This window comes from Chaetodon auriga, chromosome 22 (genome assembly GCF_051107435.1).
Source record: "Chaetodon auriga isolate fChaAug3 chromosome 22, fChaAug3.hap1, whole genome shotgun sequence".
Classification (NCBI taxonomy): domain Eukaryota; kingdom Metazoa; phylum Chordata; class Actinopteri; order Chaetodontiformes; family Chaetodontidae; genus Chaetodon; species Chaetodon auriga.
In genome coordinates, this window is record NC_135095.1 from 4,470,753 (window position 1) to 4,542,556 (window position 71,804).

The 71,804-nt window shown below is 42.1% G+C and overlaps 4 protein-coding genes across 4 annotated transcripts; 3 read left to right on the plus strand and 1 right to left on the minus strand.

The window, feature by feature from the left end:
• The first annotated feature begins 1,704 nt into the window (after positions 1–1,704).
• On the plus strand, positions 1,705–10,252 carry cmah (cytidine monophospho-N-acetylneuraminic acid hydroxylase). Its single transcript, XM_076722827.1, has 14 exons — positions 1,705–1,910; positions 1,992–2,083; positions 3,992–4,101; positions 4,291–4,481; positions 5,016–5,096; positions 5,211–5,277; positions 5,418–5,499; positions 5,576–5,713; positions 6,015–6,150; positions 6,350–6,493; positions 6,901–7,075; positions 8,089–8,205; positions 9,364–9,479; positions 10,114–10,252. The coding sequence occupies exons 1-14, from the start codon at positions 1,705–1,707 to the stop codon at positions 10,250–10,252; spliced, it is 1,794 nt and encodes a 597-aa protein (XP_076578942.1).
• A 6,375-nt stretch (positions 10,253–16,627) lies between these two features.
• On the plus strand, positions 16,628–19,561 carry glipr1a (GLI pathogenesis-related 1a). The gene is made up of 6 exons (XM_076722658.1): positions 16,628–16,863; positions 17,816–18,061; positions 18,197–18,291; positions 18,967–19,052; positions 19,254–19,280; positions 19,386–19,561. The coding sequence occupies exons 1-6, from the start codon at positions 16,693–16,695 to the stop codon at positions 19,559–19,561; spliced, it is 801 nt and encodes a 266-aa protein (XP_076578773.1). The 5' UTR covers positions 16,628–16,692.
• On the minus strand, positions 19,188–25,234 carry krr1 (KRR1 small subunit processome component homolog). Its single transcript, XM_076722657.1, has 10 exons — positions 25,082–25,234; positions 24,278–24,453; positions 23,075–23,209; positions 22,835–22,960; positions 22,516–22,599; positions 22,362–22,418; positions 21,202–21,372; positions 21,006–21,083; positions 20,649–20,745; positions 19,188–20,565 (listed from the first exon to the last, which is right to left on the minus strand). The coding sequence occupies exons 1-10, from the start codon at positions 25,155–25,157 to the stop codon at positions 20,405–20,407; spliced, it is 1,161 nt and encodes a 386-aa protein (XP_076578772.1). The 5' UTR covers positions 25,158–25,234; the 3' UTR covers positions 19,188–20,404.
• A 10,566-nt stretch (positions 25,235–35,800) lies between these two features.
• Positions 35,801–50,807, plus strand: LOC143315240 (cAMP-regulated D2 protein). The gene is made up of 8 exons (XM_076722840.1): positions 35,801–36,286; positions 37,285–37,486; positions 37,962–38,095; positions 38,921–39,048; positions 39,272–39,390; positions 39,939–40,079; positions 41,462–41,634; positions 49,817–50,807. The coding sequence occupies exons 1-8, from the start codon at positions 35,801–35,803 to the stop codon at positions 50,267–50,269; spliced, it is 1,836 nt and encodes a 611-aa protein (XP_076578955.1). The 3' UTR covers positions 50,270–50,807.
• Positions 50,808–71,804: the final 20,997 nt, after the last annotated feature.

A 71,804-nucleotide genomic window follows, 5' to 3' on the forward strand; every position in this document is an offset into this window, starting at 1 on the left:
TAACATGATGCTCTCTGCATAGTTTCCACAGATGGTCCCAAGCTAGACCAGTGACTGGATACATTTCAAAGAGAGCAGCGAAACGGGCAAACTGCAGCAGCTTTTGAAATAACCCCCATTGGCTTTATTTGTAACCACCAAAATGAAAAGACGAGGCTGCATCGGTTAAAGAATTAGCACTTTGAAAAGCATCACCACAGAAAACGGAGATGCAGTTACTCAAAACCTCAAATCTGAGTGGCAGGCTGTACTAACAATATACCAGTGCTGAAGGGAGGGGAACTCAGTGAGCTCCACCTGCTCAGTGAGGACAGAAGCCTGCTTGTTAATTCTACTATAAAAGAAGATTTTAAATCTGAATGCGCTGGAATAAAAATGCACCGCGCGGTTGTACGTGATAAACTCGTATTTCCTGATCCACAAATAAAAACAGTGATGTGGGATGCAATGACTCATATTTTCCAGGTTTAAGGTGAGAGTATGAGCCACTTTTTGCCTGCTCCACCGCCGAGCTGCTGCTGGTTCGTTAGACTGAACATACTGGCTTAAATATGTCTGATTAAAGGCGATGAGCTAGGAAGAAGAAGAAAAAAAAGCCTTTCCCACTTTGAAATTTCACATCAGTGTGCTGAAAAGCTGTTTATTTGTCAAAGAGTTTGACATTTTTTGACACCGGTTGGTCTTTTTTTTGTGGATAGGGCACTGCTTTTATGAACACCATAAATTACTGGCCTTTCTGACGAGCGCGCTTCATCTTTGTTCTCTTCCTGGATGGCGTTTGCCCTGACTTTGACTTTAACCTTTGTTTCCTACGTATGAGCATGAGAACCCTATCCCTAAGCTAAACATTAATCCGTAATTAAATTATTTGAAGCTTTATAGTCTGGCACCACAAAAATGTTTTCTACTGATTCAGAAAGATAAGACTTATTTCAAGAGCCATAAAGGGCCAATGGGAGCCCGCTCACATTCATCTGTACGACTGTATCTCCTCTTTCTGCTGAACGTGTTATCAGTGTTATCACCATTATCAGCATTATTTTTACTATATTGTGCATTTTTTTTATCTTTGAATTATTACTTTATAGTAGTTTGTAGGTTTTTTTTTAACCTGTTTTTCTTTTTTCTGAATCTGAGGGCCCTGTGCAGTGACACCTGACACACCTTTTGATGAGTCACTATCAAGTTCTCTTACTACTCTTGTTGGCTTAACCATTAATAATGATTAACTGGCGTTTGAGGTCTGATGTGAAGAAGTAATGTTTTCTGGTGAACATGGCGATGGCTTTTTGTGCCTGCATGCCATCAACAGCCGCGGCCGGAGGCGGCATGTTTTCAGGTTGCTCATCCATTCGTCTGTCTGTATGTCTCATTCTCATTAATACAATACCTCAGGAAGGTCTTGAGGGAGCTTCTGTAAATTTGGCACAAACGTCCACTTGGACGCCAAACACATTTTTGGTGATAATTCAAGAATTCGTATGCTAAAAGTGATGACATTTTATATCCAAAAAGTCAAAGGTCAGCATCACTGTGACATCATAATGATCTGGCCATTATTCAACACCATAACTCAGGAACAGAACGGCAGGTTGTGACCGTGTTTCACATGTGGTCAGATACCGAAATGTGGTCACGACTTTTCTGTTCTATCTGCACTCAAAATTGAATTTTTACATGACCGGGTGTTTAATTTTAGGTAAAATGACCCCTCAAAGAGCGCTGGTGTGGCTCTCACTGAATGCTGAAGAAGTCAACTCACTCAAAGAGGGAGTCAATTTCAAGAGACACCCAGAAGACGGTAAAAGTTACATCATATACAAGAGCAACGACGGCCTGAAAGCATGCAAGAACCAATGCAAACACCAAGGAGGGTTATTCACCAAAGACATCGAAGACCTGGATGGCAGGTGAGATCATTCACACAACACGCTTTCTGCTGTGCCAGTCAGACTTTTCATGACAGCTGATAGGCTGCTCTGTTCTCACAGGATCGTTAAATGCACCAAACACAACTGGAAGTTAAATGTGTCAACAATGAAATATGTGAATCCACCCGACAGCTTCTTGCAGGATGAGCTCGGTAAGTTCTGCCACTCCCTCTATTTTGGTTGAATTGCAACACTGTCTTACCACTTTGGATTATGTTTTTCTGCTTGGTCTTAATTTGCTGAAGTCTATTTTACAGTGCTGGTGCAGTACAGAACATACACGATTCGAAACTTGATGAGTCTATCGGTGCTTCTCGCAGATAATCCACTGTTTAGTATTTACCCACTGCACGGGAGCTGGTTGAAGGTTCAGTTAGCTGCTCTGTTCACCTTTTTAGGATGCAGATGAAAGAGAGAGAGCCCTGACACTCCTCTTTTTTCAAATACTTTAGTAAGACATCCTTGCAGGAACGTGAAAACTGACATATACAGTACTTACATGTCATTAAAAGAAATGAAAACACGTCAGCGCACAGCCAGCAACCCAGTGACACAACCAGTGTCTGTGAAGTTCTCATGAAACATGGATTACTTATTATTCAATGTTATCCAAAGGCATTTGGATGAGCACCTCTGAGAGGACACTCCTTTGTTATATAGACAAAAGGATGATGTCCACAGCACATCTTCATAACTTAACGACTGAACAGGTTACCAATTACTCCCAAAACAACAATGAAGAGATCATAGGTTTGCAACTTCAAATGGGTCAATGTTGACTTTTAGCTTCACACGGGACATGACCAGCAGTCTCCTGGTGAAGGTCCTGTTTGTCTGACTGACATAATGGTCTACTCAATCTAATTCAATATAAATGTGACCTTCCTCTCCTTTTCATGCCCATCTTTCTCTCCCCATTGCCTGTTTCCTCCTTTGGTTCTGAAATAACGAATTGCCGATTGATTTGTTTCAACGTGTGCACCATCAGAAAAAATAACTCAAGATAGCGATAGCCTGATGCAATAATCTAAAGAAACAGCATCACCTAAATTATGCCTCCTTCTTGCCTTTGCTGGGAGGATATGGAATACTTCAATGATATCAAAATGAGTCCCGTATAGAATCATTCAAATGAAGACTTTGCATAGGCTGCACATTACACCAGTAAAATGTAACAATGGCTATAAACAGATAAAGTTATAGATGAGCTGGTGAACAAATGGAGCCTCCAGCAGCTAAATAAGTGTGAACGTTGGGCTTCCCCCAGCTGGCCAGAAGCATGATCGCATGTGAATGCTGATATTGCTCTCTGACTAGATGTTCGCAAATCATCACACATCAGCTTAAAAGGTGATATGTCAGTGTTGTGTTTCCATCTTGTTTCCAAAGAACCAGGAATACTAAGTGCTACGGGCAGGTGAAACTAATCAGCAAGGAAACATTGACTTTTCATCTGTGCAAATACATTTCCATTAATAGGTTACAGAGGGAAAGCAAGGCGTCAGTGTGGCTCCATGTTTGACGGCTGATGTCATGCCTGTGGCTGATTACTGTACCACCATGCAAAAAATGTGGGCGTGAATAAACAAAGCAATAAATGCAGACACAGAAACAGAATACATACATACACAAATCAATCATGACAGAATTGGGGCCACAATTCAAGTTGACAATTGTGTGATTCACACACCAGAAATGCTGATGAGACTGACAGCTGCTGGTCTGTGATGTTTTACGGACCCCAGGAGGACGTGATCTGTTGTTCCCAGTCAGCAAAGCACTTCATCTTTGTCAACGAGCTCACAACATTCAAATGAAATTCCCTCTCATGAGATATAACTTAAAACATTTGTGAGAAAACTGGGAGTAAAAACTCGTTTTGATTATGTTTTTGATTTACACTGGGATGTGTGTCTGGGTGGAGCCCTTCGGTCAGCGTGCTTTCTGTGGAGCTGTGGCTCAAAATCACGCTGCCATTTCATTCTATCTCGTAAAAACATTCAGAGCACTGTGACTCCAAATCTGCAAATCCAGATGAGCATGTATGATATGTCAAACAGAGGTAGAGATTCTGGACGATGGGGGGCTTCAGTTGGTCGAGCTGAGCCCCATCGACCCCTGGCTGACTGACCCTCGAGAGCCTCTGGAGCTCCAGGAAGGAGAAGTCCAAGTATGTATCCTGCTGGTCACACAGTCTGGTTTTTACACTATAGCCCACATCGATACCATGTAATTCTTTTTTTTTTTTAATTTTTTAATTTGCATTTTATTCTTGTTCTTGTTGTGGCTGGAAATGCTTCTCTTTGGAATGGTGTCACATGGTAAGTGATGATGGTAAACTTGTGACCTTCTCTCCCAGGTGATGTACTTGACTCACGCCTGCATGGAGCTGCAGCTGGGGCAGAGGCGGTTCATGTTCGACCCGTGGCTGAAGGGTCCTGCCTTTGCCAGAGGCTGGTGGCTTCTCCACGAGCCTCCAGCAGACTCCCTGGACAGACTGTGTGCTGCAGATCTCATCTACATCAGCCACATGCACTCTGACCACCTCAGGTTAACTCACTATTGTGAAATAGATGCTTTGGTCCCTTTAGGAACATCTTGTCATCCACATCACAGCACCAAAAATGACTTCATGTAGTGACACTAACACTCGCCCTGACTAAAATCCTTGTCTGGATCGGTTTGGTTTAAATAAAGCTGGAGACTTATGTGTTTTTAATGTTGTTTTATGCCTCTTGAAACAGGTTATGCCTGTCACACAGCACTGATGTACTTTTTTGCATATGCATCCATCTTCCCATAGCCACATGCTTGGCCAAGCAGATACAAGAGATGCAAATACTCTCAATTGGACATACTATAAAGGCACCAGCACAACTGTATATGCAATTTTTGATAATTGTGAGAAAGCACTGCATCCAGATGATGCAGGCACCCCCAACTTCTCTCGTTTTCACAGCCAAGTCAAGTTGACTATGGTCTGGGAATTTCATACACTTACAGTTTTGGGTGTCGAAATTTAGACAGTTTGTATTGGAACTGTAACGGCATGGAGGGATCTGACTTGCCCTGCTTCTTTTCTAGTTACCCCACACTGAAGGTCTTGTCAGAAAGGAGGCCCGATGTCCCCATTTATGTTGGTGACACAGTTAGACCTGTCTTTTGGTGAGTAAACTGATGGGGGATCTGATACTTAACCACATGAAGTGTTCAAAGTAACTATTTTTCTGTTATTCACATGTCTTTCTCTCTCTCTCTCTCTCTGTCTTGATGCAACAGGTATCTGGATCAAAGTCAAGTCAAGCTGACCAACATCAATGTGGTTCCTTTCGGTGTCTGGCAAAATGTAAGTCGCATCTGCTCCAAGGGCAGTGACAAAAACTCTTCTATAAATAGCGACATTAGAAAATAATCAATAATCAACTATTTGAACTTAAAACAACACAACTGTAATTAGTCACTGCCCTGTCCCTTGGTCTCAATCAGGTTGATGAACACCTGAGATTCATGATCCTGATGGACGGGATACATCCTGAAATGGACACCTGCATCATTGTTGAATATAAAGGTATATGCTTTTTAATGACTTTGATATCTTACACACCATCACTGGCGCTGCAGAGTAAAAGCATACATATTTGCAGGTCACATGATTCTGAACACTGTGGACTGCACCAGGCCAAACCAGGGCAGGCTGCCACAGAATGTGGACTTAATGATGAGCGACTTTGCCGGAGGGGCATCTGGATTCCCCATGACCTTCTATGGAGGGAAATACAGTGGTGAGACTCACTTCAGTGGATACCAATTTCAACTCACTCAGCACTGCCTAAATAAATGAATTTGGCAGTACAATAGTTTTATACAACCATTCATTTCAGGATCTGAAAAACTAGCCTTTTTCAGGGATTTTGTCCTCTACTATTAATCATGTACATAAGTGTTGCTGCAGACAATTAAGCGTTGACCTGACCTAAACTGACACGCAAAGCAAATTCTCCTGCCAAATGTGGGTACACCTGTGCACAGGTGTATTTGGTGTGCTGCACTGATGTAAAGGTGATGGTGTATGTCTGTACCCAGATTCCTGGAAGGCAGACTTTATCAAGAATGAAAGGAAGAAGCTGCTGAATTACAAAGCTCAGCTGGTGAAGTCCCTGCAGCCCAGGATCTACTGCCCGTTCGCTGGCTATTTTGTGGAGGCTCATCCCTCAGACAGGTAGACTTTGTACAGAGGCCAGGATCTGTGCAATATCACAGGATGGTAAATAAATTACAGCCAATGAGAAATGAGTTTGAATGGTTTTCCTGATGCCACAGTTGATGCAACTGACTGACTGACTGATTTATCTTAGAACATAATAATGTGTGTGTGTGTGTGTGTGTGTGTGTGTGTGTGTGTGTGTGTTTCTGTCCAGATACATTAAGGAAACAAACGTTAAAAACAGTGCAGAGGACCTCAATGCGCTCATCAATAAGCTCACACCCGACACCAAGACATGGACGCCCAAGCCAGGCGCCGTGCTGGACCTTGGCCTCGCTCTGAGGGACCCCACTAACAGGTTGACAACACCTCAAGCACTGTGTGTATGTGTGTGTATGTGTGTGTGTTTTATTCTATTTCTGACTATTGGACAGCAACAGACTGTTGCTCAGTCAGTGCATTACAATTACATAAGATCACCCTTGCAGGGCAGTGTTCCAACAGACCATTTCGTTTTGGTCATCATTTCTACTGGGTGTATAATAACATTCTATTCAGACCTGCTGAGACGCAGGAGCACGTTGACAATGCCACAATGAAGAAACACATACAATGTTATTATTACCGAAAGGAATGATGGCCAAAATACAACAAAATGATCCAAATGATAAGAAACTCACATTAAAGTGCACATGTGAAGAACTGGAAGTTCTAAATTTAATCCTATTCTTGTGAATATTTCCTTTATTACACTACCAAACATAGTGAGGCCATCACCAATGCCCCAGCCAGTGCAAAAATCTACAAGGACAGTTGGGATTTCGACTTGTATGTGGATGAACTGAACAGCGCCATCCGCTGTGAGATATTTAAACATCAAAGCTGGATCCAGTTTTATTACACCTGGGCAGGCTTTCAAAACTACAACCTTGTTGTACGGGTAAATATACTTGACCAGCAAGATCCTGTCGCCATCTATGGCAGCCACTTTTGGCTCTTTCTTTGCTTCAACCTTCCTGAGCACTTAATTACTGCTGGTGGGACACTGTTGTGGTGCTTTGTTCTGCTTGAGAGTCATCGTGTGGAAGAGCACTGGCCCAAGGGACTACGGTGGTATAAACATCCCAAGTTCAATTCCAGCCGGCGAACAAGTCCATTTTAAAGCGCCTGTTCACCCAAATTAAAGACATTTTTGTCATCGTAACTCTTAAGATTTCAAATATATATAAATAATATTGCAATGAGAGTCTACAGACGCGCTAGTGGCTCTGTGAGGCTGCACTTAGATCAGAGCGGTGACTTGAGCTAAATGCTAATGGGAGCATGCTAGCATGCTCACAATGCTAAAATGTTAAGCAGATATAACGTATTAGCATGCTAACATTTGCTAATTAACTCAAAACGTAAAACACAGCTGAGAGTGATGGGAATATCATTAATTCTGCAGGTATTTGGTGATAAAAGCATTAAATAAATTTGAGATTTTGAACTCATGGTGATGCTGGAGAAAAAGTCTGAAGATCACCAGAATTATAAGGATTCATCCTCTGGGGACCATAAATGTGCTAACAGAATTTCATAGCTATCTATCTAATAGTTGTTGAGATATTTCATTCTGGTACGACTGCCCAACATTGCTAAATCCACGACAGCATGGTTAATAAAAACGAAACCATTTGAGATAGCTGACTGTCAGAATGAACACTGGACAGCCGGTACAGGTCAGAAGCAGCTGCTCAGTTTGTTCATATCACAGCAGCCTCTGCAGCCCCTCAGATATTAAAAGTCAGTGCTCTGCTGTTTCCTCATCTCCTCTTTCCTTTACTTCCACCTTTGAGTGGTCATCACTGGCTGCTCCCTTTCAGTATGTCCCCCCGTGTACTGAGCTTATTATGAACTTCAAAGCTGATTCATGTTCGGTAAAATGCAAATGTTCAAACATATATATTCAAGGTGATTGAGACGGACGACAACTTTGAACCCCTTACTGATGGCTACGACTACCTGGTGGACTTTCTGGATCTGTCCTTCCCCACCAAAAGGCCTGACAGAGAACACTCCTATTTGGAGGTGAGACATTGTAAAGCAGCAACTCATAGCATCATAATAGAGCTGCTGACATGTAACCACCAAACATCACGTATATGAAAAGATACTGAAGGAACGGTTGGTGGCACTCATCACAGACTGGCAGAAGATCCCCTGCAGCTTGTTGTTAACATCGAAAGATTGGAGCTTCCTCACAAAATAGAATACAGGAAGCTCCAATCTTGCAACAATGCAACAAGATGCTGGAGATCTTCTACCAGTCTGTGGTGGCGAGCGCCATTTACTGTGCCGTGGTCTGCTGGGGGAGCAGCATCAGTACCAGAGAGTTCCAGCAGGATCAATAAACTCATTCACATGGCCAGAACTACCATTGCTCAAAACCTGGAGATGTTTGAGTCAGTGAGGAGCATGAGGTCACTGAACAAACTGCTCTTCATCACGGACAATCCATCCCACCTCCTATGTATTGTTATTCACTGCCATTTTTCCACAACATGCTGCTGTTTTTCTGGTTGATAGTAACCAGCAGCAGGTACTTTTTTTGTTACTGCTGAGCTGAGCTGAGTCAGCGATGTGAAAACAAGGCAGACCACTGATTGGTCATACAAACCGTCAGTTGAATTACCATTCCTGCAGCACAAGACACCCTGTGGGGGCCCAGGGAAATTGTAAATACCAGCAATTGTGGCCACAGTTTCATTTTTACTCTCTTGACCCACATAGGCAAGCTGATACCGGAAGGTGACACCTGCAAACCACTTCCTGTTAATCTTACACGTTTTTTTTTTCCTAGTATCTTAATTTGGGACTTTAGAGATAGACTTTAGTGAGTCTGTTATCATCAAATCCTTCCCAGTCCCTCCCTGAGGAAGTGAAACATAATGTTAGGTAGAGTACACATATTAAGCACATTAAGGTGGCCTGAGCAAAGAATCAAAGTACCTTTTACTAATGACTCACTGCATCATACAGAACAACTATTAGATAGGATGTCGCTATTTATAGTGTTAGCTCACAAAACAAAGGTATATTATGTGCTGTAAATCAATCATAAGTACTTTCCAAGCAGGGAGGCATGCTCAGAGGCAGTCAGGAGAACAGCGGTGCAAAGAACCTCACGCACTTGGAAGTTTAGCTTCTTGCTTTGACAGCGTTTGTTTCTCGGTTTCATCCCTAAAGATTAAAAACAGGGTTGGGGTGATGAGATACGTGGTGCTGCACGGCCGTCTCTGGGATGACCTGTACATCGGCTTCCAGAACCGCATCAGCCGAGACCCGGACACCTACCACCACAAGTACGTACATTCCGTCACAACAGGAGAAGGACCCAACCGTGAAGGAAGGCAGGTTGATTTCAGTGATTTATAGGTGAAAAAAGGCTTACAAGCAGGTACAGATAGACAGGCACGCAGGCACAGGTCGTGGATAAGGTTCAGGTGAGAGAAGCTCGAGAACATAAACTCAAGGCGAGAACGCAGAGAATGAGGGAATGGGCCGTTACGTACCTGCGGGGCTGATGAGGAAATGAGTCGACAAACAACGGCAGAGCAGATGAGGGAAGTGGGAACAGGTGTGGTGATGGGTGGGGCAGCCAGGTGATGTGGAAAGGAGGGAAAGTCCGAGGGCATCCGGTGGACAGACGGAGAGAGGCGGTGAAAGGTGAAAGCGGTGAACTGGAGAAGAGGGACAGACTCTTCCATTGCTTTCAGCTTCTTAATGTTTGAGCGTCGACACGTCCAGCTCCATTTGTCACTTCAGCTTCACTCAGCGCGAACACTTGAACTGAAACTTCATATTCTTTAAAACATCCACTCAACTGGCATTTCAATGAACAGTCTTTGCTAAATTAGTCTTGGTCGCAATGTTTGCTGCTGCCTCGATTCATTAAATTAAATGTCCTTCACTTTAATCTGTCCTGTCGGTCTCCAGGTTCTGGAACCACTTCCAGACAGAGCTGCCGGTTCGCGGGCCGGACTGGGAGCAGTTCCTGCAGCAGCAGACTTCCATCAAGGAGCCTGACGAGCCACAGGAGGAGCCAAACATATGGAACTACTGTGTAGTGTTATAAGTATAAATTATTGGTGTATGAAGATCAAGTTACTTATTGTTGTTTACATTTAATTTACAACAACTTTGCCGCCAGCTGCTTCATTCCAGTTTATTCATAGTAGATTATATTGTGCTGTGATAAACAAGTGAAGGGTGAAACAGAGGAGACAAAAACACAGTAATCCATCATAGTGAACATCAAGTCTGAATCAGTGTTGTACATTGTCATTACGGTGATGCAGTTTAAAGTCAGATGGTGCATTTTTGAAATTAAAAATACATTTTTTTTTCTGAAGTCACAAACAATAAAACACACCTTTGGTCAATTCTATAAGGTACAATTCTGTCTTCCGAACCACCCTAAAGCCTCTTTACTCCATATATCAGCGTGTGCTGCACTTCATCACAGGTGACGCATTTTTTCATTTCATGCATCTCATGCAGAAAGGCGGGATGATGCTCTTTAACAAACAGAATGGAGCAGCACTGTATGTGGTTCATTTATGAGGCTGATCAAAATACATAGTCAGCTTTGCTCTCTGCTTTCATTTAATTACAGAATTCACAATATCAGCTCACAGGACATTTTAACATGAGCCCTGCTGCGGCTGAAATTACATTCATTTGAACTGTTTGAACTTTTAACTGTCTTGCAAGATGATCCTAATCTCAATGAGACTACCTGTTTAAATAAAGGTTTAAATAAATTAATTCAATACACTTTGCCTACTGCGGTCTTATTTGGTCTGCCACGACGAGTTCTAGAATGAACATAAAAAGATGCCATAAATAATGTAAAAGGACATGGTAGCTAGTTAAAGGTGATCTGCCTGCTGACATTTAGCAAGCGCATAGTCCAAGTGCAATTATTTGAAAATGGACGACCTTGAAGCCTTGTGTAAAATATATCCAGAAACATCCAGATGACAGCCGGATGTCAGTGGATATTACATAGATAGGTGTGCAATCTGTTAAATCTAAATATCTGTGTTTAATGTACTACAGTTATACGTACAGTTGATTCAATGATCATCCAACGATTCAACTGTGTGGTTATTTTGGAGGCTTCAGTTTCTGGTGCTGTTGCACTGTGTTGCATTACGCTGACGTGTGTTTTAATGATTTGGTCCAGCCCATTCATATCAACGACAGACAGACCTCTACATCTAATACAGTGCAGTTAAACAGCACTACAAACTGCAGCCAGCAAAAGGTTAAGAAAGTTGAATCAAAACCTCTTACAAGCATGAAGGGAGTATTTGTTACAGGACTGTTGTATTAGACTACATTAGTTAAAGCTAGGTGTACCTAACCAACCGGTAACTGAGTGTATAGCAACAATACAGCAGCGTAATGTAGCGTAGTATTAAAATGTTACCCTCAAAAATTCATGTATAAAAAACATGATCATGGGATGATGAAGGTGGTTTCTTACAGCAGATGGTATACATGATAGGCACACGATGCCGCAAAAATAGGTTGCTTTGGGGCGTCATAGACGAAGGCTGCATCCTTGATAAACTCAGTAAACCAACGGCAGCGTTTTTGAAAGCAAATATTGAACAAGGGAGTTTGTGATGTAGCCTGGTCCTCGCCCATTAAGGGCTTTGTATACGAGGATTATCTTAACAGTTCACAACACTACAGGAAACCAGTGCAGAGCAGCTGAAGTTAGCCTAATACGCTCTCTCCTCTTGGCTCCCTTGAAAAAAGATTTAGTGATTTCAGTGGGACTTACTGAGTGAAATAAAGGTTTAATGATGATAATAATAATAATAATAGTAATAGTCGAGCTGCTACCTCTGATTGAATCCAGGGAGTTAATTTCCCCTGGTTATCAAACATTTCTCTTTTTGTTTTATTGCTCACTAGTAGGCTTTCAGGTTTGTCCTCTTTAACTTTAAGAAATTAAATGAATTAAATAATAATGAAACAGATAAAACATGTTGCCAATAAAACGGTGTGCTAGAATTAACAATAAATGTCAGTGTCCTCCGGGCTTCAGTATTCATAGCATCATGGGAGCTTGACCCTTAAAGTGCTTTAGAAGCACTCATTAAATCCATCCAATGAGAAGTTTTCTTTCAAACGTTTGCTAAAAATGGTCATTTGGAAATGTGTCAAAATCCTTTAAATCAGCAGGGTCAAGGCTGCACTCCTGCACGCTGAGCAGGGAACACAGCTCATGGACAGATGTGACATAGTTAACAGTTAAAAACCTCCTTGAGAAATATGGCAGCCGTAAAATCTGAAGGACTCGATGAAGGCTTTAATTTGCCCATGTGTCATTTAAGAGCGCAGCGAAAGGGCATCAAAGTTACTGAGCAAGGCTGAGTGGTTGCAGCACGGGGAAGAAGGCTCTCCAGCGGTTTGAGCAATCTGGAGCTTTAATTTAGATAGTTTAATGCTTTAATTGAGGTGGCTTCAGTTTGTTGGCGAGGAGGAGGGTTAATTAGAGATTCAGTGGTTTTGAAAAGAACTCTGGAGTTACGATGGTTTCTTGAAATGATGTTAGAGAAACTGGACGACCTGGTTTTGATAAGCTGACATTAATGTTTTGATAATTTGACATATCACCAGCAGAGAGTTCTGTTTCCATTTTCACTCTGCTTGTCTGCATTCTCATTTTCTCTTTTTTTATTTTACCTTTATTTATCTGGTGTAGCATTGAGCACACGAGAGGAAACCACAGAACAGAACAAGGTCCAGGGCTTATCCTTTAAGTGAGTGGAGCCACAAGACTGAAAAAACAAGGCCTAATAAAAAACTAAATGAGCAGAAACTTCCTGATTATCAATGAATTAAATTTCTGTCTGTGCATCACAACCAGCGCACCTCCGCAGCCTGAAAACCTCGGCTGCTGAAAATCATTAAAACCAGGAGGATGTGCGTCATTCAGCACAACGCGGCCACGTGGATTTAACCAAGCCTCAGTACGTCATTGACGCGTCACAGTGAGGACAGAAGGATGGATGAAACTGGTGATAGAGTCCGCAGTAGCAGGTGGTGGTGGTGAAGGAGAAGTTGTCAGCTAACAGCAGGTGGAACAGGTTGCCAGGCTCCGACTGCAGTAGCTACAAACGGGATATTTGTATCCAGGAGGGCCCAACACAGAGGGCCGTGGTCGAGGTGAAACGTGCGTGTCATCACAATGTCATCACTGCTGATACCAAATGGATCATACAGGGAAGGACAGAGTCTTTTTTTTTTTACCCTTAACTATAGACGCCCAGGAAGGGGGACAAGGTGAAAAGAGGCCTAGGAGGTCAGCAGGGGCTGCCGCCGCATCTGAGGGCCAAGGGCGGCTGGCCGCCTGTCTATCTGTACCTGCCGGTAAATGATCCCCAATGAGCTGCCCAAAGGGTCGTAGTTCACTTTTCAAAGAGCACCTTGAGGAGAAAGTAAGACCGGGCCTGCTGCTGAATATCAGCTCTGGTAAGTTTTAGCCTGACGTGGCGTCCTACGAGGATAACGTCCATGTAATTCTTGTTGTGCAGTTTTAAAGCGAAAGAATAGATAATAGACAGTCAAGAGCTGTTTTATAAGATGGGCAGGGGTAGGTGGTCACCCCAAATGATGTCATTGGGTTAATTTATGCATAAGCATTCAAGATGAGTCATCAAAAATATTGTAACATTTTCCAAAATGATGGATTTTGACATACAAAAAAACAAAAATGTTTTCTTTTCACTGTATTTTCAAAGCAACACAAAAACCTTGGGGGGAAAAAAATCAATGCGCTTTGCAATTATCCCAAATTTAATTCTAAATAATAATAGTAGTAGTAACAAAATGTAATCGACAATCAGTTCTATATCATATCAGCTGTTTGGCATATAATTTGGTCACATGTGACATCTCATACCGAACTACATCACAGCAATCCCTAAGTGGTAAAAAGAGGTAAATAACTGAAGACAGTAAAAAGGTTGTAAAGGCTAATGGTTAACTTTAATTTACACAAATTCTAGTGGAACGTTGGGAACACTACGATAATAATGACTGCAGTTACTGCCTTGACCAGGTGAAGGTGTTTACCCAGAGGGCTGTTGCATTATAAGAGCTTAGTACTGAATGATGATAAATTGTGCACAAAGAAGATATATGTATGACTTGTATTTGTCCACCTATGTCAACAGAAAAGAGCCAAAGCTATAATTACAGACTGCATGGATGAGGGCTCCATGGATCACAGCCATAAAAAGTAATAAACACTGGCTCATATCTTTCTTTTACATTTATAACCCTCTCTTGTCTGTCTACATCTCCATCTTCAATTAACCTTTTCACTCATTTTAAACAGCAGTTCATCTACACCACATGTATTCAATATTCGCCAGATCTCTGCAACACTCACAAATCAGAAAACACAGATAGGCCTAGCCAACATGCTTATAGGCTACTAATGAGAGGCTGCACATCTTTGACTGGACAATGGCAGAGAAGGCTGGTTCATATGAAGAGAGGGCAACCTGCAAAAACTGATGCAAACCCTTGTTTGTCAAGAAAGCACGAGCATTCGTTTTTATGCCGTTCATGTGAGAGAAGCTGGAATCGCAGTTATATGATGATTGGTCCCTGAACATAACGCGGGCGCAGCTGTTGATATCGAGTCGGGGCATCAGATGCAGGGTTTCGTGTTTGCCAAGAGAAATTGAGAAACAAGTTGAAGTGAAAGACCAGGTAGTTGTTTGTGGGGATGAAAGAGGCCAATCTCAAGAGTTTGGGTTCCCCACAACTTTTGACAAAACCACATTCTGACAGAGACTGTGTTCTGCAGGCAAGTCTTGTGGTGAGTGAGCTCACAGCTGTGTTGCACTTGTCTGGTTTCGCATCTGAACTTGATTTCCCTCCATCGTAGATGAAACGCCTTCAGCTTGATTCTCTTGTACTTCTTTCGTGGGAACTGTAGTCTGAACTCTGCCCCTTTCCTCTCTTTACATCTGCAGGGATGAGGCTTTGTCAAATGTTACATCTGCTTCTTCCAGAGGATGTCAAAAAATCAGTCATCATTCATCCCACATATGATCCGGTCTCTTAGCATCTGTTGTAAGGTGTCATCATAGTTGCAATCCTGCACTCCCTGATGCATCCCTGCCACATACTCCATTACTAATTCATTGGGCTTACAATTATGGGAAACAAACCTGAACCTTTTTTCAGTCCAGAAGTTCAGTTGCAGTTCATTTTTAAGCACCTAGAAGCACCATTACTTGGATGAATGAGAGTCTTCACAGATACAGTGTGATGTCATCATCCAACCAGGGAATTATGCCAGGATGTAAACAAATGGTACACTTGACTTCTGACCTGACTTCTTCTATGATCAGATGATATAGTGTGTGCTTTGGACAAAGGTCCGAGGAGACAACCAGATCATCTTCCGCATAAGAGAAAAGTTTCAGGATTCAAGGATGCAGAAGGACTGGATGTTGCTGACCAGTGCATTCCACCTTAAGGTCTGGAGCTCTTGCACCGCTGATTGTGTAAAAATGGTTTTCAATCCTGGTTCATTCTGAATGCATACAGTGGAGTCAGTTGCTGGAAGCTTTATGCTGTTTCTGTCCAATATTTCTCTGACATTAGCAGAATGCAGTTTAGACCAAGTCATGCAGAAAGGAAATGACTTAACTTGCTTTCAACCAAAGAAGTACAATGTAGTCTACTGAAAGTAATGCAGTCTTAACCAAGAGGAAGGTTGTGGAAGGTTGTGGTCATAAAAGGTGAATTTTTAAAGCACTCTGAGCAGATAAGGAAGTTAATTGATGAGTTACTGCTACTAATCTATTACCCCAGATTGTAGATAGGCTACATTAAGATCGTCTTCTGCATGAGGACCATGATAAGGGCAGTCGGTGCCTCTTAAAGCACCACTGCTGTAAAAAACATGTTCACATCAAATCTAATTTTAACTGTTGCGTCCACCAGGTGGCGTAAGAGAACACTAGAGTATATGCAGAAGTTGCCATAGTGTTTCACAGTTGGGCAGAAATGCTGCGTATACTGGCTGACTGAACAGTGGAGCGTTAGTCCACAGATGAAAGATGACAAAACTGTTTTCACAATAACGTGTACATGCAAAGGATGTCTTTGCATCCCATTTCTAAAAATATGTGCATGCTTCTGTTTCATGAATAACACATAATGTGTGCAGTCGTATACTAACGTGTTGTGTTCCTCCCCTATTTTTCACACTCTGCTTGCTTTAGCCACTTCACCGTGCACATGTATGAACAATCGCTGAGTTGCACCTGTTCTTTTACTTTAATACTGGACTGAGTGTGAGAAATGATGCATGAGTTCCACTCAGAAAACCTCTTTAAATAAACCTCTCAAAAACAGCACATACATCCTGTTCCTGTTGAGCGTGACATTTCCTGCTCCAGTTCGACTGATGAAAGCGTATTTCACAAACCACAGCCTCTGTGCCTTCGCTTTCGGCGCTTTATCCTACGAAGCATGGGGAGCACGGTGGGGATGCTGCTGTGGGTCTGGATTATCCTGGACTCGGGGGTGTGTTCCGTCTCGCTGCCAGACATCACTGATGGGACGTTCATTGATAAATGTGTGCAGGAGCACAACAGGGCGCGGTCTTCTGTCAGTCCTGCTGCCAGTAACATGTTGTACATGGTAAGGATGCTGGGTACTTCCATCTATCACTATTCTTCACACTATCACAAAGAAAGAACAAGGCAGTGATAAAATGACTGTGCCAACATCACAACAGGTTGACGTCTAACGGGTAGGGATGTAAAACCATAGCATTTTGCATGAATGATGAGCATGAAAAAAGAACTCACTCTTATGAAGTTATTTTGTCAGCCCTCTGTTGGTGCTTGGCACTGGAGGCTTGATGGTTTGAATCCCTGGACCATCTAAGAAATAAACATAAACTTACCAATAGCTTGTCTGCTGAGAAAAGTAGATGTTTAAAGGTTCAGCTCTAATTCCAGATTCCCGCTCACCTCTGGAAGAGTGCAGGCGTGCAGATAATTGTAGGTTTATTTGTCCTGGTTATGAGATAATCAGTCTTTCAGATCTCTAAAGTCCAGGTTGCACCAGCGCACATAATAGCAAAACATCATGGTGAAATGTATTTCAGTGGAATCTATGTTATCAGTGGATTGGCTCGTGCGGGAAAAGTAAATCCACACAAATCCTTAACATACGGGTCAGCATGAATGAGAGACACACCAATTTGACCAATAACGGACATCTTGAAAATGCAGAACTTTGAGGCGACAAAGAGCTCAAACAGAGGAAGCTGTCTTAGCTTACGAGCTGTGTCGGATCATTAAGTTGAATTCAACCCTCCTGTGTTGGGTACAAACTGAAAGAGGAAACAGGCTTTTTAGACATTTATGAGACAGTAATCAACAGGACATGAGTGAACTGTGTGAACTTGTTGTTTTTCACTTCCATTGTGTGTCGAAGAAATTTCAAAACCTCAACAAATACCACAGGAAGGAAGTGAGACAACGACTTTTCTTTTGGATGAACCAACCCTTTACACCCTTCACTTAAAGAGAGGGGGTCGTTATAAAGGACAGCTGCTTCATATTCTTTGTCTCTGCTCAATCAGACATGGGATGAGGCCCTGGCCATTACTGCAAGAGCGTGGGCAAGACACTGTGTGTTTGAACACAACACCTACCTCAAAGACGCCAGCCGTGTGCACCCTACCTTCTCCTCTGTGGGAGAAAACCTATGGGCAGGCAGCCCTCAATCTTTTGACGTGACACGTGCCATAAGACGTTGGGTGGATGAAAAACAGCACTACGACCACAGCAAAAATACCTGCACAGGCGACTGCGGCCACTACACGCAGGTGTGTTTGGAAACAGACTGAGAACTTGCTCGGGGTGAGATGTTTTAAAGAGATCGGGGCAATTAAAGAGGAGCTGCTCGCAGTGTTTTATATTTGGTCTGCATTGCTCAATGTAACCCTTTTTCCTGCCTCCAGGTCGTGTGGGCACACAGCTACAAGGTTGGCTGTGCCGCCCAGCTGTGCCCGAACGGTGACAAAAGAGTCATTTTTGTATGCAACTATGGTCCAGCGTAAGTTGAACACATCTACAAAGACACCAACTCTGAGTCATGACTGTTTAGGTGCCACTGGTAAGAAACAAATGGCTCTGTCAGCGTTTTAAGCTCGTTTTCTCTGACGGTACCGAAAAGTCTGTATCTGCTGGTGTTTGAGGTTGAGGTGGGGTTAAAGGTTTTCATCCTGGTTTCATGTGAAAAAAAGGAAGTGGCATACATTACTGCTACGTGTCTTCACCGCAACCACCAGTACATTAAAGCTACGGCTGACAGCGTTCTGTGTCTATCTGACTATCATCCAGACAGAGTGCATCAAAAGTATTAAAAACACACCGATGAGCCTCACTGTTGCGCTGGGTGAAATACACTATTACCTCCTGTTTGCGATGTTTGATTAAAAACTAGTGAGCAGCTGTTTTCGCAAAATAAGCATTTTAAAAAAAGAAACTAGAAATTTGTGACTTTTTTTTAAGAGTCGCGTCTTCAGTAGGGACCAGGGGGCTCGGGGCCATAGACAGAGTACTGAAGACAGACAGACATGGTCAGTTTGGGTCTTTGTTAACAGTAAGGAACATAGAATAATATCAGCCTTATACTTTGTGCTTGTGTTCTCATCAAAGATGCCTCCAAAATGACTATTTGCCATCCATAATAAGGGAAACTGATCTCACTTCCTCATTCCTCGTGCAGGGGTAACATGAATGGAGGGCGACCCTATGAAACTCAGGGGACAGCCTGCTCTGGATGCGCAGGCACCTGTGTGGACAAACTCTGCCGTGAGTATTCAGTCTCCTTCTAGGGGATGAAAAGAATCTTTCATGTCCTGATTTGGAATTTTCAGCTTGAAAAAAAAAAATCACACATTTAACAAAGCCAGAAGTATAAAAGGCTGCAGCTTTGACACTGAGAAAGAAATGGAAAACATTTATTCCTAAAAAAAACAAACACGTTTCTAATGTGTCTTAATGTCTTTGCAGGTAACCAAGAACAAGCTCCACAGAAAAGTAAGTGAAAGAGAGAGAAATCCAGCTGGGTCATGAAACACACGCCCGCACTGGTGCGATGATAAAAGCGAAACCACTCGGTCTGACTTCCATTTGCGTTCCCAGGCTACAACTGGACCCCAGACTGGGACCCTGCCCTGGCTACCAGTCACTCAAACTATGTGGTTCGTGGCTCCAACTATGTGATTATCCTGGTTGTCCGGCCCATTGCCCTCCTCCTCACCTTCATCGCAGCGTATGCAGTCCGCTACTTTTACCCCCATGTCTTCTGCTATGAATAGACCTCCTGTGGTTACCTTGAACACATGGACTTCCTCAGCCAGTGTGAAGATGGAGATTTGACTTCAGCTTTTTATTTTCTGTCCATACAGTTCGCTGTCACGGACTACATACATTCTACCCACAGGCTTCTTTGCAGAGACACCGCCAGCCACAGGTTTAAGCCATCGGACAGTTAATATCACCCAACTGTGCAGTTCCTCTCAGCTCTACGGAGCATTTTAGCGTCTTTCAGCTCATTGTTTTGGTTTTATGGCCCAGAAATTTCATGTGTAGGTTCAGTTCCACTGACAATTAATATTGATTTAATATTTAAAAAGTCACAGTTCTGCAAAGAAATTAATGTAAAAAATAGGATGACGGACTAGAGACCTGTAACTAGAGGTGCTGTCAAATCTCCATACTGACCCTCTATAGTAAAGCTGCTGGGAAAATGTTTTCATGACCAAAAGGAATAAAAAAAAAAACATACAAAAGAAGAATACAAGTCACGAAAAGGAGAAAAATGCATTTTGAAACATAAATACAGACCATACAAAATCTGGACAATAGTCAGCAGAAGACAAATAAAGAGGAAAATGGGTGACATCGCTCACTGGTGGTCTGCTCGTCTCCTTGGACAGAGAACTGGCGTCCAGATAGAGGAAGGGTACACGTGGGAATATGAACAGGAAATCCTCACAACAAAAGCAGTTCAATAAAAACACCTGTGACAGTGTGATGGAATTCATTTTGAGCCGAACACACACACACACACACCATGTCCTTACTCTGTCCGGCGGGACCGTCCAACACAAACCTCATCACACGGCACACACTCCTACAGCGGTGCTGTAAACGCGTGGTTAGCCTTTGTTTTTTGCCTTGTTCTTTTTCTTTTTGTTGGTGCTGCTGCTGCTGGTGGTGGGAGGGGCGGGGTTCGCTGGTGGAGCCCCCAGTTTCTTGGTTTTGGCTTTTTTCACTTTCTCCTTAATGGCCTCGATGTCCAGCTTGCCTTCTGCAGGAGCTGTGGGACAGAAGTGTGGGACAGAGGTTAGCTGTGCCGGTACAGTGCACGGTGTCATGTTGGCTTTGCTCCTTTGTTTCTACCTTTGGTGGGTTTCTTCATGAAAGGCTTCTCTTTCGGAGGAATGAAAGCTTTGTTCCGCTCTTGCTGCTTCTTAGTCAGTGCTTCTGCTTGTTTCACCTGAGAAAGAGGAACAATGACAGTCAGTGACACAACTGTTAGTTGTCAGAATACGATGCAGCTCTTCCTCTTTCTGCAGGGTTGATTTTCTGCAGCGTTTTACAGCGACTCTGCGGGTTTAGGAAGTCTTGGACTTCTATCATGCTCCCTGGAACTAGGTGCTTTTCAATGAAACTGTAACTAAGCAACAGAAGGGGGAAAAAAAAGTGGTCTCCTGGTCTCTCAGGACTCAGCAGGAGGTGAATCCACTCTGTGCTCACCTTGATCTCTTCCATCTTCTTCCTCTTTTTCACACTTTCCCGCAGGAAGAATTCTCCTGTGGCCAGCTCCACGTCAACCTGCAAAGACGAGCCACGGAGTTTAAATCAATGCTGAAACGGTCTCAGTAACAGGGTTCAATATCGGGACAACATTCCGCAGTCGTTCAATGAATGTGTTTTCACGCCAACTTCTGACCTTGCTCTCTGGCTGTGATGGAGGGAACGGCGTGTATTCCTTCTTCGCGCTCTTCTTCTTTGGCTCCTTGCGCTTGGCCAGGTTCTTGTGGCGGAACTTGGGCAGGAAGCGTTCCCAGCTCTGCATCCGCAGGTCGGGGTCTTTGGACAGCTCCCGCTTGATCATCAGTGTCTGATGGTTCCGGCCGTCGCAGAGTAAGGAATGAGGCGGTGGGAGGTGGGCGGAGCAAAAGTAATACAAATGTGATACTTTGGTGATGCTGCACTGAAATGCAGTTTCATTACTACCTGCTATCAATATTGACGCAGAGATTTAGAGGTAATGTTAAGATTTTTACAGTTTGAATCTTTAAATCTGACATTTATGGATAAAGTTGGTGGAGTTCCCCTTCAATGTTTAAAACTCCAATACATATATATCTATATCTTTGCCTAATAAGCTAAAAACAAATCTACTGTTTTAATTTGAAGGCAGTGGGAGGCCTTTACTGTGGAAGAAGCGACAATGCTAGTAAGATTAGCTTAGTCACTTGACTTTAAACGAAAGAAAAAAAAGATGTTTATCAGCACGTGTTGGCAGGAAGACGATTTGAATCACTGAATGATGCAATGAATCGTTATCAGAGGTCTGACAACATCAACCTCTGTCAGAGTTATGTAGTAAAGCAGTTTGGTTTTGGCCTGTGAGTTCAAAGAATAAGATCCACACACATGAAGTAGATGTAGGACAGAAGTATTTGGACAAATGTCTGCAGGACGGCTCTGAAGGGTATGTTCAGTATCTGTTCCCAAGACTTGAAATCTGACATAACAAACTGTTGGTCAATACTAAATAACTCAGGCATGATGGCTGCTCCACAAGGCTGTTGAATTAAGTTTAAGAGACTTTGTGAGTAGCAGAATCAGGCAGTGATGAGAGCCCTGCTTCGAGCAGAGTGAGTGTGACTCTGTGATGCCCTCAGCTCCAGGCTGAGCCAGCCTTGGCAAACAGACCCGGAGAGATTGTTTTTCAGTCAGGAGATCGTGAACAAGGATGGAAATCATCTTCATCGGGCATGAATGCAGTCAACATTTCAGTTGATCTGGCTCTACTGAGTTTGTGCCATGACCCAATAGAAAGCCTCCTCGCACGCCACGTTTCTGTCGGCAGTCTGAACGTACCTTGATGTTGTAGATGGGGTGAATGTTCTTCATCGTGTCCATCACTACTTTGCGTACCTGAACAACAGAGAAAGAAAAATAAGAAAGAAAGAAAATGCTTCTAAATCCTCTGAAAAATGTATTTCGATTTGGGCATTCTCTGTGAAGTTCTCACCTCCTTCAGGCCACTGAAGGGCCCCAAGGCCGACACTGTGTTACCCTGCACCATCACATAGCAGTTGGTGAGCAACTCTAACGCCTGGAGAAAAGGGAAAGGAAAACAAAGTCAACAGATGACTTAATAAAGCAGTAATGCTGCCACCTAGTGACATTTATCTCATAATGCAAACTAGGGACCAGACACAGACCGGGGAGCATAATCAGTCATCACAATACCATGAGGCTTTGTTCACACTGGAGCCCAGCTGAAGTCAATTCAATCACTCTCTGCTTTCCCGTGTTAGATGAAAGCTGGACTTTGCTGCAGGACTCACTTTTAGGGTGGAGCCCTTGGGGCCTATCAGCCGCTGTCTTCGCTTCACAAATCGCTCTCTGTTCCTCACCAGGGTCCCGATTTTGATGATGTCACACGCAACGTCATCCTGTAATATCCGCACAGCCTGGAAGCAAAAAAAACAGTTTGAACAGGGAAATAAAGCAACCCGATTATCTGACACTGGCATGACTCCTGTGTTTACTACTCCTCCAGGAGGTCTGTGAGCAGCGAGCATTACCTGTTCGAATGGGACACTCCTGGCCAGCAGCTTGATGAGATCTCTGGCTCTCACGATGGCATAAGGATCAAACGTTTTCTTAGTTGTGCAAACTGTCATGCTTCCCTCGATTAGGTCCAGAGAGGCTTTGATGTGCTGAGAAGAACAACACCGCATGTTAGCAGGTGCGCAGTCAATGAGAATTACAATTAATTGATGGATGGAATCCCAAAAATATAGTGTGTCTGGCCACAGCTGATGCTGGTGTGGAGGTTTTAAAGGTTAAGTGCACAGTACAGGTCTGCAAATGTACCATCCTGCGGAATCAACATTATTATTTCTAAAAGCATTTAACTTGAGAAAACTAACTGATAATTTAACTTAAGTCATTTTTCAAGTAAAAAACATTTGCTGCCAGATCTTAATGGTAAAGATTTGTTTGCTTTTGTGTTTCAAATAATCAGAAATTGAACCTGCTTGGGTTTGAGTGTCAGCCCTGACGAAATGCCTTGCAATTTTTGTCAGTTCATAAATGGACAAATCAACGAGCTGTAATTCAATGACCTGCACGCATCTCTGGAGTTATGTCACACATACAAATGTATCCTTCCCCACCCAAAAAAATGTCTCTTTAGAGTTTAATTTAGCTGCTCGCTCTGTTGACCTGAAAAGCAGCATCGCGCATTTCAGTGACATTCTGTCTCGCCAAGTCACATTTACTAATGTAGCCATTAGCTCAAAGGAAAAAAAACGGATTTGTGGACTAAATGTGTCCACAGTTCCACTCAAAGTTACACAAGCAGCAGCAACAAAATGAGACTTTTAACTCTGTTAACTATACACATCAAACACAGCAACAGCTCCAGCCTTAAAATGCTTCTATAAACATTAAAAACACATGAAAGAGACTACAATTTCTGTAGTATTTGTTGACTAAAACTAAATAATGACATCACTAAACCTAATATAAATTTTGGTCAAAATCAGCTGTCAAAATGGCTTCTCTGTTGATGAAACAAAAATCAGCCATATGAAGACATCAGTGAGGCTGTGGCCAATCATGATGTGATGTGTAACTTGCTATCGTGGCGACTGATTAAAAACATAAACATAAACATACTGTATTTTGTTCAGTAAAACCAGTTTGGATTCAGAAAGTTCACGGTTTCAGCTGTCAGCTCTCTGTGTCTCTGGTAAAAGCTTGTGCTCAGTCAGTGAACTTACTGCCTCTCCTAAAGCTTTCTCCACAAGCGGCCAGCACTCTTTCAGGTAGGCTTCTCTGTACTTGGGGAAGAGGGTGGCAAAACTGCTCTCCTCCAGCAGGCCACGGGGGTTGTCATCTCTGGTGAACGGGGACTCTTTCCAGCCATCAGGAACAGTCAGGAGTTCAGATTCATCCACTGCATGACAAAGACACAAACCATGAAAGAAAGATAGAAAGATGAAGAGATAAAGGGTTCCAAGAACAGCAGCGGATGGAAGCCAACAGCAGGAATCCTATATTGACGAGGGACGTTTAATAAAACAAGTCAAACTGCATGCAGTGTCTCCTTTTCTGACTTTGGAGTGAGAAAGTAGATCTGGACAAGTAGATGCTACGCAATAATCTGTATGTTTACAATGTCTGAGGATAGCAAAGTGACGAATATTTGAGAGTTTCTCCATGCGCAAGCAATGGACACACGGAGTAAATCCATGCTAACTTAACGAGTTTGTATTTGGGGCATCTGTAACGTTACACGACTTGAACCGCAAATTTAACGCTACACAAATAAGATCATACAAATATTACTGTACTGTACTTTTCCTTGGTGTGAGCTCGAAACGAAGCCGGCGTTTTTAATTAAAAACTCAACAAGTGTTTACAAGACACGACAGCTCACTTGCCACCTTACAGCGAGTTCATGCGTGCCTTGTGTCCGACATGTAAACACGCCAATTAACCGACAAAATTCAGCTCAGCTCTACAGAGAATGGATCTCCGGGTGTCATTTTATAGTTTTTAACTCCCTGGCGGGCATAACTCACCTTGTTCTTGAGACTTTTTCGATTTTTTCCCTGTTTGAGCTTCACTCACGCCGTCTCCCGTCGTGGAGGACGCCATTGTTGAGCAGAAGCGGAAGTGACGCAGCGACTCTTCTTCATGTGAATTTGTCGAAGGTTGGTTCTCTGCGGCAGCGCGTTGCTGCCACCGTTACAGAACAGGTCAGGTTTTTATCGTGTTTTGTCAAGAAAACGTGGATTAAACATTTAAGAATACATATTAACATTTGTACCAAAAAGTCTAAATACAAAACATTGCACTTCTCCTCTACACAGTCCCTTCAGATAACTTTACCCAACACCAAAGACGCAAACATGATAAAGAGTATGTTAGTACTGTTCAGTAAACCATTCCATCACATCACCTGCACATTTTATCCTCAATTATGGAGGTCTGAACACACTGTCCCACAGTCTTCTGCATGCTGCAACAAGACAAGTAATTTAATGTAAAAGTAATCACATTTTAGCATACTGACACTAAAAATGACTGGAATCAGCATAGAAAAATTTTGATAGATTGAAATCCTTCTGATTCCTTAAATTCCCAGATAAATTATAGAGAACGTGACCTCTGTGTCCTGCTCTGATGCCTGTTCAGATCTTAGGATAGTTCACAGGTTAACAACCAGCTTTGAAATGACATTTCAGCACAAATCAGTTCCAATGATATGTATTTCAGTTCTTTACAACTCTTCAGCTTGCTAAATGGGCCTGTAATCCATTCACATTCCTGCCGTGTCGAGCCTGAGAAATAGTCCTTATCTACCATTTAAACATATTAGATCACTATGATTACTGAGGATGAGAATTCCATTAAAAAGAAATCCTAACATTAAACACTGTCTCGAATGAATTACTGTATTTTTACAATCCTGTTATGCAATTTTTAAATTGTTCTCATCTTACCACTAATTTGACCTTTCTTAAACTCAAAGTTTCAGCTTCAGTGTTGAGTCATCCTCCTGCTGTATCCACTTTGAGAGTGAATTTATATGAAAAATGGTGTGAAATGTGTAAAACGTTTCATGACAATTAATAATTTCTGCCACGTTTTTAAAATGCTGTTCTGTATCATTACAAAACACACTCACAGATGGTGTTCCAAACGCTTTATTTGAGTCGTAGGCGTTCATAGTAAGTCATGATTGCCTTGGTTGCACTCACTGAGAGCACAATCATTCCCAAAAAGCCTATCGATCCGGCCACAATGGAGATCACAGTCATGTGCTCTGCCCCTGCAAAGAGATGGACACAAGTCAGTGAAAGATTGCATCAACAAATGCTATCCTGAAATAGCAATATAGCATTCTTTGATGCATACAGATCGTAACATTCATAAAAACAATTAGTCACAGTAAGGGCTAGGGATGCAGCTCCTCTTTTTCTTTTTAAAATCAATTTTTAACCTGATCCCTTAAAACATCACATGCACTGATCATGTCACAGTATGTGCGACCATTCTGGACTGAGCACATGCTCACATTCCTTGATGTAAACTCACAGTAAGACGGTGGCAGTGACTTGGCCCTCTTGTTGACCACCAGAGGTCCAGCGGACACAACAGCGGCTCGTTTCCCCTTTCTGTCCGTCTGGCTCACTGACCTCTTGGTGCGCTGCAGGCTGCTGCAATTCTTTTACACAAATAGGATCCATTAATGACTTTCATGGTGATTTTCACTCTTCTACATTTCTTTCCAGCTTTACTTACAGATGAAGATTTCGCATAAAAATCATGAGCTTTTAAAATCAACCTCAACAGTAAAATGTTGCATCAATAATAATAATTCATCACGTATCAAGCATCAAGCACCACCAACGTATCAGTCAGCTGATTTTGGTTGATCACAGACATATAAATATTGATGTATATGTTGTCTGATATGTGCAGATATGAAAACGTCTTTTTTTTTTTTGTCTTTTTATGTGAGTGAAACATGAGCTGCTATAAGGCCTAGTTGGATTCATTAAAATAAGAGCTGTTACATCAGATGTGTCTGTCACAGCTGAAACACCTCAAAAAAAGACATAGAACGCACTCAGGGCAAGGGGCATTTGTTCTCTGAATTTGTCTTTAAACCAGTGCTTCTTCTAAGGCATCGTGCTGTTTTATGTGGGTACTTACTGGTGCTGGCACGGAGGCACTGCCATAAAGCTTTAAGTCAGGGAATGACATTCTCCCATTTGCAGTTAATGAAGAGACTACATGAAAGACTGTAACATGATTGGTTGCAGCTTTAGCTTTACAAGATGTGCACTGATGCATATCTGTTTTAGGTAGAATGGTAAATCCTTCTGCCCAGAAGTGGGTATACACAATAAACCTGTGTTTATACACCACTACACCGCAGCAGTCAGTCACAGATGAGCCTATCCACAACCAGGAACCTTAAAAAAAACAGCTTGATAATAGCAAGGGCACCATCAAGACAGCATGTCTTACATCTGCAAAACATTAGCGGCCTGTCTCAGCCTTGAAGGGAGCCTTCAGATTACCTTTGCACAGTCTTCATTGGGTCCACATATGTTGGCCAGGCAGTGAATGTAGAGGGGCAGCCTTTTGGGCATGGTGAACATCTGAATGGAAAATCTGCTTATCTGAGCCTGGCTGTTGACAGAGAGCCAGTGGAACGTGCTGTCAACAGGACAGCTGGAGAGAAGAGAGGATGACGTCCATTATCATCATCACCCAAGGCAGCTAAAGCAGGTCAAATATATTTCACACTGTACAGCCACTTAAACCTTTAGCTTGAGCTTTGTTTTACTCTGTTTAACCTTTATGTTAAGCCTCAAAGCTACATCATAAATGTTACCAGTTTCTTTCTGTGGCATTACACAATGTACGCATGCATTTTGGAGCAGGGACATCCTCCCCTGCTGAACACACAGACCTCACTGAAATAATGCAGGCACAGAGCCACACTGGGAAGGCATCTAAGGGACCAGCACCCACACATGGAGGTAAAGCTGAAAATTTTACAATGCAGCCAAAACACATCTAAATGTGCAGTCAAAATAAAGAAATTTAACTGAAGCATCAGTCCATCAGTCACATTTTCACCCACCCATCCTGAAGAAAAACACCCTGGACGGTGTCCTGTGGGTCAGTGCTCTCAGTGGCCCAGCACGACTCCACCTGCAGGAGCACGTCTGAAGCAAAAGAGTTGTTGGTTTGCAGGGCCACCTGGAAGAACAGGGTGTCCTCATCCTCCAGGGATATGGCATCCCTGTAGCTGTCGGTGTATGACTCATCCTTGTACAGACTCATGGTCAGCCCCAGCTGCAGGGATGAGCTGAACTCCACCAGGGAGAGGGTGGAGAGCCTATAGCAAAAGAATTAATGTCTTTAGATGTTTCTGTCCTTCATTTGTGAACACTATTTTCTTTTTAAATTCAGGGAAAAAGACAAAATGTTTGTCTCACCACTCCATATTCACACCGACTTGAGTGTTGCGGACATAATGTCGTGGAAAGATGCACATCCAGATGACCTTTAGATCCCGTCGGCTGATGGTCTGCTCCTTGCTCAAGGTCACCGTCAGAATGTTTTTGTACTTGATGTGGGTGTCGTTCAACTGGACAATCACACACACACACACACACACACACACACACACACACACACACACACACACACACACACACACACCTTGTTATGCTAAACTCATTCATCACACTTCAACAGGTAGAATAGATTTAGATAATAAATACACACTTTATTTTATAGTGATTAAGCACTTCATTATCCAGGTATCTTGTTATGGAGCGACACCAAAGTGCTGCTCTGACCTAAACGGCCTCAGGTAAAAGATTACAGATGTAAAAGTGAGGACTCTTGTATTCACAACATACGGAATTTGTTTATGTATTATGAGGCCTGTGATGATAATTAAGCATGCATGGGTTTACAGATTGAAGATATGAAGATTCCTTTGCAGTATTGAGACCAAAAGGTCACACATTGATGCAGACATTTGGTCAGCAAGATTAAAAAAGTCCCTCACCAGCCTCCCTGTTCCACATTCAGAGGCTTTCCGTGAGGCACGGAAGTAGTAGAACATCTCCGTCTCCTCCACAGTGCACCGCCCATCATTCAGCTTCACATCAACTTTTCCTCCCATGTATGAAGTCAGGTACGGTTTTGCTACTCCACCAGTCACCAGTTTATCCAGGCACTGGCTGAAAAGGCCATTTTCTGTTTCAAGACAGCCAGAGAAGAGAGGTCAGAATCACACTTGATGCAGATGCTGATCACACTGTGGAAGGAACATGCAGTTCCTCTAGTATCCACTAGACGCTTGCTTCAACATAACACAGCGTGTCTGAACTCCTCTCTCTGAACACAAAGTCAAATACACTTCAATAAAATGTAGCATCCTAATAACTAATTCAACTTCTGTCATGTTTCTTGGTGGCTGTAATAGACATTCTTAGTTTGACAACACTGATGTTGGGAGCAGCATGTGTTTCACTGGATAGGATATTTGATTTGAATATGTTTACCATTGCAGACTGGATGTGAAGCCATAGGAGACTTGATGATGGAACTGACATCGTAGAAGCCATGTTGGCACACACAGGTGTAGGAGCCCAGAGTGTTGATGCACAGAGAATTACGGGGACACAAAGGTTGCTCGGTACACAGATCTGGACCTGACAAACAAACAGTCACAGCAAATAAGATTAATCCCAGAAAACAGATTTTTTTTTTGTTTGAACTCTGTTACAGACTTTAGACTTAAACAAGTTAAGCTGCTTTTTTCACCATCACCCACCATCCCAGTGAATGATCCCATCTGTAACTGTGACATTTGCTGCATTGAGGGAGCGAATGTAATCCAACTGATCTTCAACAGGCAGGGGCACATCATCTTCACTTGATGCATCAAAAGTCATGAACAGAATCTCTGTTTTGTCTGGCTCGTCCGCAGGTTCGAAGGTGGCCAGCTCAATGCGGGCTGGCTGATCAAAGTCTTTCAGCAGACTCTGCAGCTGAAGGACAAACACAAGATATGACACTTCAAAAACAGACCTTTTTATGATCTTGTTTGGAAGAAGATATGCTTAGATGTCAAACACAAACAATTTTTATCTTACTGAAGAAGAAAGATAGCACTAGCCATGTTAGCTCCACGATGCTGTGCTTAGGCAAAGTATTGCTCTTAGGTAAAATGTAAGCATGCTAGCATGCTTATAACGACAATGCTAAGCAGGTATGTTTACCATGTTCACCATCTGAGTATAGCTTATATTGCTATAAAAAATGTAGACTGTTTAACTCTCAATACTGTCTTGACATGATTGTGTGCTTGGTGTAGCTGCGAAACTTGTTAATGCAATTCAGTCAAGTGGCTGCCATGATGCTAAAAGATGGTCTTATTGGCTAACATTCCCCTGAACACCCCCCCCCCCCCCCCCCCCCAAAAAAAAAAAAAAAAAAAAAAAATTGGATCTATAGTCCATGATCACTGATCGAAACAATCAATTTTCTTCCACCTTATCCTCGAAAATTTTCCTCATTGCAGCTCCTGGTTCTGACATGTCATCCTGTAGATCCTCAGGCAGTGACCAGGGCACGACCATCGTGAGACCTATTGTGGAAAGGTCTAACTGCAGCTCTACAGAAGAGTTAAAATGGAAACACAGTAGGCTGGTTTAAGCATAAATTAAGTATATCAATCACATTTAGGCCTACACTGGAGAAAAGTCACTTTGTTATTAGTTTCTTTTTATTCTAGCTTTCTTGAATAGTTGTGTCACTCATTACACTCTCCTGTTGTTACATCAGAATAATACAGAGCAAAACTCGTGACACACCACACAACTACAAAAGTCAGGCTGACCTTGATCCAGAGCAGGTCCAGCAGACCTCACAAGGAGCTCTAACGATGAATTCGCCCCCTCAAAACATACATGAGAGCGTTCCGACTCCCACTGTCCGTCACATTCCTCCCACACGTCGAGGATGTAGGACTTCCCTTCCTCCAGCCCTGGGAGATGCAGCTCTGTGTCACTCACCCGGCTGCTCTGCAGGGTGGTGCCGTTCTCCACGGACAGTTCATATAAAAAGACCACCGCTGGGTGGTGGGTGGCGCTGGGCCGCCACAGGGCAGTGGAGTCGTTGGAGCGATACTTGAGCTCAGACACACCATGGGGTCCTGTGCACACACAGCATGCAAGCAGGTAGAACTGAGACAGGATAAACTGAGACAGGTGCTGCATATAAGTGTTACAGAAGGACACGAACACACACTGACAAAAAGAGATTCAATTCACTCACTATGTTAATGTCTCAGATGCCAATTAAGGTCACATAGCCTTACTTACAGGCCAGATCATTAATAGCCATATAGGCATGCATCAATCAATTAAAGAATGAACAGTGATGGATATTTACTGATTATGATGAGTGGTGAGTTAATTCCATAGGTCACATCTTGTTTCTTGCTTTGACAAAGGGCCAGTATGGAGGCAGGAAAACACAAACAGAGTACTCCCTTTCACTGAATATCACATGGGTGCTTTAATCGAGCTGCCCTTTCCCTCTTTCTCTATATTTGTCCTCCAGTTATTGTTTATTTTTCAATCATTTCTGAATAGCAGATTACATTGTCTGGTGTATTTCACATCAGATATGAAATACATTAGTCTTGTCTAACAGACTCCTCAGTTGATGAATACCACACAAACATAACAGCAGGTTCATCTTGATAGGGATGGATGGGAATGGGGTGGACGAGAAAATATTTGACAGCGATCTCATCACTTTGTCCAATTTCTCTTTACGGAGCAGTGAGATGGTGCATATTAACAGTAGCATGCATTGGACCAGTACATGTTACCTGTGTGTGCTGTGATGGTTTTGGTACTCATGAGCACACTGTCTCCACACAGCGCCTCCACTCTGGCCTGGTATTGTTGGCAAGGCAGCAGCCCCTGCACAGTGTAGTTGGTGATGAGTGTGGTTCCCTGCAGCGCCCCATTGTGGTAGACTCTGAACATAGAGATGGACGAGGTGTTGCTCACTTCCCAGCTCAGGGTGTAGTTATCGGGACCAAATGACGTCTGATAGAAGGCCTCGATGCGGGAGTGAACTGAGGAGCAGAGAGGGGATTAAGTGAAGCAACAGTGCGTTTTATTGCTTATCATTTCTAATCTTCATTTGTAGGAGTCTCACTTTAAAGCAGGGAAAATGACCATGCTCACACTAAAACAAATGTGTATAAGGTCTGGGAAGAAATGCCTGTAAATGCATAGAAAAATAAAATGTGTTAAGATCCTAAAATAATTTCGGATTTCACAGATTGTACAGTAACTGTATTAGTGGTTAACAAGAAAAGAGTGCTGCAAATGAGTGGCTGCAAAATATTTAAGTTCAGTATCAACTGTGATAATAAGAGATGGTTCATTTAGGGAGTTCATCAACTCATGCAAGACTTACCAGAGTTTCCATCATTCAGGACCATCTTGCTGTAGCGGGACTCTATCCCTGCCTGGCAAACCGTCTGTAGGCCAAACTTAACCCTTGTGCAGGGCTGCAGGCCAGATAAGATGAACACAAAGTCCTCCTCCATTTGCCACATGGGCACCTCCTCTGTGATGTGGTCTGTTCCATTGAGGTAGAAGACAGTGAGGAGGAAGAGGGAGAACTTGCAGTTCTCAGGGCAGTCCCAGGCCAAAGATACGCTGCTGCTGTTCCATGATGTCACCTCAAAGTGCTTGGGAATGTCTGGGTCTGGTGGAAAAATGATAAATAATTGGAAAAGTTTTTTGCCCTTCATTGTTTGTAGATGTCTGCTAATCCACCCAACAGCCAATCCATACCGGTAATAGCAGAGAGGCAGGTGAAAGACTGAGTGCCTGCAATCTCCACACAGGCCACATAGGGGCTGCACGAGTCCAGAGCTGTGAAGTGGTAGTTGTTGTTGGTGGTAGTGTCCATGCTGAGGGTCTTGTAGGAGCCCAGGTCAGTGTGGTACAGCGTCGTGGTGTGGCTGCTGTTCACAGCTGGGTGGTTCTCCACCCAGGATACCAGCAACATGGAGGGAGTCCTGGACTTGAGTTTGACAGGGAGACGCATAGTGTGGCCTAGGATGAGACCAAATGGAGTTTCAGTCATCCTGCATTACCTTTCATCAACATGTGTAGGAAAAGCCAAATCCTAACCAACTTATCCCCTTAAAAAACTGAGGGAAGGTCATCATGTGAGTTCAAACACGTGAACAGACTAAACACAAGAAGCAGATAATCTCACCAACTGCAAGGAAGAAGTTTTCATCCTGGTGGAAGAATAATGTGCCATTTTCACATGCAAACACCTCAGTGGGACTCATCAACTCCAGGAGGCCCTGAAGAAAAGACGGTGGATGAACAGAGTAAAGTGGACTCTATAAAAATCAAACATCCATCTGCATCAAATTGTATTTTGATACATGCTATATCAAGAAGTGAGTACCTTTGTGGCACTTGTTGGTTGTTCTTGAGGTTTCTGCAGACCTCTTACTTGAGTGAACTTTGTACCTTTGATAAGCACATTTCAGTTAACATTTGACAGCTATTGGTTCTTACTGGGTAAAAATATATATATATATATTAAAAAGATGCTTACGTGGAGTGATTCTTAAAGCCCATGCCTGAACAGAGCCTCCATATTGAAGTGTTAGCTTGTTTTCTACAGCTGGGGACACCGTCAGGGAGGTAACTTTGCCTACCTTCCTGATGGATTTCAGTGCTGTATCGTTGAGCCATATGTTTCCATTTTGCCTAAAAGGATAGAAAATAATAAAGCCCTGCTACATCCCAAGAAACAAACATTTCTTAAATGGGTTCCCTTAGTTCCAGTTAGGGAAAAATCATTGGTCAAGACTGGTTGATTAGCAGAGAATCAGAAAATTGTGTTTTTGTAAATGGAGTTTGGCATGAGGCTCTCTTCAGAGAGCAGAGGACAAAGCTTATGAGGCATACTTAAACACTGTGTGAAATATTACACCGTGAACAACTTGTCTTTCTTGTGTTTACCTTTCCAGAGCATTGTCCTTGCTCATCCAGCATATTGAGAAGGTAATATCATCACAGCATCCTGGAGGAAAATCACATTAGAATGTCTCCAAATGTAACAAATTCTGGTTTACCTTTTCTCGATGATATGCCGGGCGCAGTGTGTTACTCACCAAACGATATGGCATGAGGCACCAGCACTAAAAAGACAAACAGAAACTCTAAGGAGTTCCTGAAAATATAAATGATGATTAGTCCACTGAATTTGAGAGAGATAGGTGATAAAAATGAATTAATAAAATACTTATTTTCTTACATTTTCTCTGTAATTCCAGCAAAGCAAAGCATGTTGAGTTTTTTCAAGTCAAGGCTTAACTGGAAACGACAGACTCCTAATGAGTGACAGCTGTGCGCTGCCTTCACTCACCTGCTCAGATTCACCAGGGTCCTGGAAATCCCTTGTTTTTCTGTTGATGGGCCACACCATACGCTAGGTTGGCGTACACACTATAAAGGCCACCAAAACCACTTTTCATTTAACTGTTACAACATTTTATGCTGCCTTCCGAAACAGTGGATTAAATACTACTAATAAATAAAACAAAAAAAACCCCAAACAAACAGATTTCTTGTTGTATGTGTTTTATGTTGTATAGGAATATATTACAAGTGCATTGAAAATATGGCTCAATGTGTTACAAAGCAGCAAATTACACGCTTTAACTTATTTCAGCTGATATGGTGAAGGTGGTGGTGGTAAAAGCTAAGGATGGACGAGCAAATTTAACCCTGTTTCACTGATAAATGTGATGCTGAAGGGGTTTACCTGTTTAATATATATGTGATATATATGAAAAATGCTGGTCCGGCACAGTGTGAAGAGACTGCATGCTAGAGTTGTGAACACTTTATAATTATGACCTCTTAAAATAAAGCTTCTTACGTCCTCTTATCACAGGTTATGGTTTTACTGTGGACATGAGGTGTGAGCAGTTTTTCCTTCTCAGATCACTATTGGAAAGTTTTCTCTGGTCTCAAAAGACAAAATGTAGTAAGTATTTCATAAGAAAACTGGAAAACAATCAAGAACAAAGGGGGGAAAAATAAACCTAATTTTGTGTGGCATTTTTTTCTTTCTGTGTGTATGTGCCTCTATCATGAGTATCACGGGACCCGATGGGAATGACTGCATGTTGTGCTGCAGACGGCCTGTAGGTGGTGGCATGCACCTTAATGAAATTTGCAGTCTATCATCTGCAATTCACAAATAAATGTATTTGTTTTAACAAAACATCAGTAACTGAGAAACCCGAATGGAAAGAAATAGATTGAAAAACACCAACAAACATGTCTTCCTTCATGAAGCCTGCTGTATTTCTTATCCCCATTTACCTCCAGAGAGACCGTGATTACATTAAGCAAAGGAAAGACAAGTTGTCCTCTATTAGTGATCCTGCATCACACTGTCTGTGTCCAGCTGTTCGGGGTCTACTGGACGCCACTCAGCAATCAGACAGAGCAGCTTTTGTCTGATAAATCTTAACCAGTAACCAGCCAAATTGGAGTCACAAGTATGCACAGTCTGTGGAGAGTTTCAGGCTGCAGGCTTGTGGGGGCTGCAACTTTTCTACCTCTGGAACATAACTGAAGTCAAATCATGATCTGAGCAGCAGGGTCTGGGGAAGTATAAGAGTATTCTAAGGCAATATGGAGAGCTGGCACTGTTTGCTGCTGCTGTGCACACTAAGTTTAGTGCTGGCCTCTGGAGAAGCGACGAAAAATGATGATGACATTGACCTTGTCAGCTTTCTGAGAAGTATCTACCCCGGGCTGCTGGTGAGAGACGAGCCGTTCATCATCAACAGAGACTTTGAGATAAACTCCCTCAAGGAGCCGGGACGCCCTGAGGTCCTCTCGATCACAGAGCAAACCAAGGACAAACCAGTCAATCAGGATACAAATGGGGCTCAGGGACCCGTGGTGTTAACCAAAGATGGCCAGATCAAGGGGGTTACAGTGGATAAGGCCCATATATTCTATGGGATACCTTATGCAGACCCACCTGTCGGGGCTTACCGCTGGAAGCCCCCGAGACCTGTGAGTCCTTGGCAGGGGATTTACGATGCCTCCTTCCCCAGGGCAGCATGTGTGCAGGCCTGCAGCGGACCCATCTCTGAGAAGTGTCCACGGACTGTAAGAAACAGTGCATTTCACACTTATTTTCATGTTTTCATGATATTTTAATTGAGGATGTAATTACATGGCTGCATTTTTGGTATTTTGGCCCAGAGTAAGCTAACTTTCACCTGCTGGATCACCAACATTAAAGGTGACAGTTGTACTTTGGTGACAGAGTAGCATTTTGGTTATTATCCTCTCTGACAGTCAAAGATATTGTGGCACCATCAAATAGATGAAACTAAAGAGTCACCAATATTTTGGGTGTTCGGCTTCTAAGTAATCAAATTTAAATATGCATGTTTGTATATGTGACAAAAATACTGAATTAGCCTACAAAATATTAACCACATTTTTCTTACTGTAAAATGCAACTTTGATAAAAAAACAGAAAATATATCGAAGAGGTGGCTGCAAAAAGTTTTCATTTCGAGCTGAAGATGTTGATAAGATATATTCCACTTGTTAAACATAACTACAAATCAACCAACCGCGGGTGAAATGGCTGCAAAAGGAGTGACTTACCAGTTAATTAATCTAACTGGTGTGAGGCTGGAAGGCTGGCAGTGGGAGTTACCATCTCGGAATAATGTATGAATTGAGTCCCAGATTGCAATAACAAGGTTTTCTTATTCAGGTGACACTGTGTGAAGGCCAACTTGCTGCTTCATATTAGCTCACTAAATGAAAAAAAAGAAGACATTCTGGTTAGAATATCAGCCTCAAAAGTATAACACTGACCATTAATATTGGATTAGCAGCTAACAGGAGCTAACTAGCCTGTTATAAACTATAGCTCGTTTAAACACAGAAACAAGAAGATAAATCATGTCTCAAATGCTTTGCCAAGCTAATGAAGATTTGCTTAAACTTACATTTGTAAATGGACATCATCCTCAAGGAATATCATTTAGCATCCTGACAAAATAGTCTAAATGAAATATGCTTTTGCATATGCTTTACTTTTTAATGAACAAAAACTGACAGAATATTCCCTCTAATGCTCCCAAAAGGTCAGTGAGGACTGTCTCTACCTCAACATCTTTGTCCCTGCCAATGTGAACCTCAGCTCGCCCCTGCGGAGCCTGCTGCCCGTCATGGTGTGGATCCATGGTGGGGATTTCATTGCTGGCTCTGCCTCCAAGCCGCTGTACGATGGACGCTTCATCAGTAACTTCACCCACACTGTTGTTGTGAGCCTGGAGTACCGACTGGGTGAGAAAGCTTGGTGGCAATAACCTGTGTATCAGAACAGAGAAAAACAGAGGTCTTATTTGTGTATTTACCATTAATATGACTATTTATGGTCTTTTTCTGAATTGTACTGCATGTGCAGGGAAAAGGAAAGGATGAGCTTAAACCGTGGAGTTGGTTTGGTAAAGGCAACAAGCAGGCATCCTGTGGAAGTCATTAATCACTTAGCTAAAATAATGGTGTGTTTATTGCAGAGTGCATGTATGTGTGTGTGTGTGTGTGTGTGTGTGTGTGTGAGAGAGAGAGTGAGAGGCTCGATAATGTGTGCATGCCATTATTTTAATTGACTGAGCCTGTTGGTAATGGCTGCGTTTTCCTGCAAGCCTGAAAACAGGAGCAGATATATGTGAACGGTAATTTGGAACTCAGAGGAAATTAATGTCTTGCCGGAGTCAATTATGTCGAGCTGATCATGTGAACTGGTGCGTGATTTAAGGTGCCTTTGGGTTCCTTGTGTCGGGCAAAGACCCTCGCGCCTCGGCTGTAGGGAATTATGGGATCCTGGACCAGCAGGCAGCTCTTCTTTGGGTCCAACGAAACATTGCAGTGTTTGGAGGTGATCCCAGCAAGGCAAGACACACACACACACACACACACGGACACGCACACGCACACTTATGCTTAGCTTTGCATTCATGTTTCTGAACACATGTTTTGATGGGAGGATTCCATGTGGCAGTTAAGGATTTTTTTAAACAAATAATATCATCCTTTAATATTTCCAAATCTGAACATTGTGTATACTGTGCCATACTGTGATTTAAGAAAATATGCCACCCACTACAATATATTGTATTCAGCATCAGCATCCTAGCACTGTCATTGTGAACACATTAGCATGCCTACCAGGCCTGGATTTTCCTCATTTTAGGTGCAAGGCCACTTGGCCTTTGGCGTTAACATGTGTTTAAGCACACAAAGGTCAAATGCCAAGACTGCAAGGCTATCAAATAAAACAATGACTTTAAGAAATAATGAATCTAACTTCAGGGCTACTATAACTATCAGTGAAAGAAATAAAGCTGTTTATGTCACAAAAAAGGCCCAATTGAGTGACAACATTGATGCTACAAACATCAGGCTATACTACTTGTGAGGCGACTAACACTTATTTAGGCCGCTGGGTCAGCTAAGTCATCATAGTAGTACTGATTGACTGGTGCTACATTTGTGCCAAACTATCAGTGTTCCAGCAATTCGGCTCGAAATCGAACCACAGGCTATGTGTGCAAAGTAGACAAACATATACAGATGCTGGGTGGCTTGTCCAGAGGACCACAGAAATACTTGAACTGGTGAACAGCAAGAACTACTTTCTACTGCCAACATGTAAAGTTGGTGATTGTGGCTTTTTATACCAACACCCCTGCGTTATATATATTTTTTTTTTGTCAGGTGACGATTTTTGGGGAGAGTGCAGGTGCTCAGTCAGTGAGTCTTCACCTGATGATGCAGAGCAGCAAACCTCTGTTTAAGCAGGCTGTCCTACAGAGTCTGCCCTTCTCCATCCCTCTGAAGACCAGGTGAGGAACCATCAGCTCGGGCTGATACTGGTTACTGGCTGCAGATACAAAACATTAAGAGCTGTCAAAAGTATTCATTTTCCTGTTTTCCGAGACAGAATGAGACGAATATGCGCTTTCTTGAGCTCTTGCTGTATTCAGACCTTGTGGGAATGTCCCCAGTGTGCTTCCAGACAACTTCAAGATGAAGTGTAATTTTGTTTTTCACCGTCTCTTTTCGCAGACACGATGCCCTGAAGCTGGGAAAAGACTTTGCTAAACAGACCAACTGCTCTGTGAGCAACATTGTCTGCCTGCTGTCTCTCACTCCACAGGCCGTCCTGGCTGCCCAGATGAAAACAAGTAGGACGCTGCAAACACCAACCTACACTCACCAGTTTTAGAGCGACGCTCAGGGCTGCCCACACAGTTACATAAGAAGGCAGGATATAGTATGTTTATCTGCAAAACATGATGAAAAGCCTTATTTTTATCCTGAGTGGCATACTGGAAAACTAAATTGTGAAAACTGAGGATAGTGGACCTCAGGGCAATAAGAGGGATTCTACTGCCTGCCAGCACAAAATCTAATATCTGCAGGGCTGACAGAGCTATTGATCAGAATCACTGACTCAGTGATAAATGTCATCAGCAGCTGTTGTCTGCGTGTCTGAACTCACATTCAGGTGCACAAAAAAAAAAAAACATCTGGAACCAAAACACACGTGACAAGTTCTTTCAAAGACAAGAAGTCAGAAAGAAGCAGGTTTATTACCACAGTATTTTGAACTAGCTCCTAACTCCATCTAGTTCTTTCTGTTGGACCCTTGGTCTAATTTATAAGTCCCCTGCTCCCAGTTGTGAAAGTCAGACTGCATTTTCCATCTAACCGACGTGGTTTTTGATCACAGGCTCCAAGATCGTGAACCCATTCAGGTTCCTCGAGGTTTTTGAGACCTGGGGTCCATATATTGACGGGGAGTTAATAAAAGAGCAAGCTGTCACTGCCTTCCAGAAGGGCCACTGGCAGAAAGAGAAACCGCTGCTGCTGGGTAAGAAACACACACACACACACACACACACACACACACACACACACACACACACACACACACACACACACAGAAACACACACAGGCACCATATTATTCCAAAGCTGCCTTAAATGATGGAATATAACTAAATACAATTTGTCATGTACTGTACTTAAGGACAATTTTGAGGTTATTAACTTAAGCATTTACAGAGGGGAATATTATACCTATTATGCCTTTACATTTATCTTGACAGGTGTAGTTTGAACATTCAGATATGACATACAAACCCTGTGATGAGCATTGGGCCCAGATGAAGCACAAAGAGCAGGCCCAGACATTGCTATAAATGAAACCGGCCTGCTTAGGGGCCCCAAAAGTGAGTTTATAGGCTCCTAATCAGACCCCTCACACCACAAAGCAAATATGCAACATGAAAGCATAATCTCAAGTGATATATTGAAGGAATGGTTCAACATTTTCTTGTGGGGTCCAACATTTTTGCTTTCTGGCAGAGAGTTAGATGAGACTCAGTAGCGCTCTCACACCTGTCTGTTAAACATAAGAGTGTCAGGCAGCAGCTGCTTAGCTTGACTTAGCATAAAGACTGGAGGCAACAGCTGTACAATTGTGCAAAAAGCACTTTTTAAACACTAAGTACATTTTGCTGATAATGCTTTTGCGCATTTACCATTTTGAATGCAGGACCATGTACTTGTAATAGAGTACTTTGACAGTATTGTAATCCTACTTTTACTTTAGTAAAAGATCTGACTTGTTCTTCTGGCATTGCTCAAACGGAAACCATGGAAGGTGCTCTCCAGATCTCCACCCCTGTGTATTACTTGACCTCAGGCAGGAACTCTGTGAATCCACTGAAACATAAAAAGATACTGTATCCTAAAATTCATGCTTTAAATGCCTCAGTGTGGAAAAAAACGACGATATAACACCCATCAGATGTTCCAGAATTGAGTATCCACAAAGACAGTAGAGAAGTAAAATGACTAAATCCACCCTGAAGTATGTTTTTACACAAACTTCCATTAACATCAGCTCATTCTGGCATTACTGTGCCTGGAGAGTAACCTCCGGCCAGTCTGGCCAATCTCAGCTGTTTGCTTTCCCTTGGACTCCCTTTGGTTCTCATTATAATACAATTTGATGTGGAAATTCCCAAGATCATAGCAAAGCTGAAGACAAAAAAACCTCAGAGTAATACATGCTTTCTGTGTGAAACTAAGCAGCCTAGTCAATCAAGGTTAAAGCCGAAGCTTAATGACTTGTCGGTGCAAAATTGCCCAGAGTCATACTGGGAAGTAAACAGACAGCGTGTGCAAATGAGTAAGAAGAAGGCTGGAGGCAGATGTCTGACTGAGGCTCTGTTTTCTGTCCTGCAGGTACGACGTCAGAAGAGGGGGTGATCTTTGTGTATGGCGTCTTCAACAAGCCAGTCTCTGCAGTGGAAAGCACCGTGTATATCACAGCTATCTTTAAACAACACGCTCTGCGGGTCCTGCACAAGTATCTGCCCCTGTACAGGGACGCTGACCGCAGAGATATGCTGGCTCAGGTAAGAGGAGCTCTTTTTTCAGTATTATATCAGGTATACAGTCACACACACTGTACACACATTACAGCGAGAGTCTTCTAAGGGCCAGGAATAACCTCATTTGTTGAGTTATTTGTCAAGTTAAACCACAAAGAACATTTCAGTGATTATATCTGTGATCATTTATTAGTATAAAAGACAAGCTAATGCTGTTTGCTGCTAGGGGACAAATTACACTCATCTGACTCCGCAAACCACTGACATTTAAAGCAATGATTTAGGAATCTCGTTCATCTCATTGAGAGCCGAGCACTGAACCTAATATACTAGAAAAGGTTGTCCTGGGTCAGCGGCTGTCAGTAACACATATATTTCCCTGGCATGGCTGCACACATGAATGACACCGAAAATCTAATAATGGCTCTTGATGGATTTTAAATACTCACTGGACTGGATGATTTCAAGTTTGAATGTCTGGAGAGTCATTTTTAGCCATGCTGGCATATGTTTTTTTATTTGGTCAGTCCACTGTTTTGGTCCTGAGTGAATTATCTCTGTAATTATTGGATAAAATACTGTAATATGTTAATTAAAAAAAAAAAAATGGTATCCAGAAATGAAGATGAATGACTTTGTGACTCCCTGACTTGATTTAGCACCACCAATGAGGAAAAGTAACCAGTTGTTCTGTGAAATCTCAGTATCTACTTCATAGATTGGCACAAAATTGTGTACATTCATGGTTCCCAGAGAATAAATGCCAATGGCTTTGATGACCCTCTTTCTCTGGCACCACAATACAAATGAACCAGATAAGGCAGATAATTAAGATCAATGTTAGCATGCTAACATGCTGAACTAGGATGCAGAACACGATAAACATTAGCTGCATTTACACGCTCCTCGGACGGTCCCATGACTGCAGACTCTTGGTCTTATTTATCATTCGGTTTAAGCACAGTGTGTTTATGTTTCCAGTTTTAATAAACTGAAAATACAGAGGTGGAATGGCTCACGATGACACAAAAGAGGAAGAAAGCCTCCAGCGGGTTTTGCTCGGGCTTTGTGATGCAAAGTGCAAAATGGCAGCCTCAGGGCTCTGCAGGGGGTCGGGAGGTGACACTCCTGGACATATTTGGTATTCAGTGCGTGGTGCAGTAGGCAGTCGAGTCAAAACCATAGCCAGCCCCTCCATAGATACACGCACACCTTCTGCATCTCTTCATAGAGGACACTCTGACAAAGCATGACTGTAGATTCTCAGTCCTGTAGGGAAACACGGGAAATTTAAAACAATAGCTGATATTACACCATTTCCACCATTATCTGACTCGGCTCCTCCCGACCATTAACAAGCAATTTTTTCCAGTGTTTTTCAATCAGTTTTTTTTGCATTTTTCACCCTTATGAACAACAACTTTTGGTACTGGATAAAAGTTCCTCGTGGTCTCTCGGTTTGATTGATTTGAACAACCTCAAATGACGCAAAACATCGGCAGTTTGAATGTGTGTTATAGTGCTTCCTATGTAGAAAATCACTTCCTGCCCTCTATATACTGTTCGCGCCACAACAAAAGATCACATGATTTTACAAATCCAGTTGCCTTCCAAGGTAATTAAAACTGTAGCCACTATCAAAATCAGCATTGCTCTATTTATAAAGAAGTATTTCCTCCCAAACTTCCCTTCAAACCTTGAACAAGTGCAGCTGATTCGTCACGCAGGCATGAGCAAAGATAATGAAAAGCAGTGACTGAAAACATGACAATCGAAAACGTGCCAGCGTCCAATCTCGAGACGCTGATTATCAGAAGCCACTTCAGAGCTCGTATGTCCTCTGCTACAGGACACAAGAGGAGTAGAGACAGTAAAGTTCAGAGAGAAATCTGAAGATCATAGAAAGCAGTGAGGCGAGCTGCTTTTAATCAGACTGAGGCAAATTGCGTATAATTAATATTCTTCCATCATAAGTTGCCCTGTGGCTGTCAGGGAACTGCCAGCTAATTTCCAGGTGGCTAACATTTACACAGTAACATCTAATTCTGAGTGAATGCACCTTCTGTGTTGAACTTAGTAACCTTTGTGAAAAAGGACAACCCCCCCCCCAAAAAAAAAAAACCTTGGCTGCATTTACATTCCATCATGTATTCCAAGAGCTTTGTTCTCTTCCATATTTTCCTCACGCTCAGACTCAGACCCAGTCTCCCACACAGACCCAAACACACACATGCATCGATAACCACCCTTTCAGTGGCTTTGCATGGCGGGCAGTCGTGCGTGGATCGATGTTCCACCCAGCCGGAGCTCGGTGTGTAACGAGGACTCAGCTGTCTCCTGTGCTCCCTCCTGTTTCTTCACGGCTAACAAGGCTGATGGGAAATTGAAAATAATTGTCGTTTTCTGCTGCTGTGATTCTTTCTTTCAAAAGCATCTCACATTTCCTGATGTTCAGGGCGATTAATAGTTTGTCACAGTTATCAGCAGACTTCAATGTTGCTCCTCGGCTCCTCAAACACAGCCGTGATCATGTGCCTACAGAGGGAGCTGCTACTCCAGTTTTTCTCAAAGTCTGGCTCCAACACAGACCGAAGTTTTCCATTTCTCCTCCATGATTTATATGTGCGAAGCATGTGGAGCAACTGGAGTCAGGCAGTTTGTCTGTTTGAAATGCAGGCTGGCTGCTCCCACGAAGAAGCGACTGGTCTCTCATTAAAGTCTGCAGTACAAGACAGAGAGGGTGACATGACACCCCATTTGTATTAATGAGGCTAGGCTGAATATTTGAAAAACCTCTCAGTGTAGTGTAGTGCAAAATCATCACAAGCCCGTGCGTACAAAAGAATTGGAAAATTTAAAACAATTCCAACAAAAACTGAACGCATCAATGTCCATCAGTGTCCAATTTACTGCTGTCCTGTTGTCTTAGACTGTTTTAAATCGGTGTGCCTAATAAACTGGCTAACAAGAGTCATAGTAAACAATACTATTTTAATTTTAACATATGTTTAAAGCTGCATTTAGCAATATTTTAGTGTGACCAATGGATCTGATGACCATCTGTAATGAAAATGGTGTTACTCATAGTAACCCACAGAGAATTACCGCCAGGTCTACAGAGTCTTAATTGGTTTGCTTTTATGACGTTCAACTTCACAGTTCTGGTTTAGTCTCCTCACTCTCATCAACCCTGTTTCCTACCGCAGCGGGCAGCTGTCTTCATCGAAAAAGCTCTTACAATTCCACTGTACGCTACCTCTTGCATCACTTGAGAGATGTTCTGACTTCCAAGGGTGGCGATTTCATGAGGAAAAGGACTTGCACGTTAAAGTGGGAAGGCAGAGGTCGTTCAGCTAACTGTACAAGGTTCCCTGATCAGTCTTAACCTCCTGGGACTGGATGGTGTCTTGACCGTTGTCCCATTCAGGGCTCGTGTCATCTGAGCCAGCTCTGTCATTCTCATGGCTCAGCTCTGCCTTTAAATAATCTGACTCACAAATGGAGCAAAACTAATTCCCCATCATCAGTGGCCTCAGGTACATTTTCATTTCAATCAAAGCTCCCTGTTATTAAAGAAAGTGCTGCTCTTACTGTGACAGTGAGCGAATGTACAGCAAACAAACTTTTCCATCATCCTGTCTGGATTTATTCATAGTAACAGTGAGATAACAGGGAAATACATTGTTACCTGTGGCTACTTACATCCAGCATACTGTGATTAAATGATTTAGATTGTCTTGAACTCAACTACCTCACTGGCATCAATAACTTGTACGAGAAAACCTGAGCAGCCCAAAGTAACAGTTCGTCAGGTTGCCACAGCCTAGGCTGTCTATGTAGGCTCCATAGCCTACATAGACTACTATCACTAATCACTAACTGTGATCGCAATTATTACTAATGTTTGCACAAAACTGAAGTAATCAGAGAGCGTGAAGTGGCTACATTTTTCAGTTTTCATTCATCCTCTGTTTGAGATTTATCTGTGGGTGTTTAGCAGTGAAAATACGGAGGTGTAAAGGCTCATGATGATACAACGGAGAAAAAAAAGCCTAGAGCGGTTTTCGCCCAGTAATTTTGATGCAAAGTGCAAGGTGACGGCCTCAGGGAGCTCCATGGGGTCAGGAGGTGACACTCCTGGATGTATTTAGTATTCAGTCACAGTTCACAGTGCAGCAGGGAGACAGTGGAGTCACGACCATGGCCTTCCTCTTCACATAAAGACACACACACACCTCCTGCATCTTTTCATAAAGGGCACTTCTCCAGAGGACTGTGGGGGTCAGCAAAAATGTCAAACAGTCCGTCACAGAGGAGGCCGATGTGGAGAGCTCAGCGTTATGGCTTTTGTAGTATTTATAGGGTTGCAGTATGTGTGTATTTTCGCTGCATCACACAAACCCAGCATCTCTGAACACATCAACATGATCAACTTCTTTTCAGTTAAGCATGACACTCATCGCGTTATGAGTACGGCTCCATGAATACGTTCTCTGTGAAATGTCCTTTACAGAATGAAAAACACTTTGGTTGCAGTGAAAGCTAAAGACCAATGAGAATGACACTCAACAACTTTCCTCTGTTATCAAAGGAGTCACTGACAAGCTCATCAACTATTTGTGAAAAGCTGAGTAATTTCATTGAAAAGGGGGCTGGAAGTGCTGCAGAGATTCTGGTTGAGGCCGGCTGCATCCAAACTGGTTGATGTGTTTTACAGTGAATGGATTAGCTGATTTTTGTTAAGTCACACAAAGCATTGCATTGGCTAAAGGTCAACAAGCATGGCCACACATATGCTCTGCTGTTAGTGTGACATGTAGTTTCACCTTGTTTGCCAGAAAGGCGGCGATGTTGTTCTCTACAGGAGCATTTCCTTAGAAAATCAAATCCAAATAACACCTGAAATGTGTTTATGTGTGCTAACCAGGCAAGGAGAAGGTCTGCTATATTTATAAAAGAAGAGGGCGAGTGCTGCAGGGCTCACCTGATGTTCTTTTAAGTAGTTAAATATACAGTAAATGCTTCGACTTGTACCCCCCCAAAGGATATGTGGGTAGCGCTGATGGATGGATAACAAATACCACCAAAATCAGTGTATATTGTTTGACAAAATAATTCTTTATTGTGTATATATATATTGTATATGTATATATATATACACACACACACACACACACACACACACACACACACATATATATATATATACACACACACATACATATACATATATATTTATATATACACACATGTATATATACATGTATATATGTATATATATGTGTGTGTGTATATATGTATATATACATGTATATATGTGTGTGTGTGTGTGTGTGTGTGTGTGTGTATACGTGTATATATATATATATATGTAGGTTTATGTGTTAAAAGACTACCATGAAATGATATGCTTATTTACTGTATATTTTAATGATAACACTTAAAATTGCAGCCTATTATGCAATAGCAATGGCAAAGCGCTATGAAACCTCACAGTGTATACACAAACAGACGGATGCCTCAGTCAGACGTATAACGGCGACATTGTGACAGTTGCAGCAGCAGCACCATGGACAGCACTACACATCAGACAGGCAAGACTACTGGCTCAGGAACATTAGGCACATATATGCCTGATAATGGTTGTAATAAAAAAAAAAACAATATTAATGCTGATTTCTCCCGGGAGGGCCAAAATCCTGGACGGACTGGGTTGGACCCCTGCGGCCCAGCCTGCCTCAGTGAATGGAGTTTGCTCAGTTGTTATGTTTTGGATCCATTTTTTCCAGACATCAATGTAAAAGGTATTACTGTGCTTTGCATTGTGCAGCCTTTACAGTGGACCATGCATCATGCTCGATTTGGCCTAAAATCTCCCATTTGTAGCTGTTTCTGTTAATCTGCGAGTACGTGTTTGTTTGGTTTTATGCTCTGTGGTGCAGCGAGCGCTCACTGTTCTGTCACTGGAGTCGATGCTGTTCTTCGTCTGTTCTTCCATGGTGGTAAATATTTATCGCTTAAAAGCTCTGCATTGTTGGACTTGTTTCAGTTGTGGCCGGAGGGCACTTGCATTTGTTAAAGTTGCTATTATAATAGTTGTTGTGTGCGGTACCAACAACAAAAACAGATTAAGTGCACAGGCCTAATATGTTTTTTAAACTTTGAAATTAAGGGCTGCAAACATAAATAGCATCTACTGCAATGTTAAAGTAACATTTCCACGTTTCAGGCGTAGAGCTCCTCACCATGTACACATCATATGCTCAAGAAGGCCTATGACTAAAATGTGTTCCTATTTGCTCCAGAGATCAAATCAGTCATTAAGTAGAAATACAGACAACTTATTTTAGCAGATTGCTTCTTTGGTTTTGACTCTACCACAGTAAGTAATGGAAAACAGAGAGGAGGCATGAGAAAGTAGGCGGTGGTGAAAAAAAAAAAAATACTGGAGGGGCAAATTTAGAAGGTTGAAAAGATGCAGGGACGAAGGGCAGAAGAGGGCAGGACATGCGGTTGAGGGAGAGAGAAAAGGCAGAGGAAAAGTTTATTTCCAGAAGACTTTACTTGAATACACAGTGCACATTACACGACTTCATTCCTGCCTGTGCTTGTACCCGCTTGCATGCGTGTGACCATCAGTGTTCAGGTACAGCATGTGCCCGATAGATCTGAATACATCTGCACCTGTGCCTATTAGAACCAGACACGCGTGCGTGCGTTTGAAGATAAAAAAGAAGTGAATCTATGTGCGCGACTGTGTGTTCATGTCTGTCCAGCAGCTTCCGACACTCAGCCTGTTTGTTTTCAGGTGTCACATGTCGGGCTGTGTGGGCGCAGGTTGTGTGCTGCTGAAAAAGACACACTGGTTTCCAGGTAACAGACGGAGGAAGATGGTCCACCTTCATTTTCGTTTGGCTTCCTTTTAGCCGAGAGGGAACAATAGTTTTTGCTGCTCTGCCTCAGTCTGTTTCTTTGTAGATGTCGCGCTAATTAGTTTTATTCATTTTCTTTTCTGCAAAAACTAGAAGATACACTGTGAAGCATAAACATCCAACATTGCTCAACAACTTTAGATAAGAAAGCAGCTTCTTCATATTTTATTTTCCAGGTTTCATGGTCCAAAATATGTATATGTATTTAAACACAGCACTGTTTAGTTATCGAATCAACTTGGTAACTAGTACATTAAACATAATATAACACCCATGGGTAAAAATCCCAGAGGTGGATGAGCACCAAATGTACCAACTGAGCACCAACCCTGAAGCCAAGAGTGATCTTTTGCCCATAAGATAGCACTCAAATTCAACGATTCAGCGGTCATGAAGCCAATGACAAACATGTGGGAATATGCCACTTCTTTCAACAGAGGTAATTAAGAAAGAAAAGACATTTATGAAAGAATAAAGGAATACAAGATGGGAACAAATTATATTTATGTAAAACCCATAATGAGAGGGACATGAAACAGTCAAAGACAGACACAAAAAAATGTGTCATGGGTGGGAGGTTTTGTGTGGGAAAGAGTATTTGATGATGTGGAAGGAGAAATGTATTTGTGAGCGCAAAAGGAAAAGAACATCCTGTGTTTAGCCATGATTGCTGTTGGTGAGCTGTGAGTCACATCTGTCTATGAAGCGCACGGATTAAAAAAAAATTGACAACTCAGGCATATGAGGCCTAAATTAGCCTCCTGTCTGACACTAGCTGCTCTGTGAGGCTCTGCTTGGTGGTGTTTTGAGCCAAACGCTAATGTCAGCACATTAATATGCTGACAAAGACAATGTTTAATATGCTGATGTTTAGCTGGTGATGTTATCCACAGTTTTGTTTAGCATGTTAGCATGAGAACATATACAGAAGTAATTAGCATAAATACAAAGTAGTGCTGAGGCTGATGGGAATGCCATAGGTTGTGCAGGTATTTGGTCCTTAACAAAATGACTGGACCTGATGACGGCACTAGATTAAAAGTCAGAGGATCCTCAAAGTCAGGAGGATTCATCTTCTGGGGACCATGAATGCCTGTACAAAATTTTATGGCAATCCAATAGTTTTTTGGTCCAGCAGTCTGGAACAAGTCGGTGGACTGACTGACCATTGCATCCATAGAGCCAAAGCCATCAGCATGGATGAAAATCATTCAGTTTCATTACAAAAATCTTTGTTGTCTGACCAGCTGCCTCCCTTTCTTCCCTCTCCCCAGATCGTCACCGACTACGTCTTCCTGTGTCCGTCCAGGTGGTCGGCACGTTCTGGTACAGCAACAGGCAGCCAAGTGTGGATGTACGTGTTCGACCATGTAGCATCAGACCATCGCGTGTGGTCTGGTCTGACTTTCTGCTACCAGCATGCCTGCCACGGCGCTGAGCTGCCTTTTCTCTTTGACTCTGCCTCAGTGGCCAACTTCACGATGTCGCTGCCAGAAAAGCTGCTGTCCAATCGGATGCTGTGCTACTGGGGCGCCTTTGCCCACACTGGCGACCCTTCGTCGCGGGCCCAGCAGACGTCTTTCTGCCGGGAGCAGCGTCTGCCCGTTTGGCCGCGCTATTCTGACAACACTGGCTGGCTGGTCATGAACCTGACAGTGCGTTCACATGCACAAGTGGGAACCAGGAACCATGTGTGTGACTTCTGGGACCAACTGGGCATCTACTAGTGAGGGAGCAGGCTGGACAGAGAGCTGTTGGGTTGCTTTGCATTGGAGTGGCATCAATACATGCTGCTGCCTTTGTTCCTGTGAATGTAGTCAGTCACACAATCCTGCAGCATGAAGTTGTTGTTCATCTCAAATTCTGCTTTCATCAGTACTAAAAATGACCTTTAAGGAATCGCTACGAAGCAGAATTATTTCAGTGAATAATCAGCTTTCAGCCATGTGTCAATACAGTATAAAATAGAGGAAAATTACAGAAAAAGCTGGAGTTCCTGCTAAGTTTTGAGTCAGTGTGTGTTGTTAGAAGAGTAGCTACTTGCTGTGATGAATAAACACAAAGTGCAAAAGCACTCCAGGATCACGATGCAAAAATCTCATTCTCTGATACAATTCACTAAAAATTATATCTAAAAGGTGGGGCGACTTCAGCGGTGTATTGGTGCAAGTGATAAAATTAAATAAAATTAAGCAAAGAAGGAGGTGAAAACCTTATTCATCACTCTGTTGCAAATTGTTTTAAAATTCATTTGGTAAAAGCAGATGCGAGTCTTCTAATTGTCTTTTCTCTCTCTCAATTTACTTGGGCCTGAATCTCTGCCCAATGTGTTTCTCAAATAAAATGAATCCTAAGAGCTGCACTGATGAATGTTTTATATTTACAATGCAAAAAATGACTACATGTAATAGAAAAGGAGTTGCTTGTCGTGATAAACTCACAGATAATCATCGTCCAACTCAGCTGTTCCCCTCCATTCTAAAGAGTGTTTTAGTGACTTATTCTTAGCCTACAGCTTTACTGTTTTGGGTCACTCTCTGATAAGTCTGTCTAGCCACCACCAATGACAGACAGACAACGTTTGGCACTAGCAGGGTGAACATAGTGACATAGATTTTAGCAGCTAAACCGCCAGATCTTTTCCTCAGGAGTAGGAGATAAAAACAGAGTTGAAGACTTAGATTCACCAGGTGGCCAGAAACATGACTCCAAATCAATGCTAATATCACTCCATATCAGGCAACTGCTTGCTAACATGTTCACCTCATCAACCTTTTAAAGGTGTTAATATGTCTGTGTTGTGTTAACAGCTTGTTTGACTGCTGTCAAGTGCTGAAAGTGCAACTAAACACCATTTTAGCATGGAAACCCTCAACCCGGCATGATTATCAGCAATACAAGCACGAAACAACCGAGGATCTCCCTACTTTTAGGTACTAACAACTGAGTTATAGAGCAACACGATGTATACACAAGTGAATGAAAAAAACTCATTTAGAGTAATGATTAAAATCAAGCAGAGCTTCTTTTTTGCCCGCCTCTGTTTCTCTCTCTTTCTCCCCAGGTAATGACCACTTATTCATTTAGAAAAGCAATACGTTGTATTGATTTGTCAGTTGGAGGCTCAGTTTAATATGGTTAGCTACCATTTGAAGTCTTCCCTCCAGGCAGCTTACATCTTATAAAGTATCTTATTTAAAGTGTCCTCTTGGCTGAAACTGCATTTGAAGGTCCAGGGTTAAACGGTACAGAACACTGCAGGCTTGAAAGGCCTATTCATACTGTTAACCTTCCAGTAACATAAAGGAAAAGCGAAATAAAATGATGTAACATAGAAATATTTCCCCCCAATAGGCACTGACCCTGAAAAAAGGAGAGGGCAAATTCTTTTGAGTGTAAATGTTCTCGGTCTTTTATAGTCAAAATTTAATATTTTATCCTCTTCCTCGCAGTTGTAATTAATGGAGCAGATTCAGCTATTGAATTATCTCCATGGCACAGAATAAAGAGGCTCTGGACTCAGGTGTAACATTAATATTCGTTATCTGCTATAGCTGGCCCTTCCGGAGTGCTCAAGCTAAAGAAGTGTTGTCCATTTAGTGTCCCCCAAAGCTAAAGGACAGCAAGTCCTTCCAATGTGGAAGACAAGCAGCTACAACTGCACTGCTCTTGCACACCATATCTCATCTGGAAGGGTTTCTAATCATGAAAAGGAGGCGCAGCCCTAGAGACCATCATGTTCACTTTTAAGATATCTCCCTCTGAGTCACTGAGCTGCTCTGTTTTCCATGAGTTTGCTGTGGATGAAGTTTGAGTTTTGGTGGAGAGAAATGTAAAAGCCTGCATAACAAATTTGTAATACCATCATCAACAGATACATAGATACGTTTTTTTGGTTTTTGCCAGTGTTCATTATTATTACGTGTTATATCATTGATTTTTAGCTGCACTGTTGGAGTATCATTATCATTAGGTTCCCAGGGAGAAAAAATATATAAAAAAACAAAACAAAACAAAACAAAAAACAAAATAGAAATTATATTCATGAATGTTCAACAGTTACACGTTTCACATTCAAACTTTGTTCTTGTTCTTGATCACAAACAGCAGTCAATCAGAAATGCCAAACAAGAAGCATTTCTGAGTAATTGTTCCAGCAGCAGCCTACCAAGGAGGCTTCTCTGAGGCTACTGGAAAACAAAGCAGAGGTTTTAGACCAGACTTTGTGTTATTCAGAGTAACGGCCAAGTTTACTTGGAGCTGTTGTACTTGGTCGCAGCCTTTGTTTTCTCAGAAACGGCAGGCTTGGCCAGCTCACCGTGCAGTAGCTTGCAGATGGCAGCTGGATCTCCCTGGAGGTGATGGTGGAGCGCTTGTTGGAATGAGCCAGATGAGAGGCCTTACTGGTGATGCTCTCAAAGATATCTTAAGACATCTTAAACTGTTTTACAACAGGAACCGACCAATTTTATTGCCAAGGACCATTTTTCTGAAATAGTCCCAAAAATGTCCAAAATACTAACCAATTGTCCCTCTGATTGACTGTAGTGTTTGTTGCTTCATTACAGTTAAATGGTTGGTTAAATGGTTAAAGTTAGAAAAAAATGTCAGGGTCAGAGCCAATCAGCTCATGAGTCTTTGGTGTAAAACCGCTTTTAGACACCTCAGTGCTCCCTTTCAAAAATATAATTTCCTGCATCCCGCAATACTGCCCCCACTGAGAAATGCTACTCTAGTGCCACCATGAGGCTTTGAGGGAAATAGCTCAATAATTATTGCCTAACTTGCTATGAGATTCAGCGCAGGCACTCTGCTGTGCCACGGTACAGCCTCGCTGCTGGCATGCCTGTAGATGTTCTTGTTATTATTACAAAGAAATCACGTAATTTCAATGAAATAGTTGCAGTCTTTACCTAATGGATGACTCAACAGTCGCTGTAAAGATCGTTTTTTTCTGTTATCCAGATTTTTCCCATTTATCTGGCAGCTGAACTGGCAAGCGTCCAGTCATAAGCCTGTTTCTCTAATCTCCAGGCGCCCACCAGCCTCGCCTGTCTCTTTCCAGACCATCTGAAGAGGCCTCTCTCCCCATTGGCACTAAAACCACTGTGAATTGTCCTGTTTCTTTTGGCATCACTTGAAAATATGCCACATACACAAATGCATGTACGCACAAGACCACTTTATTGGCTGTTTATGCACACACATTGATTGGGAGAGTACTGACATGTAGGGCGTGTCGAGGCCACCTCATTATCTCGCCAGACATTTACTTTCCTGTCATCCAATATCAAAGCACGGCCCGCGCTGCGACTGAGCTGTCTGAGACGGCCGCACAGCTAATCAATTGCAGTTCATCCCAGCTCCGTGCCCACGGCTGGACTCTCGCAGGGTGTCCCTCGCTCCCCCCAAAATTCTGCTGCTCATTATGGTGACAACTGATAAGAGGGAGACAGAGTGAGAGCGAGAGAGGAGACAGACACAGACAATCCTCTCTGTTGCCTGGATAATTTAGGAAAGGTTATGGAATCGATGTCTGGCCGTCACTCTCGGGCTCTAAATCACTACTGCTGGCTTTGCATGGGCGCATTCCAATAAGATCTGATTATAGCCGCTGCGGCTGCAATTAAAAATCAGATGACAGCTCTCTGTGCACGACATGCTGCTCAGACCAGCCAGAATACAGCACCGGGGGGATACTGCTGTTTTCAACAGAACGCTGTTCACCAACATTTTTCTTATCTAATTGGGCCTCATTCAAGTTAAAGCAAAAATCTGACATTTCATGCCAAGGGATCTCATATGTCTGTATGGTAAATATGTACCTAGCTTAGCATAAAACAGCTAGCCTGGCTTTGTCCAAAAGTAACAAAGTCTGCCTAGCAGCACCTCGAAAGCTCACTCGTTGACATGTTTTATCCTGTTTTGTTTAATTGGTACAAATGCCAAAGTATGAAAACGACAAGTTAAAGTTTTATGAGGTTATGCTGTATGTGCGAGACTATTTCTTGTCCAGAACAGTTGCCAGGCAACAAGCAAAACTGCAGGAAGTGACTTCCCCAGGCCAAGGATTAAGGTCCTCAATCTGCATTCTTGTACTGTAACTTGTGTGGAGCTGGTGTAGCCAAGCATCCACACATGCATTCACATCAACCAGAGCTGAAGGTGGAGAATTTGAGTCAGGCTCAAAGCTGATCGTTTGCTGTCCTATTTTCCTTTTTTTTTTCTTCCAGGGGAGAAAGTAAGTATTTAGATTTCATGTATGTAGCCAATTTATATATATAAAAAAAATACTGAACATTTTGCTGTAATGTTTTCAGAGCCAACATCTCGGGGAGAACAGTCTTACCCTGCCAAGCCATTTGGTAATTTACAGATGGTTCTAATGTCTCCATATACTTTTAGAATAAGATGCCTATAAAGTTTGGTCACACAGCTGAAATGTAATTTGTCTAAAGATAAAGGGAAGGTTCATGATGTTGTCCCCTCGTGTACAGACCACCACATCTCACCACACTTCAGTGAAAATTGAAGCTACATCTGTTGGCTGCATTTCACACTCAGCATGGTTGAAATTCATTTCAAAAAGCTATTTTTCTTCTTTTTCTTTTCTTTCTCTGTTGAAGTACATTCACCAGAGCCAGGCTTAAAATGAAAGCTGCTGTCCCTGTTGTGGATTAAATACATCGTGTCCTCCAGTGCTCAGGAGTTTGGATTCAAGGGTCAAAGCTGAATCTCCCAAGGATGCAAGTCTGAATTTGAGACAGGCCTATAATTTAGCACATACTCCGGTAAAATGGCACTTTACACTTTAATGAATTAAGCAAACAATGCATAATGCATTTATTTTGACACATTTGGAAACAGCCAGGCTAGCAGTTTCCCCTTGTGTCCAGTCTTTATGCTAAGCTAAGCTAACCAGCAGATGGCTCCAGCTTCATATTGACTGTAAAGAAATGACAGTGGTATAGATATTCTCAGTTATTGTGCGACAAGAAGGCGAAAAAGATTATTTCCCAAAATGTTGAACTATTTATACCCTGACAGTACATTTAAAAAGTGAAGGGAAAACTCTGCGGATGTCAAAACGACAGTCTGAATTCATAATGTCTTTGGGATATTGTCCAAACCTATAAAACTAGAAAATGCAATGTGACAAAATTGTCTGCCTCCTTTGTTTATCAAAAAGAAACCAGAATAAGACGACAGACGGATGAGAGTTGAAAGACAAACCATGCAGGTTCTGCTTTTATAATGAAGCACTTTTGTTTCTTTCTCCTGTTGTCTTCCCTGGCTTTGCTCTTGGCTACATGAATGAAAAGCAACACAAGCACATATGCTGAGATTTGTCTCAACACGGTGAAGGCTCAAGGGCAGATATGAGAGGGGAGATGAGATTAGGATTGCTGTTGTTTATTTCCGAGCTTAAAAACAGAGCGGAGGCCTTTGGCAGAAATATCACTCTATATCTTCAGTTACAGTTTTGCTTTGAATGTGCCCAAAGTAGAATTCTCTCTTATATTACATTTAAGTGCTGCAGGCAAATATCATTGAGGACACACACCTGCTTAAAGACACGCCATTTATTATGCTCTGCACAAAGCTGCCTGATCTTTTGCTGTGCAGTATAATCTTTCATACTCTTGTCCTGCAGACTCAGCACACATTTCACAGAAGGCGAAAGGCCAAGTAAATCCCAACAAGTGCAAACTTTTCACCCAGATACAGTGATGTGGTGTTTTGAACTGCGGCTCAGGAGGTAGAGCGGGTTGTCCACCAATCAGAATCCCCGGCTCCTCCAGTCTGCATGTCGAAGTGTCCTTAGGCAGGAAACTGAACCCCAAATTACTCCTGTGTGAGTGTGTGTGTGTGAGTGGGTCACTGTGGCATGTGGTAGAAAAGCGGTATATAAATACAGTCTATTTACTATTAAATGACATGAAGGAGTGGTTCAGGATTTAGGCAAGTAATCTTATTTTCTCTATTAGAGGCACAACATTAATCTCACAGATTTAAGAGTTGGGCTCAGGAGGTGTTTGCTGATATTAACATAAAGAGCAAAGGAAAACAGCCAGCATGGCTCAGTCTAACATTTATTAAGCAATACACCTGTTACAACTTAAAATCTCTCCAATGAATAGGATGTTCCTAATGAAAAGGATAGTTTACTTGTATATTACTACGCAGAGGCAGATCTGTACCTCGCACTGTGTGCCGCAGGGTCTTTCAGCAGTTTGTGGAAGAGACAACAAATACAAGAAAATAAAAAAATGAGTGATTACAACAGCGGTGACCAAATGCAGTTCACTGTGCAGACAAGAGGATGTCTTTATGAACCAGAGTACAAAGAAGAAGAACTTATGCAGATAGAGAAGAAACATCGAGAGAGAGAACGATGAAACTTCTGTGGAAACTGTATTTCTTTCTTGTTGCATGCCACAAAAATATAGCATACACACAAATCTTGCTATTGAGGTCCTGCAGTATCACCATAGTAGTGTCCAGCACCACATTGAAGGGCAGAGGCAATGCATCTGCAGTAACACTGGTGAGTAAGTTTCCTCACACACAGTGGCAAAATCTATGAAAGAGCATTGAAACCTATTTTGTCTCTGTAAGCTTAAAAATAGTAACATGTGTCCACATTTGATCTCAGTTCAGCTTTCACGACAGCAGTCGTTCAGCAAGCGACACCCTCTATCCTTAGACTCTCAGTTCAGATAAGAAATAAAAACCTTCAACGGGGAAAAAAACAATAGATGCTGTTCATCATCATCATCATCATCATCATCGTCATCACACTTGAGTAACTGATTCTGTTTAATTTAAATATGAACATTTCCCAAATCGTTGTGCCATGTCATTTAATAAATCTAATTCCACAGCAGTCTTGAAATACTCAAAAAAAAACCTTAATTTATCCCAAATACTATTTCTCTATATTCCTAAATATGTATATATTATAATCTGTAACATTATCACTGTAAAGCTTTGTGAACTCTGAGGGTTCAAGCTGAACCACAACAACAGTCCTAATGTGCTTTTAATTTCAGATACCTCTTAGTGCAGATAAAACTGAGATTTCTGTGATGTTTATTGAAAGATTTGGGCTTTTTGTTAACATACTGGTATAGTGGACCTTTTCTTCTCATGTGAAACCTCAGCAGTCAGCATTAATGCATTTCTATGCCAGCAGAACCAAGAATGGGGTGTGTTCTGCCTGTTGGTGAGGCGGCTGTTAGAGCCAGCAGGAGATGTTACGTAGAAACAAAATCAATGTGAAATAAGATGGAGATTAAAGCCCATGAGATAATAATAGTAACAATTAGATTAAAAAAAAGGAGGATGAAAATCGGTGCATTACAGAAGATGGAAAATAAAACCCACTGAATAGTAATAATTACAAATTGAGTGGAAAATTGTGTCCATAGAATGAACATACAGCACTTTAAAAGAAGTGCAACAGCACACAAGTCCAAAGCAAAGTGCACAAGTTTCAGAGCTTTATCTGGAAGTCAAAGGCCAAAATGAAGAGGTACATTTTTAGCTTTCTTTTGAAGGTGTTCAGTGAGCTGCTTCCCTGATACCTGTAGGTAGTGTCTTCCAGAGCTTTGGGGTGTAACTGACAAAGGCTGCATCCCTGATTTTCTTTCATCTATTGCTGGAAACCTTCAATAAACCAGCAGCAGATGATCACACTGTTTGAATGCAAATAGTGAAGAAGGGAGTTAGCCATGTAGCTTGGTCCGAGTCCATGAAGGGCTTTGTATACGAGGAAATCAATCCTTAATGTTACGGGAAGCCAGTGCAGAGCAGCTAAAACTGGACGAGTGAGCTGAGGTCTCTCAGTGTTTATTTTATTTTATTTTTTCTCTTTTTGTTTTTCGGGAGGCCAGTAAATAGTGTGTTACAGTAATCAAGCCATCTTGAAATAACGGCATGAATCAGTTTTTCAGTAACTTATTTACTTAGAAATGGTCATAGGAAGAATTTCTTCAGATTCCAGACAGCATTTCTCTTTTGGTTTCAGGGTCGAATGGTAGGATTTCAGTTTTGTCCTCATTTAGCTTGTTTAAGTCGTCTCTGCACCGTTAATTTCATCTAGAGAGGAAACTAATTTGAAATCATTTTCATCAGTTTCACCACACAATTATTCTGCTTTTAGCCACAGTTTTCCCAGTTCTTTCTTACTCCACAGGGAAACCCATATTCTCTATATATATCCATATAATCAAAGTCATGCCCCTCCATATGGTCTGAGAAACACTGGCACATGCACAGTAGGCCCTTTAGGCATATAGGCCCATTCAAGTGGCAATTAGAAGTGAGAAAGTCACTTAATCAGCTTTTTTATTACTCTATGATACAAAGACCATGTGCATATAAATTGGTGCATTCAGAAGATCTGGGTTTCTGCTGACTTGCACGCCTCTGTCTCATTCTCTTGAGATTTACCATGTAATGGGAAAGCAGCAGCCAGGGCTTTTTTTCCCTTCCCCAACCTGAATTGAATTGGTCCCATGAGCTATCAGCATAAATTCAGGAGGTAGACTACAATGCAATTTGCTCATAAATCACAAAAAGTGCTGTAATTCTGAGCGGAGGCTTGTGTAGGGAAGACTGTGTAGGTGGGAGGAGATAGCAGAGCATTCAGACTCCAGTGTGCTACAGTTTACTGTAATAATAATACTTGAGAGGGCATTTTTACTGTACTGAGCCAAACACCTTCAGCATCGACACAGCACTGATGGGGGATCCACAAAGCTCCTGTCTATGTTACAGCTTTAAAGCAGCTTTGACACTGAGTGCACAGACTGGAGCAACTGTGTTTCAACAATATGGCTGGTAAGAAATTAAAAGTAAGATTAAAACATAAAAGGCTCTAGATTACTATCATTCAGACTTGAGTGCCACCTGTCATGAACCTAGTTGGAACACCAGCCCCACAGTATCCTGTTTTACTGTTCCATGGTGAATCACTAATGGATATCAGAGTCTAGTTTCAATCCTTTTAGTCTGACATTTAGCCATTACACCTTGAAAGGCTATTCAAAATGATTTCCTCAGTCAGAATTATAGCATTTTTAAACGAGACCAGGATGGTTTAGTGGATCAATCATGACTTTTTCTTCCTCTCAGATCATCATTTCCCTGAAGGGGAATTTTCCATTAGGCAGATCTTTTCATATTTCCATTTCCTCAATACGGTTACTATATTGACCACCTGGTACAGACCTGTGTTTGGCCTCTGTCACTTATTTTGCTTAAACCTTCATTAAGTGACATGACATTGACATTATAAAGCTGATATTGTGAATGTGCCAGCAAACAGTTGCCTATTTGCACATCAAGCAGACACAACATAAGCATTCATTTGGAGTTGTGGCTCTGCTGACCTGATTCAAAAAGACTGAGACAGAAACTGTTTACATCATCGACTGGGAAGAAGCTCAAAGGTCACCAACCCGGAGTCAGTGGACAGAAAGTTCAATGAGGACATTTGCATTAGACCCCATCAGACCGTCTTTTTATCACATTACTGGTGTGCCACACCAAGGTCATGTGATCATTAAAATCGAAACTGGAATTAAGAAGATTTACTAACTTAACAGTTCCACAAAGAAGTTGCTGGAGCCAACATATAATGGCCAAAAGAACAATTGCATTGCAATTTAAGGCACTTAGAGTGTCTTCATTGGTGAAACATATGTCAATCTGATTGAATGACTCAATTAGGGTGCACTCATCCCTGCTCATAAACCTGCTAACTAGCTACCTGTAGCTTTGTGATTCATTGCCTCTTGTAATGGAGAATGGCTAAATACAACACCACAACTGACCAAGAAGAGGACAGAAACACTGTGAAGAGATCTGTGTTGCAGTAAGAAAACGTAAAAGGACAAATCGTTCAGGGAGCAGGTCTTTAATGTGGCCTGGAGGTTAGCACTGTTTCATCAGCAGCTAATTAAACTACTGTACAGGGGCTAGCAAAACACAGCTGCAGCCTCCAGGTGGCAAGACACAGGGATCGATGGCGCTGACAGGATCAGCCATGTCGTGTATTTATCAGTCCATCCGTGAGCCCAGGACTGCTCTACTGACGGCTGAGACAGTTCAAGGTGCACCTGGCTGCTCTTTAAGTTTACTGCACTGCCTAGCCACAGTCCCACAGGCCAGCGGTTTTATGGACCCTGAAATAAAGTTAGTTTATGAGGCCATTTCCTCTTTATGTGGAATAATCGTGTCAGTAAGCACTCGGAGCAGCACAGAATTTTAATACATGATCTCAACAGCTGCAGCCTGCTCCTTGAAAATGACCTGCAAATGCTCCAATCTGTCAACAAGTATTAGCCTATCATCCTGCAGGCCACTCTCAGCCTGCATCCCGGTAGAGGAGTGAATCATCTAGTGACCTGCAGTGAGAGGAGACGGCCTATGTGCATGGTTTCATCATATGTGCAACACGGATCACTCGTGCATTCACGTATTGATAGAGACCAGTTTTTGTTGCTTTATTCTTAAATACAAAATCCCAAACGGCCACACTCAGGAGCGGGCCTGCTCCTGAGTTTTGTCTCAGCTGTCGGTGTAGCTATGCAGAGTGATACATCTGTGGGGGCACAGTATGAAAAATGATGGAAGTAACTGTGTGAAGAATGAAAAGAGAGAGAACTTCAAACCCGAATATGATTGTTAAATTTCCGGGTTGTCAGAAAGTTGGTTCAGTGCAGACTAAATATAGTAAGACTCCACTGAGCCAAAGAACAACCGTTCTCCAGGGTAAAACTTTGCAATCAAATATGAAAATGAAAGAAGGATTGTGGTGAAAATTCAATAAAAACATGAAGCAACATGATCATCACTCATAAGTCAGCAGGGTAACTAGCAAGCTAAATCAGACTATTACAGACCAGGGTGGTCAGTTTGACAAACTAAATAATTAATTTAATTAATTTCTTGTTGGCTTTGTTATAGCACCCTTGCATTTTCATCCAGTTCCAAGTATCTAATGTATCTAACTAAGGCTTGAACACAGGAAGATGTCACCACATTTCCAGTTTCCTCATGCATCAATGGCTGATTTATATATATAAATTATTTCTCTTAGGATATACTGACTGAACTACAGTTCACATGCAAAACAGAGCACACAGCGTTTTAGCACGTGTTACATTCTCTGAAGTGTAATTAATGTATACTCTCACTTAAGAGCTAGTTGAAATGCAATTAAGTCATTACCAGTCCCAGTGATGGAGGGCCAGGGTCATTAATCAGTGTGTGGAGGGGATGTAGTGAGAACATGACCCCAACTTAGCCAGAGTCTTCCCCAAGGAGAGCTACAGTATTCTTCACCGCAGATATAACAGAGGGAAGACAACTCGGTGTAGTCAGTGCAGTCGGGTGTACGAAAGGGTTAGTGTTGATGTTTGAGTGATGGAATGAACTGTCAATCATAATTCATCCACAGCCTCAGCAAGGCACAGTGAGAAAAGCAAGATTTGTGTTTCTATAATGGCGAGATTTTCATGCCGTATAGAAAAGAACCAAAACCAATGGATATGTAGAAAGTAGGAAATGAGCCAAACTGTCCATGATATGCTTTAATAAATGGAGAAACTGATAGAAGCTGCAGTGTTTACGCACTGGTCTGAGGCATTTTGAGTTTATCGTGATAAAAAGTAAGAATTAATTTCAAATAAACAGCCAGACATCTTAGCGACAGGATTGTTTTGTAGTCAGAAATGACTGACAGTCACCCCGTCCCACCTACTCAGTGCTGTTCCCCCACATAATACAGTGATTGATGTGTGCACAGAAGCAGAGCGCCAGATAGACAGACGCTGTCAATCGAGCCGAGGGGGGCGACAGTAGAACTAAGTGAGCAAGCCTCTTAACTTTGTCTGATGCTAGGATTTTAGAGTAATGGAGCAAAACTAGCTGCAGGAGCAACAAAATGGTGCAGACTCCGCAGACCCCAGCCTAATCCCTGAAATCTCCTATACTGCTGTCAGATCTACAGACTGGTGCTTTAACACGGGTAGTTGTTTGTCATGTTTCACTGTAACAGCCCTGACCTTGGGGGAGGACATCTAATTACTTGCATCACAGCAGGAAAGACACTGCTGGGTACCAGAGAGGAGACTCTCATTATTCTTAGGAGGAAATGTGTGTGTGTGTGTGTGTGTGTGTGTGTGAGAGAGAGAGAGAGAGAGCATGCAGTCAGCATGTCAGCAAGGTAAACAGTCTTTTAATCCTATGGAAAACCATTTGCATTGTGAGCATCACATGATGTAATAATGGTTGTAATGGCATGGCTCAACAGAGGCGACCCAGGCCGATGGAATGCCTAATGAGTCATGACGAGTTTAAAAATGAATGTACTGTAAGAGCAGAATTCTTTAAAGGCTCCACACACCTTTTTTTTTTAATCATACGCAGGTGTTATTTGCCTGATTAGACCTCTTTTTCTATTCAGTCTACATTTTTACAGTGCTTTTCAGCAGCACACTAACCCTTGAACCACAACAGTGCTAGCAATTGGTGAGCACTGTAATCATTGATGTCCTCTGAAAACTATGTATCTCCAAGATGATTTGTGACTATGTATTTTTAGATAATCCACTGAGTTTTCTGTAGCCTTTGAAGTAGGAGACTGTTTTTCTAAAGCCACGAAAGAACACTTCATCATTCAGTTTCACAGAAAAATTCAAAATCACCAAATTTGGAGATTCATGGTTTTCATTGAGGAGTGACATTTATGTAGTATGTAAGATGATGGAGCCATTGCACCCTTCAGAGCTAAAATTCTTTGTGTACCATGAGGAAGTTGGCATGCAATCACTCCCTCCTTTATCATTCAAGTGGAATTTCAAGTGGACAACATCTTCTTCAGTGTTTTATTTATCTCTAATGTAAGCTTCAAATTCTATGAAAAGTTGCACCAAAAATCCCCAAATTCTAATAACCCAATGACCTTTCCTCTGGCACAAATCTTGGGCAAAGTTGACTTTTTTAACCTCACAACTGGTCAGCTACATCTAAGAATAGCTACATGTAAATCAGTATAACATCTGACGTCTGTCCAACATACTGATGTTACGAAGTAACTTGAACTTCTGTGCTGTCAATGACCTCTGCGTTACCACTGAGCAGAGGAGCCAGTGGACAGTGCTGGTTCTGGTCTAGGCTCTTATCTTCTGACGACTGGACTACTTGATCCTGGCCTGCCCGCATGAGCCATCAAACCCCTGCAGCTCATCCAGAATGCAGCAGTCGCCGACCCGAGGTCTCAAACTCTACACCCTGTACTGATTACTGGTGGCTGTTCCAAACTGATTCAAGACGTTGGTATTTGTCTACAGTGTTACAAACGGCTAAGGCTCATTGCACATGATCAAACCATACACCCCATACGCCCATCCACTACAGTCTGCTGCTTCCAGTCAGCTTGCTACTCACTCACTACGAGAGGGACCCAAAATCAGAACTGTTTGCTGTCCTGGAACTCCAAACATCTTCTGCCACAGATTGAAAACTCACCTGCTGCACCTTAGAAAAAACAAAACTCTTTCTTCATCTCACATTGTTGTTTAAAATGCAGCACTTGAAGCAGTTCAGCATATTTGATGAAACTGATACTGGTACTTGCACAATTCTTGCATTTTTGTGTCCACATGAATGTACTTATTGTAAGCCGCTTTGAATGAAAGTGTCATCTAAATAAATGGAATGTGAAAGTCATGCTTAAAAAGTCTGCTTCTGTGATGCGTTTGTGTCCTGGTGAGAAACTCAGACGGCTAAGACTTCAAATGCAGCTGCAAAACAGCACTGAGTGAATGAGATGCATTTAATATAAAACACAGATTGACAGCCAACTCTTAACCATTGGATTTTGAAGCCTCCCCTCAGCACACATAAATTATTCACCTCCTGATGGAGAGTATTGATTGTTTATTATTGATTATTACTCCTGTCGCCCTCCTGCAGATATATTATGTTCATTCTAAGGTGCAGGTTAGTAAATATCTTACTTATGGTGCCTTTCTGCTGTTTATTTGCTGAAATTGGACTGCTGCGCTGCATGTAAGCCTACTCATTTGACAGAGAGCCAACCAGACAGCTGTTCTCCTAAAACTTGCCAGCAAACTCAGTGTGGCTGCAGTGTTTCCCACCCACTGCTCGCCTTTCTTCCCCGTTTTGCTCTGAGCGTCTATCAAAACACATTATATTCTCCTGTGTCAGCACCACCACAGCCCGCCCGTGCAGCTCTCCATCGTCTGACACTGTTTGTTGTGGTGCCCTTTCCCTGGGCATCATGCAGACTGGCCACTGTGTGGATATGAGTGTGTGTTCGTGTGTGTGTGCGTCTCCTCAGGGTAGTTTTGAGTTTATTCAGACTCTCCCAGACTCCCTGACTGGTTGAGTGACGGCCGCAACTAGCAAGGGTTGTTGACATGACTCCTCACACAATCTCTATACTGCTGGACAGACCCACATATTTTAAGGAAGTGTCACCATCTCTCCCTGATTCCAGAGTCTTCCACTGAGTGACTGAACAAACATGACAAAGCTGACAGGCCGTAGCTGTTGGCGAGCATGTAATTCCAGTCCTTCTCTTTCTCTCTCTCACACACACATGCATGTCCTCATTTGTAAGAATCCTGTCTCTAGTAAAAATCAGGCTGTTTTTGAATTAATAATCAAAGTCAAACTCTATGGCATTTTTACACTTCAGGTGTGTAACTAGAATTGCTGCCTCACTGTTATATGCCTCCATCAACTAGTCAGTTTAAATTCATGTCCATCCAAACTCAATACTTAATATAGGTATTAAGTTTATTTTTGGTGAAAAAAGAAGTTCTCACTACATTGACATGTATGATTCCAGTGAATAATGTCCAGTGAGAAACATGCTCAAAATCAGAACTGTTTCCTGTCTGGGACAGAGGACTGATAGAGAGCTTCATCACATGGTGCAACAACAATCACCTGAAGCTCAACATCAGCAGAACCAAAGAGCTTGTGGTGGAAGGCAATGCTTCAAATATGGATGATGATGCAAAGAAGCTAGAAATTGTAAAACGGCGACGCTTCACACTCATCTTCAACCCAGCAGCACGGAAGATCTGTACAATCAGCACAGCTTCAAGGTGGACACTCAAGATTAGTGTCACCATTTCAGTATCTGACCAAATGTGAAATATCGGCACAATCTAAGCACTTCATCCTTGAGTCCAAGTGGACATTTGGGCAAAATGAAATCAAAATCTCTCCAGGCCATCCTGAGATATTGTGTTCGCAAGACTGAGAGATGAGATCACAGTGACATTGATTTTTAACCTTTGACCGCTGAAATCCAAGCAGTTTATCATTGAGTCCAAGTGAACATTTGGGCCAAATTTCAAGAAATTCCCTCCAGGCGGCCCTGAGATGAGGAATGGGACAGATGGACAACCTGAAAACATGATGCCTCCGGCCACAGCAATCACACGTATCGAGGAAGAAATAATGTGAGCTGTAAAGCAGCAAGCTGATAAGGGAATTAACCAGCAAAGCTTCCAGACATTCTCCCGGACTCCACTCCAGTTTTCAAACCTGATCTGAACTCAGCTTTCCACCTCCCAGCAGAATATCTCGCGCTCGATTTCCTCCACTTCCTCATGAGTTTCCGCTTATTCTTAAAGCAGTTACATGTTACATGTTATCATCAATAAATTATTACCTCATTAATGTTAACATATTATGGGATGAGCATTTTCCATAATTGCTTTGATCGAAGATTGTTAATTATGATGAAGCAATAATTTGTTAAGGGAATTTCCTTTCTAGTGCATCAATAAAAAAGTGATCCTTTTTCTACTTGATGAGGTCTGATGAAACACATGCAAAACAAGTCATAAAAAATATTTGAGTTGGATTTGAGTGTATTCATACTGTATGTATTTTAAACTCTTAGAACTTCCACAGTTTTAATGCCACATAACATGATTACACATTAAAAAATATTCCCATGCTGGTTTACCTCTTTCCAAGTAAATCTAACATTTCACACATGAAAAGTATTTAGTTTTCTCATAACTGTGAGCAGTGAATATAACCTTCTATTACTTTTTTGACTATTTGGTCCAGAGTGACATATTTTAACATTGAAATGCTGTTGGACAGATTAACTGACTGAATTGTGATAATGCAGGTCAAATTTCTTGTTTAAGGCCAAAACACCTGCAAAACTAGTAAAATTATGAAGACATTTCCATTTAATATGTTCTCAAATTTTAAATGGCCCTTGAAAGGAAAAAGGTTCCCCACCCCTGGTCTAACTGCCATGAGCAATGCACTTGGACTCCACACAGATGCTCAGTAGAAAATAGTAGAAATCTGCAGCTCCAAGGTATGAGAAAAGTTAAAAAAAAAAAAAAAAGAAAAGTGCAACAGATAAAGGATTGAGTTTCCTCTGCAAACAGTCGCCTTTCATGTCAACAATAGTCTCTCCTCTCTCTCAGTGTCCCATATCTCCCGCCTGCATCTCCTGACTGACAGAGCAGCGGTCCCTCGGGGGAAACAGGAAGCCAGCAGCTGCACGCCACCGTCTTTACATCCTGCTTACAGCCCTGCTACCTGATCGCTCCTTGATTTAAAGCTCCTCAGAAAGCATTCATTACTGTAACTCAGCCCCTTTCTTTTCTCACATGAATGAATACCCACACAGTGTACTACACTGATGACAGTCATTCTTGTTTTTCCTACAGTTTTATTTCATTTCCAAGTCGATAAAATGTGGCTGTGAGGCATTTTTTTTAAATGAAAACAATTTCTTAGCAGTCATTTATTCTCTTAGTCCCCGTTCTCATCTCCGAAGCTAAAGGCCATTTTGCCATTTTGTGGAATGATTCTCACAGTCACATATACTTGCTGCTCTGATTGGAAATACGATGTTAGATGACCCTTACCATCTCATTTATGAAGCCTTATTCTAATGCTGCAGGCCAAACAGACAAAGTGCTCTAAATACCTGTGTGATCTTTAACACACTTAACCACAACGACAGAGGATAATGATTCCAGGTAAAGTCACTGGTGCTTCTATCCCCACCACCCACTCCATTACCTTGTTACTCAATACCTCCACTCCCTCAAATGTTGCTGAGAACATTATACTGGTGGGAAACCATTAAGGGTGGAACGGACACAATAAAACCCTTTCATATATTTTTGGGGGGTTACAAACTGAAAATGGCCATCAAATTAAATGAGGCAATGTATGATTTTTAAAATTTCTACTGAAATAGAGGTAAACTACACAAATTGATGATGTGCATGGGGCTGTATTAAGAGCAATATACAACAGTTTGGATGGTGGTGTCTTTCCTTTGTCGGTTTGACTGTTGTAACGTAAACTGCAATGTTAGCAATGTCACCTCACTAGCTTACACCTCCAGTAACCCAACACTGGCCCACACACTGACAGACATTAATGTGCCAAGGGTTAGGGTAAGTTTAGGAAGCTCAGGGTGGATTCACACCTGGCTCGTTTGGAGCAGCTGTTTCAAAACCAAGGAGCATTACCCCCTAAAGATTGGTTCGTTTGGCTGTATGCTACCTCCACCTTTGCTTCTCAGAGGCAATAGTCATTATATACATGGTGGCAAGAGGCTGACTGGTTGGCTATGTGAAGTTGTAAGAAGTGAGCTTATCACGCCTCTGTAGCCTGCTCCTAATCTTTGCTTGAGGCTAGAGACTACATTAGCCACCATTAGCATAACATACCATGTAGGCACCAGGTTTTGACAAGTTTCTGCTGCAACAGCTCTTATCCTTTTGGATTCAAACTGTCTATTGTGAGTCCGACTATTATATAGGAACGCTATGCTAAATCAGTGGAGTATTCTTTTAAAGTAAGCATAAGGTTGAAACACAGATGGGCAGCAAAGCTCTATCTATAGGAAAATAATGGTTCAGCAGGTGCAGAGTCATTTGTCAGCTTTCCAATCAGGGCACAGTGTTCAATGTTGTACTTTCAAGAACAAGGTGTAAACACAATGAACAAGGAAACATACAAATCAAACAGACAGCTCAGATAGTGACATATTCGACAAAGATGGATCGTCAAGATCCTGGAGAATGGAGAGCAGGCAAGAAGAGGTGTTTATTGTCAGTGTTAGAGAGTGCAAACAGCATTTTGACAAAAGACAGATGTGTCAGTGTTATGCACTGTAAATATAACAAATATGTAAATAAAGTCCATTGACATAGATGGAAGTGAGGTGAAGTGTCGTCTTCTTTCTCATCTCTCTTTCTCAGTTTCCCAAATAGACTATTTCCACTTCCCACCTCCTCATTATCTTGTTTTCTCTCTCACCTTGGCTGGTTTCCATTTTCCCAGAGTACAGAGAGAGAGAGAGAGAGAGAGAGAGAGAGAGAGAGAGAGAGAGAGAGAGAGAGAGAGAGAGTAAAATGGCGGGAGCCCTTGGCAGATGCCTCGGCCCACTCTGTTTCCAAGTGCATTCACACCTTAGATTGTGTGAAAGCGAGAGAAAGAGGAAAGAGAAAACTCATCCACCGCCTCCCACCCTCCACCTCCTCCTCCTCCTCCTCCGTCCACTCCGCCTGCAGATATTGGGAAAGTTTGCTCCATGTGATCGCTGTTGCTCTCCTGGGAATGAGCAGCGTGCCGTATTTGTGCGTGTAGGTGTGTGTGATAGAAGGGCGGCCTCCAATGCTCCCACCTTTTAAACAGTTTCTATAGCAACATCTAAGAAGAATTCAGCAGGTATGGGGACGCTGAGGCTCAGAGGAGCTGTTACCCTGTGGCCTCAGAGTAAACTGTCCGGCGCTGGCTGACTTTAATGAGACGGGTGGATGTTTGATGAAGGCCTGTCATGGAGTGTTAGCGGAGTGGTTCCCAAAGGTACCAAGGGACCGGCCCATTGGAAGAGTGACAGAAAAATGACGGATTGATAAATGGCTCTCAAACCTTTTTAATAAATGACCTTTGTGAAGCATGATTTGAATAAGACCTGGGTTAATTCATTATTATTCAAATCGTGGTGCAGAAACAGTGATATAGACTAAATGAATAAGAGCACAGTCACCAAATAATGGCTACATTTTTTAAACTGACCTTCCACTCAGACCTGTCCCACTTCATCACTGGTTCCGTCCTACAGTTGCAGATTTACCACTTGAAGCTTGAACTTAAAAGACAACTATCACGGTCAGATTTTATCAGTTGTAGCTGACAATACCTCCATGAGATGAAATCACTGTCTTCGGCTGACTTATCAAGCTCAACACCATGAAGGGATCTTAAGTATTCAGCTGATGGTTTCATACATGATATGGTGTTAAGTACCATTGCTGTTCTTGTATTACAGGATACAGGCAGTAGATCATAACCTGTTAAGCTGCTCACATAAACTTTTGCTCCCCTCAGAGCTAGTATTCCTCTAACAGCCCCATGTGTCACATTTCCAAATGTAGAAAAATCCAAAGCTTGATGGCCTGTTGCCTATTTCTGATTGGACAATTATTGTAATCTTCTTTTCTATAGCATAGCATTTCTATAACAACCTGTTTAGGAGAGGAGCAAATGCTGCCATTACTAAAGCAATTTGTAATACAATCATTAAGTAGTCCTGAACAAATGTCAGCGTCAACCCAGTTCACCCAGTACATATTTCAAGTAATAATGAGATCTTTGAGATTATTCGGGAAAGGTGTGCCACTCTGTTGTTAGTCTTCAAATACATCAGTTTAATATGTTATGTACTGTATGCTTTATACTTTATACTGTACAAGGGATCCCAGGTTTACTGCGTGACACTTACTTTGTGCTCATTCTTTAATCCATGCAGGCATTCATTCAATGTTTAATTGCCTATGACACAGCCACCCTGTGTCATAGGCAAATGACATCTCTCTTTTGCAAGGGTGGCCTGTGTTCACAAGACACTAAATGTTACAGAAAACATGAAGGCAAATATACAAATGTATCAATACAAATGGCAAAAAGCATTTGTATTGATGCCAATTAATGCAAAGTTCTTTGATGGTATGCACCAATAAAGCACTTCATACACTGAAATGGCAAAGGTCTTAAAGGGTTATTCCAGTGATTTAGTCTTGTACTTTCAAAAACGTGGGGGAATTCACAAAAGATAGATTTTAAAAAGACCCTTCCAGATCAAAGCTGCAGAGGCCAAAATATCCTGACTTTAAGAACCTGGTTTGGTTTAAGCTCCAAAACACTCAGTCTGACATTTCCTCTAACATTACATAACATAGTCTTTCATCTGATTTGCTTGCCTCCTACAATAAATGCCCACATCTTTCAAACAGTTCACTCCCAGAATTTGAAATCTCAGATCCAAGCAGAGATATTAAGCTATATTAAATAATACTGAACAGCAGGAAGAGCTGTTTTTGAAACTTTGGAGAGCTCCTCTAGAGCCACAGAGGACATGATACAGCTGTTTGGACAGGCTGAATAGAGGTCCTCATGATGTGTACAATGAACTTCAAGTTACCGAATAAAACCTGATTATAATGCATTTATAATATCAATAATATTATACTTCCACAGAAACACTCCTGACTGCTACCATCACTACTAACATGAAAAAAAATGGAAGAATCCACTTGAAAATGAAAATAGAAGCTGTGTGCAGTCATACATAAACAATACCACCTTTCATGGTGCATGGAATATATCTGAATACACAGCTAATATTTACTGTAGTCCTAATCACCTAAAGTGTGTGCATCTCCATATGACTGAGCATGCCTGTGTGTGGCAGAGAGACAGAGTATGTAAACAGTCTACCAGTGGCTGAGTTTGCACACTGCATACATCACAGACAAAAGACGCCCAAAACACTGACAGGTCCAGTAATTGCATTCAGTGGATCATAAAATTGCACGAATTGCATCATTCTTGCCCCGATGACAGGGGAGGAGGCGAGGGGATGCAGTTCGGCCTGGGTTTGAATGCATGCCGTGTTCCAATGCAGTTTCACTTAATTAAAAACCAAGGGGCGCTGTGTGCATAGCAATGCGTCACCTCGATGCTGGCCTGCACCGAACGTCTACCGCATGAGGAGTTTCATTGAGCTATTTACTGTTCTCTGTCATATTATCACCTCCAACTCGTGCCCAGAGACTTTATTAATTGCCAGCGCCCTCATCTGTGCAGATGTGTCGGACACACATGGATGTTTGCAGTGCAGAATAATTTTGTCCACTGCAAGTGGTTCTCCAGAGAGCA

Coding starts and splice junctions, on each gene's coding strand:
- krr1 (XM_076722657.1), bottom strand. CDS start 25,157: ATGGCGTCCTCCACGACGGGAGACGGCGTGAGTGAAGCTCAAACAGGG. Junction 22,600..22,834: donor CCAAGGGCTCCACCCTAAAA/GTGAGTCCTGCA, acceptor CCTTTTCTCCAG/GCGTTAGAGTTGCTCACCAA. Junction 21,084..21,201: donor CATCACAGCCAGAGAGCAAG/GTCAGAAGTTGG, acceptor TCGTCTTTGCAG/GTTGACGTGGAGCTGGCCAC.
- glipr1a (XM_076722658.1), top strand. CDS start 16,693: ATGGGGAGCACGGTGGGGATGCTGCTGTGGGTCTGGATTATCCTGGAC. Junction 18,292..18,966: donor GTATGCAACTATGGTCCAGC/GTAAGTTGAACA, acceptor TTCCTCGTGCAG/GGGTAACATGAATGGAGGGC. Junction 19,281..19,385: donor AGAACAAGCTCCACAGAAAA/GTAAGTGAAAGA, acceptor TTGCGTTCCCAG/GCTACAACTGGACCCCAGAC.
- LOC143315240 (XM_076722840.1), top strand. CDS start 35,801: ATGGAGAGCTGGCACTGTTTGCTGCTGCTGTGCACACTAAGTTTAGTG. Junction 36,287..37,284: donor CTGAGAAGTGTCCACGGACT/GTAAGAAACAGT, acceptor TGCTCCCAAAAG/GTCAGTGAGGACTGTCTCTA. Junction 39,049..39,271: donor TCCATCCCTCTGAAGACCAG/GTGAGGAACCAT, acceptor CTCTTTTCGCAG/ACACGATGCCCTGAAGCTGG.
- cmah (XM_076722827.1), top strand. CDS start 1,705: ATGACCCCTCAAAGAGCGCTGGTGTGGCTCTCACTGAATGCTGAAGAA. Junction 4,102..4,290: donor TCCAGGAAGGAGAAGTCCAA/GTATGTATCCTG, acceptor CTTCTCTCCCAG/GTGATGTACTTGACTCACGC. Junction 8,206..9,363: donor GAGAACACTCCTATTTGGAG/GTGAGACATTGT, acceptor TCATCCCTAAAG/ATTAAAAACAGGGTTGGGGT.